A 69,631-nucleotide genomic window follows, 5' to 3' on the forward strand; every position below is an offset into this window, starting at 1 on the left:
ATAAATCAGGACCGTAGCCTCCTACACATTTGCCACCAATCCCATTTTTTTGTCAAAACCCTCTCTTTTATTAATCACCTCTGGTTTTACAGAGCTGCACAGTCACTTATCAGCAAACCTGCTCTGATGTTTTACTGATCGTGACCTTGTCCCTATAAACCCCTCGCTATTGCTCTTCCCTGTGAAATCACTGCGCCGTAACAGTGCTGGAGTGGAAAGAATTTATGGCTTAAATAATTTATCCAGATTTGGTACAGAGAGTCTTTTGAGGAGATTCATCAGCTAATAAAGAAAATTGATTCTGGAAGCCAAAGTCAATACGGGGTTAGAGGAACGCCACCACTCACCATGGGCTCCCTTCCAGAAGGTTCTGCTGCTACACCTGGCTGCTCTGCCCACCTTTCCCTAGTGTTTAGGGAGTGCTTTTCCTTTGTGCAATCCGGCAGACAAATACAGTGATGTTTTAGAGATGGATACATCCAGAAAATGGCCCAAACTGGCTCTCAGACAAGGAGGTAGAAGTGATGCTATGACTGGGGATGAGGGAGGCAGCCCATGGAAGGTGAAAAATAGCCAAAGGAAAGGGAGATAACAGGGAATTTGGCAGATGTATTTGGCTGATTTGTCCTTCAGGTGTGTTTCTCCAAGTCTTGGAGGTACAGGTGTTTGTCTGCCCCCATGCACTTTGTGTGCCAGTGATTGCTGAGACCCACCAAGACTACTGTGTAAAAGCTGAGGAGCTTTAGGGCTTGTTGTCCTTCCTTTGCTGTTCCTCAAAGCCATTTATCCAAACCACCCTGATCACCATAAGAAATTAAAGCCATCTTTGCCCTGATGTGGGTTTTGCTCTCACCAAGCCCTCACTTTGCTGCCTGCTGTGAAGCCACGTCTCAGTGCCTCCCTGTCCCTACTGCCACCACTGAATGCAGAGCCAGGGCTGCTGCCCTTGGAATCTGGGGGGATCAGATGCAGAGGGGAGGTTGGCTCTGACACCGGGCATGTAGAGGGGGAAGAATCCCAAGTTCATGGCAGTGGTTCCAGCTGAACATCTCCACGTGCCAAGCCCGCTCTTGGAGAGCGATTGAAGCTGAAACTTCAGAGCCATTTCCTGGTACAAATCATCCGAGCGGGATGAAACAATCAATGGGAGATATAATCTGTGCCTCGTCTCTGCAGCCAAAACCATCTCATCTGTGAACACAAACTCATTAGGAGTGTGATCAATGGGGTCTGAAGGCAGGAGTTGGGGGTGGTGAAGCTATGTGTAGGCTCTCTCCTTAACCGGCACTAATGGTGCTGTGCCGAGAAGCAACAGCATCCGAACCCACTCATGGGGCCAGCGGAGGGATGAGGAGCCCTGCATCACAGGAGCTACCTCAATAGCAATGTGATGCTTTAGTTTCCCAACAGCTTTTTCTTCCCTTGCTGGAGGGAAGATCTTTTGCCCTCGTTGGAGTCAATGGGACCTGCAGGAAAAGTGCCCCTGGCATGTTTAAGGTACAACCAACCATCAAACCGGTGTCGGAAGAGCAGGACCAACTGTGGAAAGACAGAAGAAGAGGAGAGGGGTGACTGCAGTTACTGCTGCAGAGGTTTCCTGTGCCCTGAGGTCCCTGGAGCGGAGCCTGCCTTCAGCGTTGGCCAAATCTGTATTCAGGAGGGACCTGATTCAGTTTCTCTTCTAAATTGCCTGCTTGATTGGATGTATCAGAGCTGCACTTTGAGAAACAAAGCTCCTCTCGCTGCTGTGACCTGGTATCGGTGTAAGGCATGACCCAAAGCCTCTCTGCTTCCTTGCCCTTGCTCAGCAGCAACCTGGGCTCAGTGGGTACCCTTCCCTTGACAGCATCACTCGCTGTCAAGTCCCTCTTTGCCCAGTGCATGCTCCTTTTCCCATCGCACCAAGCATGAGATATCCCTGGTACAAACCCTTCTGGGATGCAGGAGGGAAAGCACAGCCTTGCTGCCTACCCAGCATTGGCTCCTTCCTCAACGGATCCTCCTCAGGGCTTGCTGCAACAGCATGAGGGTGAACAAGGTCAAGCAGGCTAAGAGATGCAAAAAGGGGGGGGATTTGGCTCAAATAATGAGGGAATTAATTCTGGAGATGCTGCGATGGCCCATAAAGTTAATGAAATATTACTGAAGAAAGGGTAAACAATTAGGACTATTAGCTGTAAAGATAAACCAAGGCCTATTGCCCTCAGAAACACTGAAAGTAATTAAATTGAAAATTACAACATGGGAGTACAAAACCAGAAGCAAATAAATAGAGAGAAAGAATTAACTGGCTTAATATCATGATGATAATATTATTAGCAATAGGAAGTGGGGATTGTATGATTAAAGCTGTTTATTCTCATTCCCTTTTGCTGAAAGGGGGTGGTGAAGAGCTCAGGGTGACAGGCGGAGACCTGCAGCTCCAGGGTGTCTGCCTGGGGTCCTGGCCCATCACCGTGGTGTATATATACATATGTCTTAGTGCTATTCCCACTGCCAGTAAGGGACTGTCCTGCTGGGCCAGTGGAGATCAGGCTCATCTGCCTGCAAACCTCCCAGTGCCTTAGGAGAGACCTCTGTAAGAGTCATTACCACTCCAGTTATTGGTTCCATTGAAAGGGATTAGATCCAAATTAATTTGTGGTTTGCCACCCAGAAATAATCCTCCTTCAAGGGGACAGATCCTTCTGTAGCATCCAAGGACACTGTGAATGGGCGACGTGATGCCTGAGTGAATCGGGGATGCAGCGATTCCTGCTTCCTGGTGGGAATTACCTCGCAGCACAAGTTGTGTGTTTTACAGCTGAATCTGTCATGCAACGTTTGCAAGCATCGAATACGAGCACCCAAGCTGTGAAGCTGCTTTCTGCCAGTCTTTATCCTGATATTCCTGGGAAGTGCTTACAAAAGGCTTTCGGATACGTCAGATGATGCTTTCCGTGTTGTCTCAAATTTGCTTTCTGTTTCTAAGGAAAACTCAGGCTTTCAACTCCTCCTATCAACTGAAGCATCCAAACAGATTCCTAAAGCTCCAAATGATTCACGACCTCATTAAATGGGGGGAATAAAGCAGAGTCTCGGATAGCTCCCCCTCTGTTGTCTCCTTGGCAGCACAGAGCAGCCCACAGAGGCCACATCCCCATCCCGTAGTGGGACATTGCCAGGTGGGAGTCAGGACACTGGGATCACGCTGCCTCATCACCGATTGCATCCAGCTTGTTGTGATGCTCATTGACAAGGGCTCCCCTGCAGACAAGCGATGCTGCTGTGGCCTTGGTCCAAGCCTGGCTCCTCACCTCGCTGCTTTGCTCTAGGCAGGGAAACCATTAATACGACAGAAGTGACCTGCAATGACTGCTGCTGGATTATTTAATCTGGCCAGGCTCCTTAGCTGCCATAAGAGAAGACAAACTGCCTGCCTGGTGTTTAAAGGCTTGGGGATGTATGATAGCATTGATTTGGTGTGTCTGAGAAGGTGCTGCTCCTTTGACTTGCTGCCAGCAGCAGTTGATGACAAAGCACCCACTGGTGCTGGTCCTCCCCATCCATCCTCTGCAACTCCTTTCCACTCAGGAGTGAGTGGCCGGTGGGTGTCAGGAATAACCCAGGTAGCAGGGAAGAGGTGGGATGAGGTGACAGGGAGGAGAGCATCTCTGCTCCTCGCCCAGCCCTGCCCTGGGCTCTGTGGGCCCCTCTATGGCCACTGTCGCTCTGGGCAGCGACAAGCCAAGCAGACGGAGCACTTTGCCTCTTGCTGGGAATCATTAGTGCCAGTCCTTGGCTCCAGGAGCAGGAGAAGTGCTCCCAGCTTCAGGCATTTAGCCAGCCTGGAGGGCAGCCCAGTCCCTGTGGTGCCGGGCTCACACCAGAGCCACCTCCTGCTCTCCCAGCACCATCTCACTTCTTGCCTTGACCCACTGCCCCTAAAACACCTCCATCCCCCCTGCAGTGAGCTCCTGCGGCTGCCAGCCTGGAGATGAGGCAAAACTGGCCACCAGGACCACTTGCCCCCTCCGAAAGCCACAGAGCAGGGGGATGCAGGGCTCTGCTCCTTGCAGCATGCTGGTGACCCAAGGTGTCTGCCTATAAACCGGGGCAATTACACCCCTGATCTAGTTTACATGCAAAATAAAACCAATTCCTTATTTGTGTTCCCGTCCACAGATTCCCAGGAATAGCCCACAAAGGGAAGCTCTGAAGGAAAGCGTGATTAATTCTCGGTGGCACTTTTAAAACGCCGCTTTTATTACAATTCAGCCTTTTCACGCACTTTGCCCTTTTCCAATTCATTTTTGCTCTTTTGAGGTGGAACGGGGCTGATGTTCTGCAGCTCCCATTGCTCAAGAGCGGTTTTTAACTCTTCATCTGCCATGGTAATGAACCTTCCCTGCTGTGCCTGCAGAACTAGGGATGCTCTGGGGATGCTCCCAGGAGCAGCAGCATCCTCTGCTCCCCCAGCACAGGACTGGATGCAGTGGGGTATAAAGGGATGCAATGGGGTGCAATCAGCCCAGGGCCGCCACCAGCCCCCCCCCAGCTGTGCCATGCAGTGCTGTTTTACAACCCAGAGCAACAAAACCTCAAATGTACTGGAAATAATTCTACTATCAAATGCATTCAGCTCTGTTTGTTTGCTTTGAAATTAACATCGGGGATGAAATGATTCAGTGCACTACAAAGAGATCCCTCGGCTTGACAACAGTTGCGGGCAGGTTTTCTTCCCCTTTCAGTTATCACAGGAGAAAACATTTCAACATCTTGTCTGCTCAGCGCAAGAGAAACAGCTCTGTGCTGCGTGCCTGGGAAACAGGGAGCTTATCAAGGAAATCTCTGGCATCAGAGGGACGAGGTGGCAGAGGCAGCCACGAGGCACCTTTCCCACGTGTAATGTGGGGAAGGAGGGTCTCTGGGGCAGCCTAGGGCTGCTCCTGTTAATGCTGGTGTCCATCATTAAGACAATGGGTCCCGAGAGAGCTGGAGCCAAAGGAGATTCCACATTAACAGGGTGCAGAGCCAAGAAATGGGGCAGAGGGAAAGTTTCCCAGCGGTTTTCCTGCAGAGAGAGGATGGAGATGGCCGGAGATGCCAGGAGAGGGAGGAGCGGGTGAAGCACGCACGGGTGCATAAGCCGGACAAGTCGCACAGTCTTAAGCCTAGAGGCACAATTAGACATGGGGATGGGAGCTGTGACCTCGAAAGTATTAGGGAAGAGGGCTTCTAATTAGGAGGCAAAAGGGCCTGGCGCTGCTTAGCCTGTTTCTAGAAGTCATTAAACTGCCCTGGATGACTTTAGTGCCAAGATGGTTTGCAGGACGAGTGGAGAAGCTTTAGCAAAGCTGACCGAGAGAGAGGGGAGGCCGGGCTGGAAGCAGGGACACGCTCCTCTGTGGTGGGAGAGCAGCGTTTGAGAGTCCCCACCGAGCAGCTGAGGGATGTGGAAGCCTGAGCTTGTTGGGGTTCATTTCTCTTCGGGATGGTTTGAAAGCGTCTGCCTTTCCCAGAGCCAGTGAGGTTACTGAAGGATCACACTCACTGGTTCCACCAGCTCTCTTCCACCCACCTAATGAAAACAAATGCCACCCGGGACACGGGCCATCCTTCTCATCTGTCAGCCCCCCCATGGACGGGCTGGCTTTAGACTGCTTTTTAGAGATGCTATTTTAACAAAGGAACCAAATTACACCCTGGTTGCTCCAAGATGCATTCAATTCCCAAACCGTAATGGGGCTGTTGTGGGTCTCTGGGCATTAATCCTATTAGTGTCAGGCTCTGAATCTGCGCCTGGGTGTGTGAGGTTCAACTGGCCCTAAGAGGGCCTTTTGGAAGCAGAGAACCAAAGCCTATGGCAGCCCTCAAACAGGAGGGAAGCAGAGAGAAGCTGGGCAGCAGGAGGGGGTATTTGTGCAGGCAAGTAGACAGGAGCTGATGAGAATCAATCGGTTTGCAGCAGGACCTTGACTGCAGCAGCTCCTATTTCCAGCTTCCTTAGCTCCTAAGGACCTCCAAACTTTAAGACCATTTTTCCCCCCTCAGTGTTCAAGTCTCTGCTTGCCAGCCCTGCAGGTACTCTGTGTGTGTGTGTGTGTGTGTGTGTGTGAATGAGTGCAGTGTGAAACAAATGCAAATAACGGCTTCTTTTTATTGTGAGATAAAAAAAGGCAAGGGGAGAGTGGAGAAGAGCTTAAACAAAGCTCTGCAGCTCGGGCTGGGAGCAAGAGAAAGCAGCAGACATGGAAGCAGGTGACTGGTGATGTGCCTCTTGGCTGCCTGTCTGTCTGCAGCCTCAGGCACTCGGTCCATGCACAAGCCCTGGTGCAAGGCATGCACTTGTGCTCCATGGTGTGAGTGCACCCCTGGGGAACCCCAAGTGCTGCCCTGTCCTTCCCAGCTGCCCCTCGCTTGCCTTATTGCTGCTTTCTGGGAAAACAACTGCAGGTGCAGGGGGAAAAGGGTTTAGTGATTGTTTGGGTCAGACACCAAATATTTGGGTGTTTTGTCTTAAACTTCTTACATTCGGACAGTGTTTGCTTCTTCCCTGTGCTGAAATGGGGCCAGGAATTGCATTATCCATATGAGAACACATGGACAGGCTGCCCAAGGAAGCTGTGGCTGCCCCATCCCTGGCAGTGCTCAAGGCCAGGTTGGACACAGGGGCTTGGAGCAAGCTGCTCCAGTGGAAGGGGTCCCTGCCTGTGGCAGGGGTTGGAGCTGGAGGAGCTTTAAGGTCCCTCCAACCCAAACCACTCTGGGATTCTGTGATGCTGTGAAAACCACGATCTGTATCAAGCAGCCGGCACAGGGGGAGGACATGGGTATATGGAGCAGGAGAACATGAAGATGTGTTTTCTGGCTGCCTCTGCTGGCAAGAGGGATTTACCCTTGAGCGCTTGTGTTGCTGCTGTTCTGTGGAGCAAGACACTTGCTTTCCCCACAAACAAAGCCATAAATCGTCCTGCAGGCAGGTTTCAAGGGGAACAAAAAGCGGAGCTGGGACGACAGGGACGGGGAGCAGAGCGAGGACGTGAATTACTTGAAATATTACTGAAAACTTCCATGCTATAAATACACTTCTGATCATGGCTAATCAATCACTGTAATTATCCCATAAATAAGGGAAAGGCTGCCTCAGTGGTACCTGGCTGCTTTCTGCAGGCCTCTGGAGCAAATCTGTTAGCATCTTAAAATAAACTATTTGCTCCACATCGTTTGTTTGGGCTCTCCAGGCTGCATTGTCTCCTCATTCATTTTTCATCGCCTTTGGTTTGGTCGCTGAGAACGGTTTTGTGCTTTTTCCCCTGTCTGACAAAGAGGCGCTGGGGGGGAGCATGTTTAAAAACCAACTGGAAAGCGCTCGCTTTTCTTCTGTGCCATCAGGGGTCCTGACAGCAGAGATCAAAGCTCCCTTCCGCATCCCCCCGGGCTGGCTAACATCCGTGTTCGCCTCTCGGCTGGGGAGGGGATAAGCTGGAGAAGGGAATGTGCTGGATGAGGGCTATCCCGCGGTGCATCCCAAACCCAACCCGCCCGTCCTTGCTGCTCCCGGTGGAAGAAGCCTCTCTGGGAATGCTCCGTGGTGCTGATGCCAAGCCAGGAGCGGGTCCTGAGTCACGCATCAAACACACAGGAAAACGGGGAAGGAACGAGGGTCCCGTCCTCTGTTTGCCCCATGTATTTCTGGGGGAGACCGGAGCTCCCGACAGGCACTCGCTGTGCGGGAGAGCAGCAGGGGCGCATCGCTGCCTCAGATGGCAAATCCTGTTTGTGTCATTCCGTGTCTCTTCAGTGGGAAAATGATCAATCAGCTCCACTTACCTTTACAGCGGCGGTTACAGGGAGAGCCTGTGCGTGTGCACAAACCGGTCCTGGTGCTCCCCCGGGGCAGGGAAGGAGCCGCAGCATTTACGAGTTCAATCCAAGGCTGGGAATCCCGCAGCCCCACGTCACCCAGGACCCGCTCAGGAGCCTGTTTCTGCAAGAGTTTCATAAGAGACAAAGGCAGGATCAGTCTATGATAAGGTTTTACCCCGGGCGGAGGTGAGGATGCTGAATGCCCCTGCAGCCAAGGTGAGCCCTGCTACCAATAGACATGATGCACTGGGGCTGGTATCCAGCCCCCCATTCTCGGAGCGCTCGGTGATGCGGACTCCTCTGCTTAATGTCTTTTCCACAGGGCTATAAACTCGCAACACACCATATTTTTCCTTTTATAGATCAGCATTACTAATTTATTGGCAGTTTACTATTTGGAAATGTCCTCATATAAATTAATGGGAAGGTAATATTAATCCTCAGTCCCTGGGGGAGGAGAAAGGCAAACAAAACCCCCATTCCTGGTGCTCAAGGAAAGGCAGCCCATTAAATCATCCCCTTTGCTCTGCAGGGGCCATCGCTCCAAGGGCACAAGTGATGCAGAGATGCTCCAGAGCTTGGGCTCCGGCTCTTCCCATGGGTCCCACAAAGCCAGCACTCAGGTTGCTGTTTATTGCTCCTCTGCATCTCCTGGGTCCTCTGCATCTCCCTCTGTAACTTCAGTGGGAAATGCACTTTCCATAGTGCCTTAGAGGTTTGCAGACACCTCAAGACACTTCAACAAGCATTTAATTACCATTGTATGAGTCTATGAATTAAAACGGCACAAAGGGTTTGTGCATCCCTTCCCTGAAGCCAGACAGGAGGGGGGTGAGGAGCTGTTAGGCACATGCAGAGGAGGAGGAGAACTGGTTTTTTTTAGAGGCATGAGCTGTTATTAAAGACTTCTCCTTCATCTCATGTGCCTTGGGAGCAAACTGGAAGTTATCTGCCCTCAATGAGCACTTCCAAGGCCAGGTTGGACACAGGGGCTTGGAGCAAGCTGCTCTAGTGTAAGGTGTCCCTGCCTGTGGCAGGGGTTGGAGCTGGATGAGCTTTATGGTTCCTTCCAACACAAACCAGTCTGGGATTCCCAGTGTCTCTGGCTTGCTGAAAGCTTTCCCAGCCCCATGGTGCAGCCCTGGAGCGGAAGAGGAATGCTCTACCTCCTCCTCCTTTTTGTTTTATAAAACTATTGCCATTTAGAAGGAAAGCAGATTGAGTTCAATCACTTCTCCTGCAGTAATAGAGAACTGCTGCGGCTCCGGAATACTGACATGCAGGAGTCAGGATCGCTTTTCTACTGAGGAGATGAGGAACAGGAGTGATTATTTCGTATCACTTATGGAAGAGACCTTACAGTAATGTACCTGCTGTGCGTTGATAAATAGCACCCACAGATAATAAGGGCCTTAGGCAAAGAGCAAGGAAGAAAAAAAGGCTTTCCAACGTGTGAACACAAACGCATTAAATGTGAACTAAATTGGCCTGCTCATTCCTCAGATTCGCAAAATTAAACCGCGCCAAAGTGTCAGCGTCTCTGAGATTGATGAGACAGCCAGAGCAAAGGGAATCTATAACAGCCCTGCTAGAGACGATCGGGGGCATGAAGAGGCACGGACTGCTGATGAATCCAAGTGCTATCCTTCTGTACCAGCAATGGAGAGCTGGAAAAGCCTGGGGAAACGGCAGCCAGTAGCTGTGCTTCCCAGCTTTGCCATGCCTGGGTTTGCTAACGCCGGCTGCCTCTGCCGGGGCCATGGTTTTAAATCAGGATGTAGTTGCCATGAGGTTACTGGGAACTTGAAGTTAGCAAAATTGAAATAATCTCTGCTATTGCCCTGACTGCACCTTGTGTCCCCCGGGCCCTCAAACTGCTGCCATAGCTTGAACCCCTGCTCCTGCAGAGGTTCAAGAAGAAAATACACCTCTAAGTGGTGTCTTTCTCATCACGCTTGTTTCCCATACCCCCATTTGCAAGCCAGGGCTGGGTTATCTTTCCTTTCCCCATGGGGAGCAGCGTGAAGCACTGCAGCCTATAGCAGCACAGGCAGAGGAGATCTCTGCTTTAGTTCCACATCTCCACGCTGCTGATACCTCCCAGCCCCTGGGAATGGAGCCACCTTGGTTCCCCTTGCAGCGGCGAGATGTGAACCTGGGGAAACCATGGCACTGCTGAAGTGGCAGCACCTTTCCAAGAATGCCAGAGATTCCACAGCACCCTTACCCAAAGCAGGTGCCTCTGGGGCTGCAAAGTGCCATTTCCAGCCTCCTGCAAGCTCTGTTTCTCAGGCGCTTGCTTTTGGCCCCAGCCTCTGCAGTGGAGCAGAGGGACAAGGGTGGGCAGGAGCCGTGTGTCCATCAGAGCTAAATGTACCTCAGAGCTGGGGGATGCAAGAGGTGATAACGAGCACTTGAGTTCAGGTAAACTCTATGTCAGTTGGGGACTGAGGCTCCTGAGGCTTTGCATGCCCTGAGGCTGTATCAAGGGCATAGCCAAGTCAGGCACTTCTTCCCTCTCTCATTAAGCTCTGTGGCTCCAGCTTAGTTAAGCTGCTGGGCTGCTAAGTCAGGGCTTCATGCTTTCTAATTTTTCCTTTTGTCTTGCAAACACATATGAGACAGATTTTGCTTCCACAAGGGATATTTATAGGACATATGTTGGAGCTTGAAGAAGCTGATTAGCAATGTTTAGCTTAAAAAAAGAAGAAACTGCATGAGAGCAGCCTAGCCAGACAAATACTATACAAGATGCTGGCTTCAGGGTGACAGCTCCCCCGCTGCCTTTGCTGGTTGTTGGTACCGGGTAAATACAGCTTTGTCACCTCTCCTCAGCCCCCATCCAGCTCCCCGCTGACCAGCTCTGCCTCGCTATACAATCCCCTTGAGACCATTAGAGGGGGGGCTTTCTTCAGTGAAGACGAGTCTCAGAGTCCTCTAAGAGCTTCTCAGGGTACAAAACCTGCTCAGTGCTTTCCCAAATCCTGTTCCCTGTCAGCAGTGGTCTGAAAACCCGAAGTATGTTCTTACAAGGAGGTGGAAATTGCATTATACTCCTTTCTTCTTCGCAAGCTCTATGTAACACTCCTGCTTCTATCTTATGAAAGGAAAATGGGTAATGACAACCTATGTCTATTGAAGGGACGCTTTTCACTCCTCCTTGGCAAGTGTAGCCGAGGCAGCATCTTTCTTTCCTCTCAGAAGCAAATTAACAGATTTTGCCTCGAAATCATGATGGGTGAAGCGCAGCCGACCATGGGCACCCACCGCAGCCAGCAGCCCCCTTGGGGCGCCCACTCCTATTCATGCTCATGGTGGGTGGGTTATAATGGTATGGGGAAACCGGGAAGTGCAGTTGGGATCACAGGGAAAACCCCTCCCCTCTTCCCGCTCTGGGGCTGTGCGAGCATCTGTGACCTGCACCACAGCAGCCAGCTCCGTGCAGCGCTTCCAGCTGGGCACCGGCGCCAGGAACTTGACTCTCGTGGAGAGATGACTCTGAGGAGAACAAGTTCGACAAATGAGTTTGCTAATGACTTCCTTCCCTCCCACTTCAAGGGGGGGGGGATAATTCTCAGTTCCTGCTCGGCAGCGGGCTGCTCCATCGCCGGCTCTGCTGATGGGAACATGAGGCAGAGAAAGGGACCGTGACGGCCCCTTGGCTTTGCTCTGCCTGACAAAAGGCCACTAAAAATGGGGTGCTGGCTATTTTATGAGGGTGCAGAAGCGAGTGCAGGCGGTGGGCAGGCAGCAAGGCTCTCCAGAGGGCAGCAGGAACACGGCTCACACACTCTGTCCGAGTATCATCTCCTTTCCAACGAGGTCTTTGCTCCAAGTGCCTCAGACCAGCCCCAAACCCAAAGAACAGCCTATGTACAAAAGCTTTGCATGCACACTTGCTTTGGTACTGTTGAAAGCCTCAAACTCCCCTTTGAGCTCTCTTATTTTCCTGGTTCAGGAGTAGTCTGTGAGCTTCTGGATGGTGATGATTCAAGCTCCAGAAGAGCCCCAGGGCCAGGGCAAAGCTGATGGCCATGGCATAGTGCCTTTCAATCAGTGTTTGCTTGTCTTACTGATACCTGTAGAGGTCTAGCAGATGTTTATAGCTGAATGAGCACAAGTAAAGTGTCCTGTTGGCTTCCAGCCCCACTTTCTCAAGTTCAGTCTGTGCTGCTGGACATCAGAACTCCCTGGACCACAGGACGCATCCCGCAGTGCCTATCCCCACATTGGCTCTATGCATTCAGCATGAACAGGGAAACAATACTTTTTTTAAGTGGGGCTGAGTTAAGAGGATTTGTTTCAGATACAAGATAGCTCTCATTAACGTTTGCTCGTTTGGGTTTATTTAAGCCTTAATTGATTGTCTTCTACTTAACTGCATCCCAGTATCTCTCAGGCTCCAGAACAGCCTCTTGTGAGACTGACAATTGCGCGCTCTTCCCTTCTTCTCTCTGAAGATCTTTCATGTTCGTTAGCCGGGTTTAATGGATGATAAAGTCAGTGGGCTTGTAGCAAAGCCGAGCTTTCCCTTTCAAGTCGCTTTCACTTTCAAGTCACATCCAGCCCCCGGAACGACTGCATCCAGGTGAGTGTCGTGCTTTGATATGCATTTTGCTGAAGCTGTTGTAATCTGCAGCTGTGAACATGGGTACAGCTGAACACACGTGCAGCGTAACACGTGTGCAGCAGAACACGCATACAGCCATGGGTTTGCATGTGATGGACACCCCTTGGGCTGGTGGCTCTCTCTGGTCGGAGCTGAGCTGTGTAAGCGCCTTCATTCTGAGGAGGACCATCACCAGCGCTGCAGACTGGGATTCACAGGTGGCTCCAGTGGAACCATCCCCAACCTGCCCCAGCAGGTTAGAAGCGCACTTAGGGAAAACCCAAGCTCGGCCTGGCCATTGTTTAGGATACCGTTGTAGCCCTGGCTCTGCTTGGGCCTGGGCAGAGGTTTGTCTGCCCAGTGGTTGACATCTCATGGTGTGAGCTGTCCTTCAGACCAACCCCTGAGATTTCATCCTTCCCAGAGCAGATTCCTTCTGACCAGGAATCCAGCTCCAGGAAACGCGGGGGTTTGGAAGCTGGACTACAGCACTTCTAGTGGCAGCTGGAGCCCATCTACCGGGAGCACACACAGGGAGCAGGGACCTGTGAGGCTCAGAGGGACAATGGTGACCTCTCATCGCTGCCTTGTGCGAAGGAGGCTCCTTCTGCTTCTAGAGTAAGTTCATACGGAGGCAGGAAAGAGCCAGCGACTCAGAAAGGCAGCGGAGGGGTACTCGTTTCTACTCGAGTCCTGCTTTTTGGCGTGCCTGCTTTGAAGGCAGCGAGCCGCGGTGGTGGGAATGCTGCCGGCTGACCCTGGGCAGGGCTGGCTCTGCAGACCGCGTTCCGTTCCCTGCTCCAGGAGCAGCTACAAAGAATCCGTCCCCAAATTCACACAAAACCTTATTTTATTGCAGCACCCGCACAGAAACCATCCAGAGAGGCTTGTCTGTTCAAGAGAGACACTTGCCTTTCCATACATCAGCTACAGGAACAATTTAGCTTCTTAACCAAGGCAGCACCCCCGGAAAGAGGGAGACCGCATGGGGCTCTGATGAAACCCCTCCTAAACCAGCCGAAGCCTTCCCCAGACGTTCGCTCGTCCCCTCTGTGCTCCCATGGCGCTGAGCGAGCGCGGAGCACAAAGACACGAACTTTGCGCCGGGCTCCGCGGGAGGACGAGGCTCGGGGAGCGGGACGGCGGCGGCTCGGAGCCGCGCCTGCTCGCTCGGCCGGCGGGTGGAGCTCGCCGCAGCCCGGGCGGCGGGTGCCGAGGTGCGGGGCAGCCCCAGCTCCGCCCGCACCGAACACGCGGACCCTTTCCCGAGCGATCGCCGGCAGCGCGGCGCTGGAGGAACCGCGCCCGCGGGGACACGGACCGGGCCCGGCCAACGCGCGCAACTCCGCGGGGCTCGGCTGGAGGGAGACGAAGAGGAGGAGAGGAAGGAGCGCTCCGCCGCGCGGCCGAAGGGGAGTTCGTGGCCGACGCCGGGTCCTGCGGAGGGAACGGCCGCTCCCCGCGGGGCCAGCGCCGGGGGCCGCGCTGCGGGGTCGCTGCCCGCTGCCTCCGCGGGTCCCGGTCCCGGTCCCGTCCCCGCCCCGCCGCGGCGCGAAGGGGCCGCGCTCCGCCCCCGCCTCCTCCCCGCGCAACTTCCCCGAGCCGCGGCCCCCGCCCCGCGGGTGCGCGCACAGGCGCGGGCGCGCCGAGCCCAGGAGCCGAGCCCGCCGCGCATGGGGCGCGGAGCCTCCGCGGGCGCGCAGCTGCCCCGGCGGTGCTGAGCGGAGGGAAGGAGGGAGGGTCCGGGGCCGCAGAGCGCCGGCCTCGTCCTCCCGCGCCTTGAGGCCCCCGGGCGATGCCCGCCGCGGCCCCGCCGCCTGCCCCGCCGCTGAGCGCTGCCGCGGGCGCGGGGCGGCGCGCCCGGATGGAGAGCTGAGGCGGTGAGCCCCGCCGGGCCGGCCGGGAGACGTGACGATGTGGATGCGACGGCTCTCGGGAAGCAGGTAGGGGCCGGGGCGCGGAGCGGGGTTTGGGGGGGGGCTCCGGCTGCGCGGCCGCGCTCGGGGAGCGGTCGCGGAGTTCCAGCCCCAACTTGCCGGAGCGGCTGCGGGCTGAGAGCGGGGCGGCTCGGCACGGGCGGTCCCGCTCCGGGCACGGTGTCGGGGCCGCCCCGTTCGGCGGCGGGCGGAGGGGATGGCTGCGTTGTTGGGGAGATTAATCGAGAATTGCGGAGCAGGGGAGAGGGAGTCAAAGTGTTACGTAACACGTTTTCATTACCGCTGCGAAGTCATCTTGAGCCCAAATCTTGTTATTTCCCTGGAACCGGTGGCTGCAGAGCGCCGGCCGCACGGCCCCGCAGCCCGGGAGCGCCGGGCATGGAGCCGGTCCCGGTGGGACACGCATAGGTACAGCGCGGCGGGTTAGGCAAGTGAGACCGTAAGGAAAAGTCCGCTGCTGTGAGATTCGCGATCCGTTTCTCCACCTCATCCATTACCATGTATTGAAGAAACCCTGATTCATGTGGGCAGGGGGCCACAGCCTGCCCCAGCCTCCCCCCTTCGAGCGGGGCAGCGGGTTGGGGTCTCACTGCTCGACGGTTCCCACGCAGCAGCCCCGCTCCCACCGGGATCTGCGGCTGCTCCACAGGGAGCAGGACTTGGCTCCCCGGATGGCTGCTGGGTGAGTGGGGGGCTGCGACCCCCTCCCCCCAGCCCTACCCCACGCAGCAACTAGAGGAGCCCAATATGGCTGCGGCTTTGGGGTGTGGGGGGTGAGGCAGGCAGGGCCCCCCCATTGCCGCGGATGCTGCTTAGAGGCCTTTGTCCATCGCCCTTGGGAGCTGCCGGAGGCTTTGTCCCTCTGCCTGGGCTTTGGCTGGCGTCCGGGAGGGTGAAACTTGAACTGAGGTTTTGTGTGTGCCGAGGAGCCCTCGGCTTTTGTTTCACACTCGCGTGTGCCGTGCACAGTATTCCAGAGGCTCGTGGTAACCCAGTTCCCTGTATCCCCATCCGATGGCAGCCCGGGGAGGCGAGCACCTTCCCAGAGTCATCCGTCCGTCCGTCTGCCGGGGATGCACTGCTGTGTGTGGGAAGGACAGAGTCTCCTGGGAGTCTGCGGTGATGTAGTGACCTTAGGGATTGCTCCTAGGGAAGGCACCCGAGGTGGTTTGATTTTGGATGTCTGAAAAGGCGGTGGAGCTGGAGGGCTGGTTCCCGAGGCTCCGATCTTGGAGGCAGAGGATGGATGCCCTCTGCTTTCTTATTTTGCAAAGAGTTTAGCAATGAGAGCAGGAGCCTCTCGGTCGCTTCTCTCCTTGGTTTTGCCTTGTGAATTTCTTTGCTGTGTACCCTGGATTCCCAGTGCCAGGCCGTCCTCTGCCACCTCCTCGGCTTCCAGCCCCTCCATGTTTTATTTTTAATAAGAGGTAACTTTACTGCTAACCTTGCCAGCTGCTCTCGCTTCGCTCTTAATTGCTTCTGGCTTTATTTCTGACATTTCCCATGTCATTTCCCCTCATTTTCTTCAAGACTGCTAGAAAGATCGCTCCCAGAGAAGCAGCAGATCCTTCCAGCGCCCATTCCACCCTGCACAGGCTGTGCCCAGAGCTACTGATGGTACCGTACCGCTCCAGTCAAGCCGGGTTCTTTCTCCCTGGGGCAGCAGGAGCTGCCTGACCTTGGGGCCAGCCTTGCTCTTGCTCTGTGGAGGGTGAGACCTGCGGACCCAAAGCCACCCTGCCCTTGGTCCTGCATGGAGCAGCTCAGTGCTGCCCGGTCCTGAGCATGGGCACCGTGGGGCTTGGGTTTGTCATTTGGGGGGGGGGACAGCAGTGACCGTGGCTCCCCGCGTGTGCACCAACATGTATGTGCGTGCATGCGTCTGCGTCAGTGCCTGTGCCTGCCTGGCAGGGCATGGCAGCTTTCTGCAGCGTGCTGTCTGCCTGGCTTCCAGCGCTGGCTGAGGACTTCCCTTCCGTCTCTCCGAATGTAATACTTTAAACAATATGCCACGATTTTTAACAGCGTTTAGCTCCGGAGTGATTTGCAGTAGGAGTGAAAACACCATGTGCAATTTCTTCCCGCTTGTGTAAAACCGCTCGTTAAAAGCATACATCCCTGCGCGTTGGCACCGAGGAAACTTTATGGGCCTTGTAGATCCTGCCAAAGCAAACATTTTCCATGAATTTCACTCATCAAGTTCACGCTGTCAAATGTAGATTCAGCCGCTCGTCAAAGATGCAAGCCTTGCAGTCTGGAAAGTAATGAGAGCAGTAAGCAGTGGGAGTTAATGGCCTCCACTGAGGAGTCCTTACTCATCCTGCATCCACGCAGGGGCTGAGCTGGCTGCTCTCAGGTGAATTGATTGCCACCGAAGTGCGGCTGGTGTCACCGGCTATGATACTTAACAGCCACGATAATGCTCCAATAAACTGCGCTTTTATGCAGCGGTTCATCCTTCCCGACCGGCAGCAGTTCCACAGATGAGGCAGCGGGATCGCGTGGGGCTCGAGCATCCTCTTCCCCAGAGCATGAACTATCGTTGTGATAACACCAGGGCTGTCGCCTTGCATTGGTGGTGCCTCAGTGGGGTGACGGGTGGAATGCCCCGTGGTCATGGAGCTGCTGCTCTACTGGGGTGCTTCAGGGGCTGCTCTGTGTCATGGGATGGGGGAGCTGCCGCCTGTCTGCCCCATGCACCGCAGCACCACAGCCTGGGTTTGCTTTCTCATCAGTTGAAAGGGAGATGCTGCTGTGGCCTCAAGGCCCAGCCCGCTGAGGAGAGCCACAGGGAGGGAGAGAGGAGCTCCCCAGGTGTCCCGATAACCTCCTGCCTGCCTCTCCTCGCCCAGGTTGAGCCGGGAGGTTTCCCAGCACGGCTCATTGGCAGTGGTGTCTGTGTGGATGTGAGCGGCTCTGCACAACAGCTCCACGGGGTGTGAATAATCCACGGGACTCCCGACAGGTCTGAGGTTCATTATGGAAATGTATGCATGCCTGAGCCTGGAAACACAGCGAACTGGAGCAGGGCTGCAAGGAAAGATTACGGGAATCAATATGCGGAGCCGCTCCGCTCCAGGTCGCAGTACTCGTTATTCCCATTAAGGACTGGTGATGCTGAGGTGGGTTACGGCAGTTTGGGTTTGAGACCAAAACTATTCCAGCAGGATAACTCCTGGAAGCTGAGTGTGTCGGGTGGGATCAGCAGGGAGGATGCAGTGGCCTCATTAGCACTTTTGCCCCCTCATTTAAAACACAGGGTTTTTCCTTCCTCCTTCCTTGGATGGTACTGCAGGGAGAGGGTGACCCGATGAGTCTTCTTGGGGATGCTCCCGAAGCTGCTGTTCTGGCCTTTCTTCACCTTGGGGACGTGGTTTTCATAGGAGTGATTTTTTTTTTCCACTGGAATAATATCAAACTCTGGACCTGAACTGCCTCCTTAAAAATGGAATCTGAGTTGTTATGAATATTTCCTGTGGCGCTTACCAGGACCTGCACCTACAGACTTTGATAGCTTACATAATTTCCCGTGATGGAGATGTACTTCATCTAATTTCACTTTGAAATGCATTGATTAAATCAGAACTGCTGGGAGATTTAAACTGAGTCTCTGTGGCCTGAACTTAACTGTGGGAGGTTTACCTGCCTTCATCCTTCAACATTAATTTGGTTTTATGAGGATTCCTCGTGAAATGAGGTTTTGTCTGCCACTGAGTCGCTGCTGCTTTCCGGGTTCATCAGTTTCTCCCCATGGCCCCAGTAGCTCTGCAAGAAGAAGCTGTTCTAAAGCCTCCTTCCAGCATCGTGCTGGATGCCTTCGCCTGGAGCCATGCAGTGAGGACCATGGGTGTTTCTGGTGAGGCTTCAGCTCTTTCCAGTGCTTCTTGCCCAAGCTGGGGTGAATCACCCACGCCACCCATGGCAGGACCAGTGATGCTGCAGTGAAGCTCTCGCCTGGGGTCGCAGGGTGCAATGCTCATGGAGCACTATGGAGACCTGCAGTGGTACCCCCAAGTGGAGGAGGATGTGTCCTCTCCTCGCCACCAAGCGACTCGGCCTCTCCAGTACCAATCAACAGCAGGGGAAGGAGGAGAAATCCAGCCTGGATGGAGGTGGATGAGCCGTTGTGTGGAAATAAGCAGGGACGAGGACACTGAGGTCCTTCCCAGCAGAGCAGTGGGTCGTGCTTCCCCAGCCTTCGAGTTGGTTTCCCATCCAAGACTACCGACTGCCTCTGGGCCAGCGCCCCACCAGAATTCACTGTAAAAAGCTTCCCCAGCCTCCGCCTTTGTTGGCTGTGCTGGAATAATTCAATAGACTTCAGAAAAAAGCCCCAGGTACATGAAAAAATAAAACTTGTCATTCATAAAGTGTTCATTTTCAACTCTGATCTGCGAATGTCTCATTGTGACTTAGGAATGATGTGTAGGCAGGAGATGTACTTTGACATGCGACGGGTTTTGTTGGTCTCTCTCGGCAGCTTTGTGTTCCTGGCAGCACTGTGGCATTCCCAGTGGCACCGGGTCCATCCTGCCCTGGCTGCTGGTGTGTCCCCATGAGTGATGCTGCCGGCACTGCCCTATCCTGCTCGGTGCTGTGGTGGGCAGCATCATCCCCTGGAGCTGTGTCTCACAGGAGTGGGCAGCGAAAGCTGCTCGCCAGTTCCTACTGAAGAAGTTGGCTGGCAGCAAGGAAAGGCAGAATCCCTGTTCCAAGCCCTGGGCGAAGCATCCATGGGATGAGACTTGGCTGTGGCCAAGTGGTGAGGTGGGCGCAGTGAAGCTCTTCCTCTGCTGGCTTCCCAGTAAAGGTTGAGTAGAAGCTGCTTTGAGGACAGCATGTAGCTGGGAGCAGTGACGTGCTTCCAGCAAGAGAAATCCAAGTCTAGACCCTGGAGGCGGAAAAAATGGAGTCTATTGGGATGTGTGTCCCCTAATATACAGGAAGTGCAGGGATGGGGATGTGCTGGCAGACGGACCCATGGCAAGGAGTGACCAGGAGTGACCGTGTGCCTGGGGACACTGCCAGAGCTGCGCTGCGCTGCAGGAATGTGGTTGTGTGGAGTTCATCTACAGCCTCATTGGGATCGGTGCCTCCCATCCATGCGTGGCTTTGGCGATGCCTCCCATTGTGCAGCCTCCCGGGGTGTGCAGGAGGACTTCCACGGCTCCAGCCATGCCTTATGGCCCTATAAATAGGAATCGTGGCAGCGTGATTCTGGCTTAGCAACAGCGCGAGGCTCTTGTGGCTGGGCGTAGGAGGGCTGAGGGCTGGCTGCTCGCAGACGGCATTTGAAGGCTCCCTTAAGAGCCAGCGGCACTAATTGATGTCACCACTTGACTGCGTGTCACTCAGGTTGAAGCCACGGCAAGGTCGGGGGAAGCACGGGGGATCCCCTGGGATTCGCCTGCCTGGCGAGCCGAGCCGGCGGCTTCCTTAGGGACACGTTCCTCTAATTGCTGGAGCCCTGTGCGTGACCCGGCCCTGCTCCCATCTCTGCCTCCGTCTGCAGGCCTCGAGTGATGGAGCGCCAGTTAATTGGCATGGATTAGGGCATGCGCTTCAGTTGCTGGGGTCGTGGTCGCTCCCTTCCTCTGCCCAGCAGCCCCAAAGCTCAGCTGGGTGTTACACAGGGCAGCGTTGCCGTGTCAGATGCTGGCAAGTGTTGTTTTAGAAAGAGCTCCTGAGCAGAATAAACCCATTTTCTACAAGCAGTTGCCTTTCATGGGTTTCCTTATGAAGCTTTCTCCGGGAAGGATGAGTTACTCATCTTCTTGTTTCTTGGCTTCATAAAAGGCTCTCTGCTCCTTTAGCGTCCTCCAACGTGAAGAACTCTGGGTTCCCATCGAAGTGACATATTCTCTGGCAAAATCAATTTTGCTAATTTTGACCGATGAGGATGGAATGGTTTCTTATGGGCAGCTCCTTGGGGGTGTTCTGTTCAGGCATCCAGCAGGAAGGGATGCAATTCCATGTTCTTCCCTTTCACCCTGCTAGCACGGGGACCCAGCACAGGGGTGTATGCAGGAAGGAGAGATGCAATAACCCACAGAGGCTTGCAGGAGGCAGAAAGGGCTGCGGGAGCTCTGCCTGGCAGAGAATTCCATCTCTCCTCTGGAGATAGCACTCGGGAAAGTTTAATCTCTCCTGCAACAGGGATGTTTTTGTAATGAATGCAAAGCACAGCGATACCTGACTCACTGGCAATTAGGCTTCAGAGGATGTGTGCCCCACAAACAGCACTGTGGTCTCTGTTTGACTCACCTGCACCTCGATCCGATGGGATTTCGCTCCCGCGAGCTGCCTGGATGCTGTTTGCATGGTGAGGTGGCCATGGCAGGGAGAACTGCTCTCCTCTGTGGGAAAGAAGATTGTTCTGTGCTAAAAGGGGATTTAAACCTCTGTATGGAAGGATCAAGAGTCTTTGCCCCGGATTTTGTGCTCGCTGCCTTTGCTTTCTATTTTGCTTTGGCTTTTTCTCCATCTTTTTGGGCCATTCTCTTTTCCATGTGGAGTGTGTCACGCTGTGAGACTTGGCCAGCAGTGGGATGTCCTGCTGTGGGGCTGGGCAGAGCCTCCCAGTGCAGCCAGAGCCTTGGGAGCACCCCTGCTGCACCGGAGCCTCGGCTGGGCCCTGTGCTCCCCTCCCTCATGCCCCAGCTCTCCGCTTTGGCTTCCTCCAGGTTTTCCTATTGATGTTTCACACTTTCAGTGAGTGCTCTGCTGCTTCTATCTTCTTATTGTATTTCTTGCTCCATCAAAGCCATCTGTCCCCCTGTCTGCTTTTAGAAGCTTTGTTTCTCTCTTCTCCTCCACTTCTGTAGGAGTTTCTGGAGCTTTTGAAACCCTTTGTGCTCTCCCTGTCTTCGTTCCCTGGGATGGCTGCTGAGGTTTCAGGGCGGCCTCTGCATCCCAGGCTGCCGGGGCCACTGGGGACTTCCCAGGAGAAAGCCAGGTTGGGATCTTGGTGGGAATGGAGAGCAGCTTTAGTAGGGGAGTGCCTCGGTCAGATTTCCCAGGGCTTCCAGTGGGGTCAGTGCTTGTCTTCACTGCTGTGAAATTGGATCCTTCAGGAGATCACCCTTAAAAACCCCATTGGAAGATGTTCCCATAGTCTGTGGTACCTCTCATTGATGTTGGTGGGCATTGGTGGACCCTGGCGTGTGGCTCCTGCAATGCTCCGCGCTGTGTTCCAGCAATACAATGGACCTTGTTTAATTACTTGGATTTAAAGCTCGTTAAGCTGTTGCTTTAGCTGTACCGCGCTAACCGGTCTTAGGTTCCTAGATCAAAGCGTTTCCTGTGTGTGCTGTAATGACACGCTTGAGCACATCAATTTAGGAAATAAGATAAGTGCTGGGTGTATTTACCAGTGAAGCGGTGGTGGGAAAGGGTGGTGGAAGCGGTACCTTGCACCATGGCTTTCCTCTCTGTAGGTCCCTCCAGAGCCAGAGAGCTGGGCTGAAATCACTGCCTCTTGAAATCACTGCGCCTTCCTGATACAGGCTTCAGAGGAGAAGAACCCTTTGTAAGGCTCGTGCTCCAGGCTGGGGTCAGGATTATCACAGTCCTGGCCTTCATCCCTCAGGCAGGGAGAGCCCCTTTCCTGCCGTCCTGCTCCGCAGTGCTTCGGCTTTGCATCCTTGTAGGATGCTTTGGCCAAGGAGGAGGCCTGAGCATCCTGCAGAAGCCTGCTTTGCCCATGAGTTATACAGGGGTAATGTGTGGTAAGGGAAGAAAATCCCCAAGCAAATCGGGGGAATGAGCAGCTCCTTTGTGCCAAGCGGAACCGCGCCGTCCTCCCTTGAGCCTGTATCCGTGTCAGGGAGCCACTAAACCAAACCTTAGTTACTCTGTGTGGCATTAGGGCTGATCTCCAAGCTCCTGGGCTTAGTGCTCTTGTGCATCTGTCCCTGTTCCTTCCCTTCAGCAGACTGGCTTTTAGTGTCCTGGTAAAAGCAGGAAGCGTTCCCTGCTCTTGTGGTGATGGGAGCGTGTCCCATGTGCTTCCAGGATGATGTTAGTGAGTGAAGACTGGCAAGGATGTGCATGAGGTGGTGCAATACAGGAGGAGGTTTGGACAGAAGCTAAAATAAGGGTAAAACCCCTTAATTTCCTTAGGTTTATGGGATTATCACCAAGAATGGAGCTTGATGCTGTGATTATCCAACAAGATTTTAGATGGGTTTGGAAATCCGAGACGAACTTCCCAGCAAGTTCTGTCTGAACCAGAGCTCTTGCCGCTGCCTGATGCCCAATGCGGACTTCGGGGGGGGGGGGGGGGAAGGGGACACGGGGACGAGTGGGAGAAGCCGGCGGCAGGTGCAGGTTTGGGCTGGAAATGCAGCGCTCACAAACGCCCTTTATCCAGGCGGGACAAAAGGCGAGTGTTCCTTCCGACGGGTGGATGAAGTGCCCAGTGTCCGGCCCTGCCGCGCTAAATGCGCGCAGTGTTTGCCACGCTCCGGCGCGCCACGGAGCTGCCGCCTTCATGGAAGCGCTCGGGGTGGTTCCTCGCCCAGCACTGCGCGGGCAGCGGGTGCAGGCAGCTCAGGGCGTCTGGCAGATGAAGCCGCAGCCGCGGGGTCTTCCCAGGGGAGCCAGACCGCAGGGAGCTCCTTCTGCCGGAGCCGCAGCCGGTGAATCACCGCGCGCCGGCTTTGCACCGGGATGTGTCGGAGACGTGGCTGTGGCTGAGGGCGCTTGCTGGCTGCCGGGCTCCCCAGCGCTCCTCAGACTCCATCGGAAGCAATCCTGCGGGAAGGGGGGAAGCACGCGGCAGCAGAGGCACTGCCCTTTTAGAGCAGGTCAAGGGATGCGGGATGCCGGTGCCCGTGCGCATCCTGGGACTGCTGTGGTGCTCAGTCCTGTTGGCATCCTTTAAACCTTTGATGACGGAGCTGAACTTGAAACCCAGGGTGAAAGGCTGGCTCGGCTTCAGCAGCGACCGGGCACATCAAGCAAGCCTTTTACCTTCACAGTGCTGTGTACCCCTATCTGTTCTGTCCTTTCTCCTCTTCCCTGCGTTGCCCTGCAAGGCCGTGGCGTGGGATGTACCGGAGGGGTCCCGTGCCGGAGGGCTCCAGCATCATCCCTGGGCTGCTGCCTTTGGGGCCTTGCCCTTTGCCTCTGGCGAAGGACAGAGGCCCGGCAGGCGAGAGCAGCTCTGCTGCGCCAGGGCCCTTGGCTGACAGCTTTGGCAGGGGCTGCGCCTCCCGCATCAGCATATTGGCGGTACCGCTGGGTATTAATTATGCCTCCACACTCACGGCTATTCACATGTTAAAATTGTTTATTTGCAGCTGGCTGAGCTCAAGACAGAGGCAGAAAAGCAAGCGGCTCCCCTTGGCTGCCCTCCAGCCTCCTGTTCCTCCATGGGATGCGGCTCCCCAGGCACAGGCAGGGGTGGATCTGGCTGCTCTCTCCCAGCATCTCCGTCCTGGGGAGGATGCTCAGCTCCCCAGCCCCGGTGACCTCTTTCTGCCCTGTTTTCCTAGGAAAAGAGGCGCTGTTTGTGGCAGCGTGGCTGGGAGGATTCAGCCTATTTCACCCTCTGCTGATTTCCCTCCGTGATAAATCCCATCCCCTCCGTTGTGGGAAGTGGTGTCAGTTTAATTACTTACGGGGAGAAGGGGGAGAGCAAAGGAACTTAGGACTTGTTTTAAGCATCATTTTTATTAGCAGGTAATCCTGAAGCTCAGTTCTGTAATATAGATAGGTAGTGATGTGGCACATTTAATTTACCTAGGTGCTACTGCGTGTCAGCTTTTGGGCCTTAATTCCCAATCCCAGCTGTAGACAGCTTGGCTGCCATAGTTTCACAAATTTACAGTGATCTTGGAAGAAGTCGTGGCTGTGGATGGTGCAGTCAGCAGTAAATCCCCAGTTCCCTTTGGATCTGGGTTCAGAGTGGTGTGTCCCAGAGCAAAACATCACTTAGGAGAGAGGTGCTTGAGTCTGTGGTTCCTGTGGTCCTGTGCCTCTGCTGCCAGCACCCAGGGGAGCAGAGTGGGATGCAGTGGGTGCTGTGCACCCCATTGGGGTGGTCCGTAGGGTCTCGTGCAATTTGCCACATGCCTTTGGGCACTCATCCATGATGCCCTTGCAGCCTTCCTTCCTCCTGGCCCCGTGAGGGTCCCGTTCCAGCCCATCATGAACCAGTGATGCTCCAATGCTCTATTGCCATGGCGATGGCTGGTGGTGTCACGTAAAAGGACAGGGGCTGCACTGCAGGGATCCTCACGCACCAAAGCAGGGCTGGAGAGCGGCTGCGGTGGCCCCAGCTCTGTCATCCCTGTCTTGGTGAGGACTCACAATCACAGGCCAAGTATCTACCGCCGCCACCGAAGCTTTTCCCTCTTCCCGTCGCTCCAGCGTGAAAGTCACCCGCTGGGATGCAGCGGCCTCATTCTCTTGCCATACAAAGCCAGCGAGTTCCTGCACGTACTCAAACCATGCCGTGTTCCGAACGCCTTTGTAGGACACTGCCTGTCCTACTGACAAGGATGCCTTTCCTAGAGCGTGTCTCCTGCTTCCCTGCTGTGTCTTGCCTGGGTCAAACACACATCGCCCCATCCCTCCAGCCACGGCTCCTGCTTGTGCTCTGGGCATTCGCAGGAATATTTTTGCCTCTGTCTTGCTCGGTGTTTGGAGCTGGGAAATGCTCCGGGTTCATAAATCATCCCAACAAGGACGTAACCTTGATTCCCTGTGCAATACCGATAGATCACCGAACAGGAGGCGTGAAATGGAAGAATGGCTCCATTTGTATAATTCTGCATTAAAAATCAGCCTATTCTGCATTTAACGCTGCCTGTGAAGTGTCTCCACAGTCACGGGGAGAAAGGGGCCGGTGCTGGAGAGCAAACAAGTACCTTATGAGAGGGACACAAATAGGCACCTTGTGCTGGTGCTGCCCCAGGCTGCACACTCCAGGGAGCCTGCGGAGGGTTGTGTTCTGCATTGGTCAGGAATGCTCCGAGACCATGATCCTGGTTGATTGCTTGGATGGATTACTGAACCCAGGGATTCGGTGGGTTTGGGTTCAGGGCTTGGATGCAGGTCCAGGGCTGCCTTTCCCAGGCCACTGCTTCCCATGTTTTTAAGGTCGTCACAGGACGGAGATAATCTGAGATCACTAATTGCCAAAGCATTTCTTGTGGGTGTTGTGCTTCTCAAGCTGCCTGAGGGCTTCTGGCTGTGTTTGGAGCTTCATTGGGGTGGGAAGGATTCAGTCATCCCAGCTTTCCTGGTTGAAAGGAGCTGACTGCACATGGAGCTGGTGGAAAGAGCCGCAGCATCACTGTGCCGGTCCGGGATGTGGACGTCTCCCAGCAGCCTCTTCTGACCAGCAAAGAGCATGGGAAGCTCGTGTCCTCCAGCCTCCTTGAGATTAATCTCTTAAGCACCAGCTTTCCTCCTCCTCAAAGCCCTTGAAAGGATTTGAGAAGGGGGTTTCCTGTGGGCAGATGTCTGGAATGGTGGGAAAGGTGCGGCAGCTCCTTCTGAAACACCTTTGTGCCGGTAACGTCGCCTTTAAAGCGGAGATTGGCTCAGTTGGGCTCTGGAACCCTGGAGTGCTTAATGAGCATGATCCTGTAATTAGCCAAGTAGTTTCCCTGGAATCTGCTCTTGCACTTCTCGGGAGGCACAGGTAAATATTTGTAGGTGTTTCCCTTACGGCATGAGAACACGGCTGCCTCCATCCAGCACGCTGCGGGAGCGGATCTGTGGTTCTTGAGAGCAAAGGCTTTGGGTGCGGAGGGCAAAGAAGGGATTTCACCTTCTCAAGTACCTCCACTGCTCATTTCCTTTTTAACCCAATTTCAGAGTTTTGTTGAATTTTTCTTTGACTTTGAGAAGTGTTCTGGGGTAACATTCCCATTCACCTCCAAGGTGGAAAAAGGAATAACATGAAGGTTGCCCATGCTCCTCGTCTCTTTGTGATGGAGAAACGGTTGTGTTTGTGTTCATGAAGAGCCAAAATCCTGATTTCCATAGGATTTAGTGAGCGGTGTAATCATGGCCCTGCCTGATGCATCCTCCAACCCCTACTCTCTGGGCTGCCTTTGGGGACGTGTCTCTTGCCACCCACTTTGATGGGGACCAGGGCAGCGGGAGGGGTGTTGGGGTGAGGTCCGGGTGGTCCTGCCTCTGGCACTGCCGCATCCCTCCGCCGCCGCGCCGAGCACATCGCGCTGCGTTGCCTAGACAACGGCAACTCCTACACGCTGCTATTTATTCTGAAGGACACTTGCTCTTATCTGTTGTTGCAAAGCCCTCAGAAGATCGCATGCCACGCAGAATTCCTCTGAGGTAATTGGGCTCGCTGCTCCCGTCCCAAAGCCGCTCTCTGGATCCGTGCCGGCTGATGGGGTGGCCAGGAAGATGCTCCTTGGGTGACAGCCGCTTGGCCAGCATCCCTTGAGGGTAACCCTCACCATCCTTGGGGCGGGATGGGGTGCTGCCCACCCTGAGCTGTGGGTGTCCACCATCAGCAGAGGCTCTGGCCTGGGGGTGATGCCAGGAGTGAGGGACACCCATGTGCGAGGCTGGGCATTGTACGTTGTGTTTTCCCACGTGTCCTTCTGACGCTGCAGGGAGCAGCGCAGGGATGCTCGGGGAGGTCCCGCACAGGACCAAACCCCCATGGGCTCAGGGCTGCTGTTGCTGCAGCTTGAGAATGTCACAAGCAGGCAGGAGGGAATGGGAAGAAGGGAGAAAAGAGAGTTTTCCCTGTGAGCTGCCCCTCCTGGGTACCAGCAGTTTGGCTTTTGGAAGCTTCCACGTGGTAGCTGGGATTTAGTGAGCACCAGGTTTGGGTTGGGTGCACCTTCCTGTGCCTTGTTCAACTGCTGTTCATAAAATCGTGCCATCACCATCATCTCTTGGGTGGTTTGGCTTTTTTGAAGCTTCGAAACCCTTCCTCCCCCAGCCTGAACTATTTTGGTTTCTGTTATCTGTTTCTGGCTCTTCCCTTTCTCCTTCTGCGCTCTTCCCCTGCGTCACCTTTCTCCTCCCCAAAATAAGTGCTGTTACGCTTTGAAAAAACACCCAATTAGGGACAAAAAAGCCAAGAGCTCCTCTGAGCAGGAAAAGGCTGGGCCTGGGAGTATCCAGGTCAGCTCCTTTAGCTCCATTTGCTCATGCACGGAAGGGAGTGCACGAATGCCTGTGTCAAGCAGATGCACGTTTTGTTGTGCTACCAAGGGCTGTGCGGGGCGCAGCGCTGCGGAGGATTAGTCTATTTAGCCATGTAAAGCTCTCATTAACTCCTGCTGAGTTCGACAAAAGTCCTTCTTGGGTAAAAGCTGAATAAAAGGGAGTAAAGATTTCTGGGCTTTGGCCTAAGGATGTTTTGTGCTGGGGGAAAAAGAAAGGAAAAGAGAACAAGAGGAATATGCGTACGTGGCAGTTTCCTGCCATGAAACACCGTGCTTCACGTGGGGGAGCATCTTAGGAGGAGGCGTGAGTGGAGCAGAGCCTTGGAAGGTGCAGAGCCCCTGAGGATGGGGCTGCTCGTCCTTCCCTGCTAGGTCAGGGGCTGTGCCGAGGAAACTGGGTCACATTCGGTGCAGGGGGATGCTCCTGCTGCTGCGTGGGTGACCACCGCGGTGGGAGATGGGTTCCATGTGCAAATGCAGGGGGCCAGGTATCTTCTGCTTCAGCTCATGGAGGGGTTGATACCAGTGCTCACTGTGGGCTTGTACCTTGGCTTGGGGAACTGGGGAGCAGAGAACCCCAAGACTCCTGCAGTGTAGAGACCCTGGAGTGCGGCTCGTGCTGCTGGCGCTGTTTGTGCCATCTGCTTTAGGGAATTCATCTGAAAGAGCCGAGTTTGGGCAATGCAGGCGCTGGCTGCGTTTCATGGCACAACCCGTCCTCACATCACAGCGACCGAAGAGCAGCAAAGTCGCGGGCTCGATGGGGGTCCTAGCTCATGGTGGTGGGTTTTGCGGTGGCAGGATGCCTGGTGATGCTGGCTCAGGAGGGAGGAGGATGGCCCGGCTCTGGGGGCTGTGTCGGGTGGCCCGTGCCGGGGTGGATGCCTGGGTCGCTCCTGCGCCTTTCTAACAGGGTCGCTGTCTCTCCGCAGGTCAGGTTGCCCGCTCGGAAGCCATGCTTGGATTTTAATAGCCATGTTCCACCTAGCCATGGACCTCGCCAGCTGCCAGCCCCCAGCCAGCGGTGCCGGCGGGAGGCTCTCCCCGCGGCCGGCGCTCCGGCACAGACTGTCCCGTGGCTCGCTGTGGGACACAGGGAGCACAGAGGAGCTGCGGCACCCGGGACCATCCTGGACCTGCGCGCCCCCGACCCCCCCGCAGAGACCCCGCTCCCGACGGCCCCCCCCCGCCACCCCGCTGCCCCCCGGGCACCCCCCGCGCCAGCCACGCTCCCGGAGGGGCCGGCGGCATCTGCGCGGCCGCGGCTTCTCCCCACGGGACGGGCGACCCACAGCGCTGCCCGAGGTCATCGTGTGGGGCCCCACGGGCGAGGAGGACTCCCTGGAGAGCAGCACCTTGCCCGGCTCCTTCGCCACCGCCGCCGCCACCACCACCACCACCACCGCTGCCACCACCACCGCCACCACCACCACCGCTGCTGCCACTGCCGCCACGCCGCCCCACGTGCCCCCCAGCACCCCGGCTCCTGTGCCCGGTGGGGATGTGCCCCGCAGCAGCCCCGGCCGCACCAGCACCGTCGAGCCGGCCGCCGGCCACAGCAGTGGTGGCAAGGATGCTCGCCCGCCCCGCGGGCTGGGAGACAGCACAGGTAGGGTCTGCCGGGGCAGTGGAGGGACAGGGATGGTCTGGGGATCACCGCGGTGTGAGGCTCATGTAGAAGAGGTGTGTGATGTTAAATAAGGGTGCTCAGAGAGCAAGCGGCTCCTCTGCTCCGTGGCTATTATCCGAGGCGTTTTCCAGCAGCTCCCTGTGTTTCCCATTAGCGATATCCAGCCCCATCGCCCGTAATCGCATTCAGCGTGGCGCTCGGCACAGCGGTGTGTCCCCCCAGCGCTGTCTGCTGCGTGGACATGGATGGGGAAGCTGCTTCCCATTTATTTCAAATTATATTTGTTATTGCTGGTATTAAACCGTGGGGTATCGCTGCGGAGTTTACAGAATGCGCTTGCTGTGCAGCGACTGCTTTTAGCCCACAGTGATTTTCTGGTTGAATCAAAGAAGAATTTTATGGCCTAATCTTAATCCCAATTAGTTTATCTAGCCCGGCCTGCTTGGCAGAAAGAGAGGAGGCATCCGTGATGTTGTTGCTGACTTAAGGGAGATATTTATAGCGCCGAAAATCTCCCAACCTACACACCTTTTGGATAAAAGAGTGGAACTGGCTGGACAGATTAGCGAGGGAGTACCGGTGACGAGCGCTGGCGCGAGGGCTCGCTGCGTGACGAGATCCTCAGCCTCATCTGCCCACCAAAGGGCACTGAGGATGATGCTATGGAGGCACCAAACCTACCACGGTCGGTGCCTCGGTGGCATTGCCCGGTTGGGTGTATGGGGTCCAGGGGCCCGGTTGTGGCAGCAGCACGTGGAATGTTGGCTCCCGGCATGTGCTGGCGCACAGTGATTGGAGTTGACTGCCGGGTTCAGGTGAGGCTGAGCCGGGGCTGCCGGTGTTGGTGTCGGCAGGGAGCCGCAGCCCCGGCAGCCTCCCAAGGGGCTGGCTGCTTTAATCTGCCAGCTCTTAGCTCTCATTAGGGCCTCTTTCCAGGGCCGCAGTTTTTGCTAATTAACTTCTTTGCGCCGAGTGGTGAATGCGATAAACTCCTTCCCGGGGCTAAAGGACCTCTTTGATCTGGGCCTGGCCACCCTCAATTGAAAAGAGCCAGAGCTCCAGATCTGCTTCTCCATCCGTGGCTGGGGCTGAGCACCCAGGATTGCTCCCGTGGGGAGCACTGAGCTGTCGCTCTGCTTTGGGATGAGCATTGCGGTGCCTGGAAGCACCGTCCGTGCCGATGCCGGTGTTGCTGGCGATGCGCCCATGCATTTTTCAGGCCCGGCTCCTCTCCGTTGCGTAAGCTTTAGCAGCTGGAAGTGTTTGTTCTCTGCTGGGAAAAACATATGGCTACAAATTAGGATTAGGTAACTTGCCTGTACTTCTGATTTGCCTCAGTGAGCACTGCCAGCCCTCATCCTGTAAAGTGCTGCACATCACAATGGGAGCCCGCGGTGGGGGCAGAGGGACGTAAGGAGGGAAGGATGCTGAGCTCACTGCTTGTGGTCCTTTGGCTTCCCCTTGGGTCAGGCTGGTCCCACTTGTTTGTGGCACCCAAGGGAGCTGGGGACCCCGTGATCCCCAGCACCCAGCAGCACCCATTCCCATTGGATTGGGTGCTGCCATCATGCTGACGAAGGCAATGCTTCACCACCATTCCCTCGCTTCCCTGCACGCGTTGTCAGGAAGGGATTTGCTACTGGTGGTGCTGGGGAGGGGGAGACCTGGTGATGGATGGGAGACCGTGGGGGTCCGCAGGGTGGGAGTGCATCACGAAGGCAGCAGTGCTCACTTAGACAAGCAGCGAAAGCAATCCTGCTCGCTTAGATCTTCCTCTCACCCCACTCCTCCTCGCTGAAGAAGGCAGCAAAAAAGCCAAAAACAATGTGTCTGTGAGTCATGAGCAGCAAAAAACAAGCTTAGAAAAAATCCCACAGAGTAGAAAACACTGCAGGTAGGGAGGAGAGGAGGAGGCGAGCGGATCCATGCGCTTTGGTATTGCTGCTCCATGCAGTGGGTGCTGCCAGGGATGCTCTGGGTCACCCAGTGCTCAGGTGCCTTTGTCCCGGTGCCACCTCCGCCTGCCCGGCGCCTGGCAGCGTGCGGTGGCAGTCAGATGGGGACGCAATATGTTCACCCAGGCGTGGTTTGTGCTTATGCTTTCAGAAACGTGCTTCCTTTCTCGGGGGCTGTCAGAGTCGGTTTAGGCTGGAGCGTAGAAGGAGAGGAATAATTAACATGCCAGCATGCAGTGAGAGGGAAGGGCCGTGGGGAGCTTTATCGGGGTGGATGCTCCCCGTGCGGGCTCAGCTCCTCCACCAAGGCTGAGCATCCTCCAGTACCGTGGGCTGAAAACAAGGAGAGAAGAGAAGAATGAATCAGAGAAGGCAGGAATTGTGCTGGCTGGGCTGTCCGAGGCTTTCCTCTCAGTATTATTAGAATAAAGCCGTCTTTAATTAAACCTTTAAAGTGCTTTATAAGGCAGAAGACTTTATGTGCCGTCTGCTGCTCTTAATGGCAGTTTGATTGCTGGTACACCCTGAGTTTGGCGCCGTGCTCTGCTCAGGATGGGGCAGAGGTGAGGGTTTAATAGGTGAGGGTGCTCTGGATGGGGGCAAGAGGCTGTGTGGGTGCTGCTGTGGGCCCCAGAACATCTTCTGGCTCCTTCCCCACCGCTGTCTGGGAGCGCATCGGGAATAAATAATCCTAAAGAGACATTAGCTTCCCTGCTGGGAGACGACCCTGCCTTCAGAAAGAGGGTGCGGGAGAGGGGGCGCTGGATGCGAGCAGATACTGGATGCAAAAGGCTTCAAAGGAATTAATTAAAGATAAAATGTGTTTAAAAGAAGACCCTGGGCGGTCGGGATGGAGCCGCCTCTTTGATCTGCTGTGCAGAGGCGTGGGGAGCCGGGGGCCGGACGGGAGGTGAGGGGCTGGTTGGTACCCCCTGCACCAGCACCCACTGGTCGCCCTCGCCAGGGGTTCCCAAAGGATCCTTTGTAAGGCTGAAGGGTGAGGATGATGGCTGAAGCAGGAAGGGAACGCATCCGTGAGCTGAGCTCTCTCTGGCAAGGGAGAAGGCACTGTCTCCTCTGGGATTAGCAGATGCTGTCGTGCGTGTGTGCCCTCTCCCACGTGTGCCTGAATGAGCCAGGAGCTTTCCTCTGCTGCTCTCGCAAGTATTTATTGCTCGGTGATATTTGCTGTAGCACCTGAGCAGATAAGTCCCAGTGTCTTTAGCTTAAGCCTCCAGGATCTTCATTCTTGGCAAGAATATTTCTCCGCAGCAGCAGGAGGAGGATATTCTCCTTTCATCAGTCCCAGCCCCAAATACCAGGAGGTTTCCAGGAACCATGGTGGGGTTTTTTTGCTAAAGAGCTGTATTTCACTTCAGCTCACTGGGCTGGGTCTCAGAGCTGAGCATCCTGGTTTACCAGGGAAAAACCAAGGGCCTTTGCCAGCCCAGATGCTGCTCCAAAGGCAAGAGGAGGGGGCTCAAGGAGGTTCTGTTGGTCAGGCAGCTCCAGGCTTTGTACCAGAGCAGGGTATTCCAGGACTCCTGCCATGTCTCCTCCCCTCTGTTTAACCCTGGTGTTTTCATAGGTGTCTGTAATTATTTTCCTTCCAAGCTATTAAACAGCAGTAGGGTTTGACTGATCCCCCCTGGGAAAGGCCGTTTGTGGCTGCGGTTGCAGCAGGACTGCCACAGAACGCTCTTGATTGAATTTTTCTGTCCGAAGGCAGCTTTATCAGCTGGATGAAGCTTTCAGGGATCAGATGCAGTTTCTCATGGCTGGGAAGCTGTGAAGCCTCTCAAGTCCAGTGGGTTTTTCCCAGCCTCTCTGCGATGTTCGGGAAGAGATGTCCTGGTGCCCTGGCAGGGATGAGGATGGGATGCTGAGCCCCATGAGAAGACCCCACTTTAGGGAGAGCCCTTTTGGCAGCCACTGGCACTGATGTCCCTGTGTCCAAAAGCAGTTGGGGACGATGCCCAGAGCAGGCTGGTGGCCAGTTGCCAGGTTCACGTGCCTCACTGACCAGTGGTCACCCACTGCACTGGCATTGCCCACTTCTGCCTGGAGATGTGGTACCCAATGCTCAGCTACTGCAGACTGGGGAGGCTCCATGGAGCTCAGCAGCCTGGCTGTTCCCTACTCTGGGATCACTTGGCTCTTCCAGCCATATTCTGCCTGCTGGGATGCCAGCAGGGAGCCAGCCTCAGTGTCATGGGCTGTTGCTGAATCCCCCAAGAGGAATCCCTGTCAGTGTCCAAGGCCAGGTTGGACGGGGCTTGGAGCAAGCTGCTCTAGTGGAAGGTGTCCCTGCCCATGGCAGGGGTTGGAACTGGATGAGCTTTAAGGTCCCTTCCAACCCAAACCAGTCTGTGACTGTGTGAGTCCTTTGCTGGCTCTTGCAGGCAGCAGGTACTGATCAGCCATCATGCTGGGAGATGTGGGACTGGGCCGAGGTGGTGGCTCCGGCATCAGTTGTTGGCTTCTGTGTGGGCTTTGATGCTCACCGTGGAAGTGACTTAGGAGGTTATTTTGGCCAGGAACAATTGCCATGGCACCAATTCTGTCTGTATCTTCATTGTTTCCTTCTCTATAAGATCTTCAGCCACTCCTGAGAGCCAGCCCCTTTTTGATGCTCATTACTGGGAGCCCATTTGGAATGGTCTCTCCCCAGTTTAGTGTGATGCTTTGCTGAGGGAGAGGTGTAAATCCTGCTGCCATCACCACTTCCCTCTCCATCAGTCCTGCGATGCCGTACAAGCCCCACCTTGTTCCCCAGTGCATGCTGGCAGACCCAGCCCTAGTTTCTGTTTGGGAGATTTCCCTTCTTTTGGCATTTAGATTCAGACTGGGAGTTGTGGGAAGGCTGAGGCAGAGGAAGGAGCAAGGAAGGCATCCACGTGGCGCTTGTGCAGGAAGGTGCAGCAGGTTTTTGGAGTGTCTGTTGTTTTCTACCACTGAAGGTAACTCCGATTACACTCTCCAGAATCAAGCAGAGCTGTTTTTCCCTCTCTTAATGTTATGCAGCTCCGAGGCCTTGACGAGGGTCTTCAAAGAGTTGCAGCTCGTAGCTGTTTTTATTGGGAAAATGAAAAATACGGGCTCCCTAAGCAGGGCTGTTGAAATAAAGGCCTTGGGGGATAGAGGTTCTCTTTGTTTTTAATTAAGAGCTTATATCTCCTGTTCGCTGCCGTTGCGCACTTCTGCAGCAGCAGACATTAGCCTCGAATGGATTTTCTCGTGGAATTAATTCCGTTGATGCAGAGCTGTCCGGGAGCCGTTTCAAAAGGTGGCCGGAAAGGCCAAAACTCAGCGCTTTCATCTCGCTGGCAAATAGCTGGTCTTTAAAATAACACAAAAACCAAGCCCCGGCGCTTGCTGGCTTGGAGGAGATGGGGTTTTTCCTGGGATGCTGGGGCTGTGCTCTGCAGGTTACCGCAGAGCTGCTGCCCCTGGGGAGCTGAGGTTGGGTTTCTCGCTGCAGGACGGGACCTGAAGTCCCCATTGAGAGCAGAGCTCGCTCGGACAGTGCAGCAGTGGAAAAACCCAGCATTCTTTGAGTGCTTGCGAGGGTTCAAAGAGCGCCTTTGAAGAGCTTTCCCTCCTGGCAGGCGACACGTGAATTTCTGCTGCACCAGCAGAAGCGCAGGGGTTTGGACACACTTTCAATTCCATTAAATACTCCTCCTGTAATTACCCTCCGGTTAAATGGTCACTGCGTCAAATTGCCTGGTAAAAGCCTGGTGAGAGGGAGCTGCTCATGGTCCCTGTGCAGGGATGAGGCGCTGGCAGCCGGTGCTGAACGGGATGGCCACTCACCGATGCCATTCCCAGTGCCAGCCCTGGTCCTGCTGGCAGCTCCTTTCTTCACCGCTTATTAAGGTGTAATTAAGGGAGCACCGTGTCTGTAGCTCACTGGGATCCAAGCTTTGCCATGTGCAGTGTTTGCTGCAAACAAAACCAAGCCACCGGAATTCCTGCTTCCATGTTCTGCCCTGCAGCTCCCTCCATGTGCCGGGGGCACGAGCTCTCACTGTGAGCTACACGTGTGCCAGAAGGCTTCCCGCACTGGTGGAGGAGGGTAATTTTCCTTTATGAGCTATTGATTTTATCCTCCAGGTCCCTTTCCTCTGGACAGAATGGGCTCCTAGGGCTGTGTTTAAAATAATGCAGTGGTCTTTGGAACCATCTCTCTCTTTCCTCTCGCCTTTTCCCTGTGGGTGGTGTCCCAGATGGGATGCTCCCTTCTCTCATGAATGTCCCATCCATGAGCACCTTCTCTTGCAGATGGGGTGTTTCTGTTGGATTTTGCTCTGTGCAGTTCTGTACATTCCTGCGAAGGCCTAGGGGAAAGGATTTGAGATATCGAGGAAAGGATTTGATATATTTACAAAGTAAGAATAAAGAGCTGTTAGCCTTTATTGCAGTGGGCACTGCTATAGGGATTCCTAGGAAACCATCCATCAGGTCCCTTTCCCTGTTTCTATCACTGCCGTGCTTAATGCTGTTGGGAAAGTGATCTCCTGTCCCCTTGAAATCCCTGGGCTCTGGTGCAGAATTAATATGCGATGTGAAGGAACTTTCTTCCATGCTGGTACATATGGCAACTTATGTATGTGATGGAGTCTAAAATTATCCAGCCCTTCTTTAAAGCCATGTGTCCTGCTCCAGAGAGCTGCCATGCTTCCCGGCGCTCAGCCACCTGCAATCTGTTCTGCCTGCGCCTTCCCCATGATGTAAGTGCAGGGATTAATTGCATCCTTCGGTTCTCCCGCGTCCTCGCCGTCTCTGCCTCTGCTCCTGTCTTTGCAGGTCTCATCCCGACACCGCTCCTGTTCTCAAAGGAATCGGGCACTGGGCTGGGTTTGGTGTATTTTTAGAGCCTTTCCCTCCCTCTTTGTTGGCGCTGTCCCACTGGGACCTGCTCCAAGATTGCCGCGAAGGATGCGCCGGCGCCGGGGTGGGCGTCACTCCTGACCCGGCACACGTGGCGCGGGCTGGGAGCTGCTGGCTGCGTTCCTCGGCCCCATCGGGACACGGCTCCTCTCGCATCCATCCGCCAGGTTCCCAAAGTACAGGGTCAGAAGTCTTCTCCGTGCCTCGCCTTCGGGAGAAGGCGTTATCCCTGTGAATTCCCTTGGGACGTGGAAGCAGGAGGCAGAGCAGCAGACTCAGCTCTGGCTCTGCAGCAATTGTGGGGAAGCTGAGGCAGCCCAGTGGCTGCTTCCCAGTGTCGGGACCTGATGGAGCTGGTGCAGGGGTGTTGGGTCCTCCCTGTCCTCTGCCACCAGGTCCCCAGCCCTTGCGGTCACATCCTGACCCGCTCTGTGTCCTGACAGCCTTGGTGGTTGAGCCAGTTGAAGTGTAATTGGGAGGAAGTGGAGGGAATGGGTCATTTGCAAAATAGGTGCTTGAGTTGAGGGAGAAAAGTAACCTTGGCATGTTCCTGTCCCTCTGTGCTCAGCTGTGCCAGAGTGCGGGTGAGCAGCCGTCCGTCTGTTCATCTCATGGCTCCCCAGGGAGGGAATACGTGGCTGGAAGCCTTGGGGAGCAGAACGAGAACCCCCAAATACATGGGGGCTGCAGTATCCTGCATCTGCTGTGTTTTGGGCCCTTGCCTTCTGCTGTCTTGGCACTGGGACCGTGCCAGGACCCAAAAGCCATCATTTCAGAAATGTTTGCCTTCAGGAAGTTGTTACTCCTCCATCCTGCCTCTAGAAAACCCCTTTGCTGGTGATGTCTGCCATGTCCCACTCTGGGCAGCATCCTGTCCTTAAACCCATCCAGATCCCTGCTCTCTTCTCCAGCTCTTATCCCAGCTCTCCATCCTGTATCCACTGGGAAAGTGGAATAAGCACTACAGGCTGCTGGGTGCGTGCTACATTTCAGAGCCCCTTCTGCTTTAGTTTTGGAGGTGAGTACTCTTGGTCTGCCGGACACCAGAGCACTGTGGTCACCAGGTGGGTTCCGGGCCATCGCTCCTGTACCTGGTAACGTGCGTTCCCTGCTGGCGAGTGCTTCCTGAGTGCTGGCCATGCTTTTTGGACAGACTCCCCAGAGGTGACCTTGGTTTTGTTGTATTAAACTGTCAAGGCTGGCATTCCGGAGCGGTTGATTTACAAGCAGCATTTCTCCCTTGATGAGTGTTGTTGGCAGCGTGGGAGCAGGCAGGGACCCGAACCCCCCCGGGGCACAGGGATGAGCAGAGCTGGGTAAGATGCTGTAATGAGTTCCCAGGGAGTGAAAACTTGTGTCCTGCGAGAGCAGCAGGCGTGATCCCAGGTTTAAAATCCCACTGATGAACCTGGCCTCGCTGGGGCTTGGGCTGCTGCTCAGTCTCCTGCGAGCCTGCCTTGAGTGGGGTACATGGTGCTGGAAGCCAGGGAGCCGCAGCATGGCCCCAAATCCACTGCTTGGGAGTGTGGGAGAGCGCTGGGCGGCATTCCCATAGGAGCATAGGGATGCTCTGTGCGAAGTCCCTGCAGAGAGTGGTGCTGAGGGCTATGGAGGGGGCACAGGCTGTCCCCAGTGTGTCTCTCCCAGGAGGGTTTTCCACCCACTGTTGCTGCTGCTGCTGGGAAGGGATGGGTGTACATTGAACAGCTGGGTGGGCAGCGTCTGCCCACCTCATGGAATCCTAGACTGGGTTGAAGGGAACTGGATCCAGCTCCAACCCTTGCCGTGGGCAGGCACACCTTCCACTAGAGCAGGTTGCTCCAAGTCCCACCCTCATCCTCACCCATGGACAGCGGTTGGAAGCCTGTGCGGGCTTCCATAGGGAGAAGCAGCCATGCACACCCGGGATAGCTGGGAGTGCTGCGCATGTATTGCACAGGTCCATGTATACGTATACATGGATGAAACTACAGATGTAAAAAGCTGCTGCTTTTCCTGCCATGCCAACACGTACTTACTTATTAAAAATACCATCCATCAGGAGCTGCAACATCTGTTTGTGAAAAATAGCACATCCTTGGGCCACAGCCAGCAAAATCATTTCATTACGAAATTGCAACTGTAAAGCAGCACAAAATCACAAACATACTGTACATCGAGATGCTTTTGTTTCCAAACTGCTCATTAGGACTGATACATGAGCCAAAATTATACCCTGTTTAAGGTGAATTAGGAGAAAATGAGCCCGTCCGACCTTCTAAGTGAGCAGCAGTTAGTGCAGTAATTATTACCTCTGGTTAATCCTGCACCCACTGCAAGGCTGCGCTCACGTTTCCCTTTCTGTCCCGGAGGGGATGCGGCTTCACATCTCTTCCGTTCTTCGTGCCTAATTCGGGCTGACAGGGAACATACTTGAGAGGATAGGAAATGAGAAACTGGGCTTAAAGATGCTTCTCTGTAAGCAGGGAGAGGATCAGGTCTGCCGGGGTTGGGAGTGGCAGGGGCTTTGCTCATCCTTGCCGGGATCCCCTTGGCTCCCATTCCCATTCCCTCTCGTTTCCTCTCTCCGCAGGTCTGGCGGTTCATCAGATAATCACTATAACCGTGTCCCTCATCATGGTCATAGCCGCTCTGATAACAACTCTTGTCTTAAAAAACTGGTAAGGTCCCTCCTGGGCTGGGGAGGATGGCGTGGGGATGGGACAGGGTGGGGATGGGGGAGTCCTTTTCATTAACAGCTCTGGGTGCTAACGCCTGCAGCATCCACCGGGGTGGCTTTGGAAAGGCATTGCAGGAGAAAATGGGGTTTTGCAGTGGGATCTCCAAGGGGGGCTGAAGCCCCTGGGTTTGCTGTGCTTGGGGGCTGAAGCCCCTGGGTTTGCTGTGCTTTGGGGCTGGGGTCAGTGGGTCCCACTTGGGGCACAGGCACAGCACTGCTCCAGGCTTGAGTCGCTGCCACGTGATGCCACATGGGGAGGTCAAAGTCATGCGTCTGGCCACAGCAAGAGCTCCCTCAGGGTGCCAGGACCTGCCCCGTGCCTGGTGGCACCTCCTCAGCAGCCTTGCTTAAGCAGCTTTGCTGCTGCTCCTTAAATCCCCAGCCTGGCTCAGCCAAGCAGTTGAGTTGTTTCCTGCGACCCCAGGGATGCAAGGGCACCTTCTGAGCCCCTCGGATGCTGCCGGGTTGAAGTGTGCCCCATCCCTCCTGTGCTTCTCCGGCTTCATTTGCTCCCCTTTATTCTCTCAGCGTGGCTGGGCGTATGGCAAAATAGGTTAGCGCTTCGCTTCAGGCACTCGTGGCTTTACCTATTTTCCCAGGGAAACTGGCCTACTTTGAGGTCAGTGCTGCCGGTCGAGGGATTCGGATGCAGCCCTGGGCCGGTGGGAGAGCTGCCGTGGTGGGTTCTCTCCTCCATCATCTCCTCCCGCCCACCCGAGCTCTCCATGGGCACTGCAGCAAATCGATTCCTGCACCCAGGAGGGAATTAGAGAAGCGGGTGGAGGAAGAAGCCTGCTCATTCCCCGGGATTAGAGGAAAACCTATTTGCAGGGCTATGGAGGCATCTTAATCTGGGCAGAGCTGTAGTGCAGCATTGCAGCCGGCCACAGTGCGGGGTTACTCGCCCTGCAGCCGAGCTTGCTTTGCTGGGAGCGAGCCCATGGGGACACATCAGGAGTGCAGCAGGGGATGCTCCTTTCTGTGTCTCGGATGGGGTTTACTTGACAAAACTTGCTTACTGGAAGTAATATTCCAGTGAAGGAACAGGGGAAATACTCTGTCAGAGGGTTTTCTCTAATAGCAGTCGTAAGCCGCATGTATCATTGATCTGGCTGACCACAGCTTAGCAGAACAGCTCCAGTAACCTCATGCTGAAGCCGAAAAGGGCAAACAAGTAAATACAGCAATCAGTGAGGAACAGAAACTGTTTACCATGGGTAAGATGGGGAAATGAGCAGGGAACCCCCACAGACAAGCCCAGTCCACGTGTCCCAGGCAGAAGGCAGCACCCCATGAGTTTGCTCAGCTCTGGCATTTGCCGAACAGCTTTGGTGTTTTAGGGCACATGTTGGGCTGCCCCCGGTGCTGCTGGTACAGGCAAGGGCTGGCCGGTACTGGTCCCCTTGGGTGGGAGGTGAGTGATGGCTGTGCCACACCAGTGTCCTCCTTGTTGCTGCTGCAACGTGCTGGGGGAGCTGGTGGTTATTTCAGGGGCTGTCTCTTTGGGTTGCATCAGCCAGTACAGGGCAAGACTTGTTCCAGTGCTGCTGCTCCCCGGCTGCCGCTGCCCCTGGAGCTGCGACCTTCCCAAACTCCAGCATTGCAATAAGCACTGTCAGTCCTGCTCAGGGTAAAAGTGACATCTTAATTAAATCAGCATCCAGCCCCTTAAACAGGACCAGCCTGACGGAGGGCGGGTTCCTGCTGCCTGGTGCTCTCCTTGTTCCCTATGGACTGAACCGGGAGCAGTGATCCTAGGGGAGTTAGCGGGAGGCAGTCATCCCTGTGCTGATGGGGAGGGCGTCAGCTGTGCCAGGCTGGGCTCCGAGCTTATTTATCCCCATAAGTTAAAGCCTTCGTGTGCCTCCCAAATGGGAAGCGTTTCACTTCGTTGTTCTCCCCTGCATCTTCTCACTTAAAAGAAGGCTTTCGTTTCCTGCAGGTATAAAGGAATGAGTGGTTAAGTCATTCCTCTGATGCTAAAAAGCCCACATCTAAAATTAAAATGTGATCCTTAAAACCAAGCCGAGCCAAGTGACTGCCTGATTGTGGCTGATCTTCCCAGAGCACCCAAATCCTTACCTAGCACTGAGCGAGGCAGAGCTAAGGAATCCTTACCTAGCACTGAGGTGTAGCTAAGGAATCCTTACCTAGCACTGAGCGAGGTGTAGCTAAGGAATCCTTACCTAGCACTGAGTGAGGTGTAGCTAAGGAATCCTTACCTAGCACTGAGGTGTAGCTAAGGAATCCTTACCTAGCACTGAGGTGTAGCTAAGGAATCCTTACCTAGCACTGAGGTGTAGCTAAGGAATCCTTACCTAGCACTGAGCGAGGTGTAGCTAAGGAATCCTTACCTAGCACTGAGTGAGGTGTAGCTAAGGAATCCTTACCTAGCACTGAGCGAGGTGTAGCTAAGGAATCCTTACCTAGCACTGAGTGAGGTGTAGCTAAGGAATCCTTACCTAGCACTGAGGTGTAGCTAAGGAATCCTTACCTAGCACTGAGGTGTAGCTAAGGAATCCTTACCTAGCACTGAGGTGTAGCTAAGGGCCCATAAGATGAGTTTATGCCCCCCTTCCTGTCCCCAGCTGCGCGCAGAGCGGGCGCCCGCGGCGCAACAGCCACCAGCGCAAGCTGGACCAGCAGGAGGAGAGCTGCCAGAACCTGACCGACTTCGCGCCCGCGCGCGTGCCCAGCGCCCTCGACATCTTCACCGCCTACAACGAGACGCTGCAGTGCTCCCACGAGTGCGTCCGCACCCCCGTGCCCGTCTACGCGGAGGAGGCGCTGCGCTCGCCCGGGGACTATAAAACCACCTTCAATGGAAACAGGTAAGGCGGGATGGGGAGAGCCGTGCCGGTGCTGGTTCCCAAGGGGAGATGCCCACTGGCTTCTCCCAGCTTCCTCCGTCTCTGTGAACCGTGGTGCTCGTTGACGGACGTTGCTCAGTGACATCCTTCCTCATCGGCAGGATGAGGGCTCCACTGGCCCCATAGGCAGCTCCATCCTCAGCGTCACCTTAGAATATCACAGCATCATAGAATGGAGTCTTAGAATCACTGGGCTGGAAAAGACTTTTAAGATGATCAAGTCCAACCAGCAAGCCCTGGCAGTGTGGAGCGCCGCACGTTTTCCAGTTCCCGACAGCACGCAAAATGCTGCTGGACCCAGCGTCCAGCATCCGTGCTGTCTGCTGAGCGGCATCACGGGAGCCGCTGGGTTGGGAGTGAGCAGGGTGATTAATGGAGGAGCCAAATGAGCTCTTAGTCTGGTGTGAAATAATGATGCTTTAACGAGGGGGCTTGGGAGCAGCTGGTGGCACAGGGCGAAAGCACGAGCACTTCTCTGCATGCCCCATGTCTGTCAGGAGGGATGCTCAGCAGGCCTGGCTCCCCGAGCCCATTCACTGGGTGCTGCTGGGGTTTTACCGTGCTGTAGATGCGTGTCTCCCAGCAGAGGCAGAGGGAAAATCAGGAGGGTTTTGAGGGAGGAAACGAGCATGCAGTGCTCTGCACAGCCTGGCTGGCCGTGGTGGACGTGCCACCCCCAGCTGGTGCCTACCTGCATGAAGGAGAGAAGCCCGGAAGCCAACAGCCTTTTAACCAGCATCTGCGTGCGCATGGGGTTGTGCTTTGCACCTTGCTGGTTTCCAAGGCCGATAAGCCCATTCCAAGCGTTACTTTAGAGAGGTGGTTGGTTTTGCCCTCTAAACCAGCTGACTTGTGCTGCAGGCCACCCCAGCTTGCTCCTGGTGTGTTACATGCCAGCATCCGCAAGCCCCTTTTTGTGCTCACTGCAGACCCTCTTCTTCTGACCGGCATCTTATTCCCGTGGCCTTTGTGTCTGAGAAATGGTTTGAGATCTCCTGCTGACTGGCCGAAACCTGTTTGACTTCTGGGGCAGGGCAGACGCCATCGGGCTGTTTTCTGGTAGGTATCGCGCTCCCCCCACGCCTGTCCCCTGCTCCATGCCTCTCGTCCCCTGCTCACGTGCGGTTCCTCTCCTCCTGCCTGGTGCCGTCCTCCTGCTCCTGCTTCTTTCGGGATGTCAGAAACCACCTCCTGGGATGCCCACAGGATGCTGTGGATGGGATGCTGGGTACCACAGAGGTGAATTGCAGTCAGGCCAGAGCAAAAAGGCAGGGACTGAGATGGATGTGGATTTAAGAGTAATGGGTCCCTGGGGCAGCCTTGAACTTCAAGCCTGATCCTGTGGTTCCAGCCCACCTCGACAAGCAGTAGTAATTTCCATGCTGTGAAGTGGCCTGGTCTGTAATTAACCTCTTGTTGCATGATGGACAGCCCAGCTCGTTCATGAGTCATGCAGCTGACATGCACGCTCCCTTGGTACCCGAAAGCTCATGTGATGATGTTTGCTGTCATAAACACTGCCATGTGAGGGTGCTGGGGTCCTCCTCTTCCTTCTCCTCATCCTCTTCCTCCTGTGCCATTCCTTGCCCTGTGGGAAGTGCATCCTGCAAGCCCACGTGTGCAGTCCCTAGCAGCCAGGTTCGCACCTCAGGTCCTGCTGTGTTGTGAGATGTGCTGCTCTCAGGAGTACCCTGTTGGGGATGCTTTCCTGGTTTGGAGCTGCTTTGAGCCGTTTTTCCCTCCTTGTATTGCTGTTGAAGGCAACAGCAGGAGCAGTTAGGGTTTGTTGCGTGGGGCTCACTGTGGGGCACCGGTGCCCGTCTGAGCCACGCAGTCAGGTGAATTAATGGGTCTGTCCCACATCCCTGCTGTAATGAATCATATATTCAGTGTAAATGAAATTTGCAGCCTTCCCTGACTGCAGCTTGCTCAGAATAGCCTGCTTAACATTACACTCAGCTATTGAACCCAGAAATATAATTAGATTAGAATGGAAGGGAATAAAAAGTTAATGGTCTCGGCTGTGCTGGGGGCTGGCGGTGTCTGGGCAGCTCAGGTGAGGTGTGCACAGGGAGCACAAGGCACAGAGCAGGAGTTCACCCATCGGCCCGCTGGTGGCTTTGCCCATAGCTGCCATCAGCAGCTCTTGTGCCTGAAGTAGAGGGAAGGAGGATGAGCAGCTCTGAGCTCTTGCCTGCTGTGGGAAGCCTGTGCAATTCCTGCCCGAAGTCCTGTGAATCTCGGTGCCAAAGACTGCTCCCTGGCCGTCTCCACAGATCTTCTTCAATAGCCCAAAGCCATCCCATCATGCCTTATTAAATCCTTGAAATTCTCATTGACCCGTTTTCATGGAATCCATAAAACACGTATTGACGCGCTCTGGAAAAATCTATCCGAGTCGTACCTGGAGCATTAGCTCCATAATAGGGTTTCAATTATTTATCCAGCTCTGGACGCTAATGTTTGGTTTCATTAATGTTGGCAAAGTGAGATTAATCCAAAAGCTGTTCTCTGCGTGTGTACATGGACGTGTGTGTGTTTGCACCGGGTGTTTAGGGAGCACACAAGCATAAGTGGTTCATCACGGTGAGAGCCAGGCGGCTGCCAGAGATCCCTCCTGTGTGTGGGGAGTAATGGAGCACGGCACAGGTACTGCAGAGACTGCCCTCGTCCCAGAACGGGGTCAGCCCAAATCCTTTGGAAGTCAGAAAAGGGTCACTTAGTATTTTTTCCGTGCTGTACTGTTTCCTACATCTTCTATCATGATGTGCTTGGTAGGTTGAGGACCCGCCAGGGTCTCAGTGTTGGTGTCTCCTGAGGGGGCTTTACTCTGCTGGCAGCATCTGGTTGAAGGATGCGTTTTGCATCAATCCATGTGTGCCAGCTGGGACATCCCGCAGGCAAAAGGGATATTCCAAGTTGCACATGTCACTGTGTGAGGTAGAACCTTCCCAGAGAAGGCATTGGGTTAAGCTCCCTGGTAGACTGTCTCCCTGTCGTTAGGGTGGCCTTGTGCTGTCACCGTACGGATGCTGCAGGAGGATGGTGGGATGAGGATACCTTTCCAGCTCTCATTTCTAGAGGAGAGGCTGGTGGTGAAGTTGATGCTTTGGGCTGCACCTCTTCTGGAGAGATCAGTGTCTTCCTGGCTGGCTTTTCCAACAGCAGCAGCAGCACATCCTGGAGGCAGCAGTTAGTGTTGAACCCCTGTCCCTCAGCGGAGGAGGAAGGATGCTCTCCATCCTGGCTGGAAGGGTTGTGTGCAGCATTCTCTTCCCAGCCCCTTTCTCTTGGTGTGTGCAGCATGAGGGGGGCACCCCAAAGCCAGGGGGCAATCCTCACTCTGCAGGCACACGGCCATGCACCAGGAGGGGTTGGACACTGCGCTGGACCCCGTGCCAGCAACCTCACTCCATGGAAAGGCTCAAAGCCTTTTACAAGGTTTAATTGATGGCCCTCCACAGCTCCTAGCCGTCTAACAAGCAAATTAGTCCTCTGAACATGCAGAGTCAGAGCTGGAGGCGCGAGACGGACGCAGGGCAGAGAGGGTGTGAGGACATTTGGACTAGATGAGCACCGGGAGGCCGGTTGGAGTTTAATGTGCACTTTGCAGCTGGCAGCCCGTCAGCACTGTGCTGTACCTAAATGGCAGCCTGGCATTTGAGGGTGCTGCTGGCAGCATAAGGCTGTGCGGGTGCAGGCAGCAGATGTAAGGGACCACACCATGGAACCGTCTCCAGCCTGGAGAGCTGCAGGCAGCGCTGAGCTCGTGTCGGAAACCTGGTGAAGCTCATCTGGTTACACGGCAAGCAGATGTTGAAGTTATTTCCTGGGGTCAGATTCATCCGGTGCCAAGAGGAGTGATGGAGAGCGTTCCTGTGCCTCTGGCACGGTCCCTGCTGAGGCACTGGCAGCTCCGTGTGCAGATGCAGCCACAGCATGGCCCGGGGCTGGTCTAGGTGAAGAGTAAAGCAGTCACTTATAGCATTTGTGCCAGGCAGCTCAGGGATTATCTGCATGGGGGTTTAAGAAGCAAAACTGCCTGTGCCCTGATCACAGTAGATGACAGAGGAGATGCGGCAGAGGCAGGAACAGCCATTCTGCAACCCAAAAGGTGAAGTTTGCTGGAGGCTCAGGTGGCTTTGGCTGGGCACTGCAGCAAACGGAGGCAGTTTTGGTTTGATTTCATACTGTCTTTGGGGCTTTCTGAAATGAAGTTTGAGATTTCGTGTTGTTCTTGTCCTTAATCCCGCTCTCTTTGACTGAAAACCCCATGGAATGAGATTATACAAAAATCTGTAAGGTTGATCAAGCGCTGACCTACTTTGCACAAAGAGAGGCTGTTTGGAATACAATACAAATTGTACGTCCTGCAATGCATGCGTTAGATAGGATTCATCCAGGACTACGTAAACATTCGGCATTGCTGTTAGGGAAGTGGCCATCCGGGACCTGAAAAATCATCCTGGCTACGGTAACATTGATGTGACCCCAGCTTTTGCACAAGGTGGATAAAATGCGCAGCGCTGTGTGGTAATTCCACGCTTTGAACACAGCGAGCAGCTGCTGTGATGGCCCCGTTCTGCCTAACAACAGCAAATGGTTTGTATTAACATTAACAGATAATGAGTCATCATAAAAAATCCAGGCTTGTCTTGGAGGAATAACAGCAGTCCCGGCACAGCCCCGGCGTGGGAGATTAAGGACTCAGTCAAATCTGTCTCGCTAATTAAGACTCGAGCCTTGTTCTTGGAGGTGGTGAATATTGGGCATCTTGCCTTCAAATAATGCTGAGGAAAGAGCCCTGGAACAAAAAGCCTTCCCAGGGCTGGTAGCCAGCTTGTGTGGCTCAGGGCAGAGCTGTGGACCGAGGGCACTGGATGGGGATGAAGCCCACACATGGGCAGTGGTCTCGAGACACTTGGATGCATTACAGTGTGTAACACTCCACACCAAGTCATACTGCATGTGAAGTGGATGCATTACAGTGTGTAACACTCCACACCAAGTCATACTGCATGTGAAGTGGATGCATTACAGTGTGTAACACTCCACACCAAGTCATACTGCATGTGAAGTGGATGCATTACAGTGCGTAACACTCCACACCAAGACATACTGCATGTGAAGTGGATGCATTACAGTGTGTAACACTCCACACCAAGTCATACTGCATGTGAAGTGGATGCATTACAGTGTGTAACACTACACACCAAGTCATACTGCATGTGAAGTGGATGCATTACAGTGTGTAACACTACACACCAAGTCATACTGCATGTGAAGCAAGCAGCCACACACAGATGATGGGGAGTAATTGCCTTCACATGGAGGTTTCAGGATTATGTAGGGAGAGAGCTTTCGGAAGGCAGCAAATAAACAGCTTAAGAAGAACTTCTGTAGGATCTCTGGGTTTGATGCTTAACCAGTTCCATACTGATCTCTTTAGGGCATCTAACTTTAGGGAATTTTGTTAGTGCTCATCACTGTCTTCTCACCTGCCAGAGCATTCGCTGCTCTCAGCACAAGTATGAACAACCCCAGGATGCAAGGGGGATCAGGAGGAAATAATGCTTTGGAAGAGGTCCTGAGGAAGTAGTGTGCATTTAGACCCACCTCTTCCACTGCTCATCAAAAGCATCCCCATCCCATCACGTGTGCCCTGCTCCGAGGGCTGCCTCAAGGAACGTGGCTGGGAAGGGCTGAGGCTTCAGTGGGGAGGCTGAAGGAGTGATCCCAGTCCTGATCCCACCACAGACTGGTGTCTGGTCACCAACACCCTGCTTCTTCCATGCCCATCCCCAAGGGTGCCATTGGTGCTTGTGCCCCTGAGCCCTGCGGGGAGGCGGGGGAAGGCTCCAGGGGATCACCAGAGCAGCAGTGCAAGTCGTGGTGCTGTTCCCTTGTCGTGATTTAATCTTTCTTTTTCTTCTTGTCCTTCACAGGATTCCATTGGTGAACCTGTAAAAAATATACAAAAATAATGGGTTACCTGTACCTACCATTTCTGTTTACCAGTAGGAGACTCAAAGAGCAGCGTTCTATGGGCCAAATCTATTTTTATACAAATGAACACGCCTGTAGGGAACTGCGATGGACAGAGAGCGCGTTTGGTGGGGAAGAGGAAGGGAAATGCGTGAGCAAAGGATCCCGTGAGGAAGAGGAGCCGGCGGGGGACTGAGGGAAGGGCTGAGCGCCTGGAGCCTGGACGTGGACGTGACTCTGAACCTGTGCCAATAATACCATTATGTGCCATGTACCGATGCAAAGGCTTGGCGAGAAGCCGAAGCCGAGTCGCTAACGCCTGGAAAACATTGTGGAGGACGAGTGGGGCGTCTCTTCTGGTGGGGTCATCCATTCCGGTCCATCCGCGTACATACATGCGATACGTGTAGAGAGAAAATATATATATATATACACACACAACCACTTTTTGTACTGTAGCAATTTTTGAAGATCTTAAATACTCATTTTTAAAGAAGATGTCATGGGCTAAAAGTCTCATTTCTTTAACACGCATTATACAAACCAGGTGAGCCGATGTTTTCTACTTTGGCAGCTTGCCTTTTGAACCTATATGTGTATATATAGGTAGACATATATACATATATATACGTGTGTGTGTGTATGTATAGACATATATATGTATGTATACATATATATATATATATATAGTTTTGGTTCCTTTTGGAAATGCTTTTCCAGCAGTTGGGACGTGACCATGGCAGGGTCAGCCAGGGCTGCAGTGCCTGGTGGTTGCTCCAGCCACAGGAGGGATGGCGGGATGCGCTGGAGCCTGGTCTGGAACGACAGGAGGATGGAGATGGGCTGGGATTCTAGCTAGAAGGCTGCGTCTGGGCCAAATTCACAAAGTGCATTCCTGCTGTGGGAGGTCGGAGGAAGCGGAACGCTGCGGCGAGGGGAGCGGGCAGCAGAGGAGCTCCCCTTTCCTCCATGCGGGATGCTGCAGGCGCGGGGCGGATCCTGCTCCCACTCCCTATGGACCCTGTCCTCGAGGTGGTGTTCCCACACCATCGTGTTCCCAGGAGCAGGGCGAGCGGGAAGCGAGCAGTTAGCAGCTTGAGGCGGTGGTGAAGGGTGTTTCCAGACTTGTGTAGCCCGATACATCATTGGGGTAGGGAGGAAAGCTCCAAAGCCTGTGTCTGCCGTTGTTTTACTGAGCTAAGTGTGATGCCTTGGGGATGGCTGGGAATAGGTTTTAGGTGTGGACTTCTGAAGGATGGGTCTCTCTTTGCACAAGAGACAAATTTCAGGAGCGGGATGAGGGAGTTATATTGGAAAATGGCTTCTGAATTGGCCATGACACCAAAGCTTGCTCAGCCCTTTGTGAGACACACGAGAGGAACGAGCCCATTGCCTCCTCACCCATTCCAGGGCCAGAGAGCTCTGGGGAGCCTCTTCCTTGAGAAGGGAATTTTGCCCACGGTTCCAGTGGCTCCGGTTTGGTGTGTTGCTCATCCCGGTGCTCGCAGTGGTACCACTGGGCTGTGGCACTAAGACAGCTCCCAGCTGGGGTTGGGCTGCTTCAGCATTACCTGGGTAGGAGCGACAGCAGAATTCAGACCAAAGCCCTCCAGTTCTTTTTGTAATCTGCCCTTCGTCAGTACTAGCGCTTTTTAGAGTTGTCCGGATACGCATTCCTACTCATCCCTAGCTGTTCAGCCCCATTCCCATATTACAATGGACAAAAAGGCAGAAATTCCTGGTGTTGCACATAGCCACGTGTGCAGTCTCTTGTTCCCGTATTCTTTTCTGTCCTTTCCTGATGGAATTGCACAGTCTGGATTATCTTTCCTGAGTTCTTGGGAGCTGCCCCAGGAAGAAGTCTTCCTTGCCAGACCTGATGATTACCTGTGGACTTTAACCAAGCGTCTCCAAAGGCGTTGGCAACATTCCCTGCAATTCCAATGAGACTCCAGCATCGCCTTTGGTGCTCTCCACACTGGGGTCACTGCTAACCGGCAGCCAGGGAAGAGGAGAGGGGTCGTTGCTCCTGGCCAGGGTTTCATCCATGGTCCTTCTGCAGAGCTGGTTTCTACTGGGTGAGCATAGGCAACGCGTGCATCCCTGGGGCTGGGTGTTGTTGTTGGGGGTATTTAACAGGGCTGGGTCCTGCATCAGAGCAGAGATGTGCTCTTTTTGTGTTTCACAAAGCCAACCGTTCCATGATGGGGCTGGGCACTGGGCAAAGGGGTGCTGCTGTGTGGCTCATGTCTGGCTCTCTGGGACATTGGGTGGATGTCCCCACCTCTGCCCCTGGGGCAGGAGATGGTGTTTTGCTGGAGGAGTGCTCCCCGAAGCTTTAACCTTCCTTGATATCTGCCAGGAGCATTTCCCCTTGAGGTGTCCCTGGGGTCTGCCTTCAGCTGGGGGGTCCTGGTGCTGCTGCTGGCAATCTCACGTAGACAATGGGGACCTTTGGGCTGCAGTTAATAGCATAGAGTGCTACCTTGCTTGGATTACCAATGCCCTCGCTCCACAGCAGCCCAGGGGAGCTCATTGCAGTGGGGTCAGCCAGAACTCATGTGAGAAGTGACCACTCCACAGTGATCCATCATCTCAGTATGCCAGAGCCTTTGTGTTTTACTGATGTGCCAGAGCAGCCCCTGCAAATCTCCCTCGCTGGCACAGGGTTTGAGTTCTCCTGTATTTGACTCTGCTGGCATCAATCCACTCCAGCTCGGGAGCCGTTGCGCTGCACCCATTGATCTTCCGATTTAGCTGTGTGTGCTGGCTGCACCCAGGAGTTCTTGCGGGTGTTCCAGTGTAATCTCAATGGCAATTTGACATCATAAAATACACCTCAGCTCCCTCGTTCCTGAGCGTTTGAAGGAGCATTCTGCATTTCTGTGTGTATGGAACCGCTGCCTGAAGGGGAGGTGTTGGGCAGAGCACAGGCAGCGGTGGTGGTGATGGCGATGGAGATGTGCCCTGCCCCAAGCCTGGCACCCAGCTCCTGGGCGAGGAAGGGGAATTGTGTGTGTGTGTATCTGTGTGTGTGTCAGGGAAAGAGAATGCAGGAGAATAACTGACCCCAGACAGCAGGAGCAGGGGTTTGAGGGCAGGACTTGCACGAGCTTTCCACATTGTCTGCAGAAGAACACGTCCTGGTCACCAAGAGATGAGCGGTGAACTGGGGAACAAAAGTAGATGCACAATCTTCCCTTATTTATAAGGACCAACAGCACTTGCACTTTATCAGAGAAACCCTCCCATCCTATGCATGCAAGCACACCAAGGGACGACTGCCAGGAGGAAGAGAAGGAGGGAAGGAAGAAGGGAAGGGCCGGAGCTGTAACTGCTGTGATTTATGAGGCAGGATCCTTGCAGCCCAAGGTCTATCATAAGAAAGAGAAACGAACAGCAGTTATTTCATTCCGTGCTATTGATGAAAGCCAAAAAAAAAAGAGAAAGAAATGGAACCAGTAAGTCACTTTTTCATGGCATAGACCATGGGCAGCTGGGTCTTGCTCCTGTGCGGGGACAACAGACTTGTGCGTGTTTGGAGAATTAAGAATTTGGGATTTTAGGGATTTTTCTGCTCTTTTTCAGAAGCTGAGCCTCTTTTCCCGCCCAATAGCATTGCACGGGCAGCAGGGAATGTTCCACCATGGGACACGGACCCTTTGCACTGCCGTGGATTGAGCGAGGGCTTGCAAGGGGTGAGGTGATGGCACAGCCCTTGTGAAGGTCCCTGCTGTGCGCGGGGGTCACCTCGCTGTGCTGGGGAGCTGTGGGTTCCTGTGGTGGCACTCAATGGATGGGCAGTAAATCCCGAGGAGCAGCCTGGACGTGGCATCAGGCAAACCCCATGCTCCAGCGTGCCCTTTCCTTGGAGAAACAGAGCCTTTTGTGTTTTGTTTCCTTGTGGTTCTGGCAGGTTGAATGAAAACCAAGTTTTGCTCCTTGCTTTGCCGTAAACTCCCAGCTTGCTGCTTCTTGGTTCTTTCTTTTTGGTTCATTTTATGGATTTCTTAGCCCAAGTAGCTCCTCAGAAACACATCAAGGCTGCCAAAAGGCTGCCGCATCCCCCAGCCATGTAGTGCTGTGTCCGTGTGTTGCTTGTGGCTCTGTCTTAAGAGAGAGGATGGTTTGGGACGAGCCCTTCTCACCACCAGCCTGTGCCAGGAGCTGTCTCTCCAAAGCTGACGCTCACCATCACCGTCTTCCCAGCTAGAGACAAGGGCAGCGGGGGGCCGGGTGGGAGGTGCGAGGTGGATTTTGGGTTAACCTCTTCTCCATGGGCAGCTGGTTGCGAAGGAAGGTCGTTCAGCTAAAATGGTAGTTAAATAGTAGATATTCTACACATATTCTATATTTTGTACAAAAAAAAATAAACTAGAACAAAAATATATATCTCTATCCTATCTCAGCCCACCCATTTCAGGATGAATGTGGTTGGAATTTTCCTTCAACCAGGTCTAAAATCTATAAGTGATTTTTATCAAAACCAGCAAGAAATCCCTCCCCATTTCCAAGCCCCTGGGTCCGGTCTCCAGATCCCACGTAACGCTTCTCACACATTTGTAAGACTTCTTCTCAGCGTTTGTAGGTGCATTTTTAACAGTGTCACGAGTGGAGATAATATTTACTTTGAGAAAACGTACGCGTTGCACAAAAGATGTACACTAAGGGCACAGATTTCTGACCCAGATTCTTCTATTTTAGGTTCCGAGGGTTTTGTTTTTTTCCGTTTGACAGGACACGTGCAGTTGGAGTTTACACTTCATTTTTATTTTGCCAAAAAACCTGTTTTCTAACATGAGACAGCGTTTCCTTTGTCACCGGTTCTACATCACTGAGTGCTTCTTTCTTTTCCCTGGGAAAATCCCGCGCCGCGGGACATCCGGCACGCTGCTGCAGGGGATGCTGCGGGGCCAGGACTCCTCTTCCCGAGTGGTTTTTAATTTGTCTCTGTACTTGGAAGCTGTGTACTTGGAAGCACTGTAAATGCCACCCTATACCGATCTCCCTGTGTATATTTAGTACTCTGATGTTGCTATTAAAACTGATATGAGAACCGCGCAGCAGGGTGCTGACTGGGTTCCTCTGCGGTCCATGGCGGGGGGGGGGGGAATGGGGGAGTTTGGGGGGCTTGGAAGGGAGAAACCTCCTTGGTTGTGCACCCTTCTGGGGCAAGCAGCTGAGAAACAGCCCTGCCTTCATCCTGGGAAGTGGGTCTTGTATATCTTGGGAAGGAGGTATTGCACAGCCTGGGAAGAGGGTCTTGTATATCTTGGGAAGGAGGTATTGCACAGCCTGGGAAGAGGGTCTTGTATATCTTGGGAAGGAGGTATTGCACAGCCTGGGAAGAGGGTCTCAGCATCCCCACCATGGAGGCACCCCCATCCAAGCCCTGTGGCGGAGGTGGGAGCACAGGGTCAAGCAGTGGGGACCCATGTGTGTGTGTTGGGATGGTGCTTGAAAGAACAAAGCCCTTCAGCAGGGCGCTTAGGGAGTTAATGAAACATCACTAATGAGGTTTTAAACGAACAGCTCTGCAGCAAGGTGAGCAGGCGCTGGGGAATCTCTTACCCTGGGTGTATGTTGTGCATAAAGAGGAATTTGGGCTGTGAGCACTTGTGTATTAAAATGATGCTTTTTGTCTGCAAATTGGGTTTGCAGTGGGTGGTGAGGGGTCACACTCGGGCTGTCGTGTTCCAGCCAGGGCTTGCCCTGCTGTTGCTCAATGGACAGATGGAGCTGCAGAGCTTTGGAATGCCACCTGACCTAGAAAGGGGGGAAAAAAGCTGTTTTCAGTGTCCGTGTCAGCTTTGAGGAGGGATGACCTGGGCAGGCAGAGCTCGGCACAGCCACCCACTGCTTGTATCTCCCACAGTGCCTGCTAGCACACCAAAGGAAGGACCAGAGATGCAGCCTAGCCAGATCCTCCCAAAAAGCTCTCTTCTGTGGGAAAACATGTAGGAAAATGAGGAGGGACAAAGTGAGATGCTCTTCATTGCAGGGCCAAATTGCCAGCTTAAATCACTGTGACACTGTGTACAAGCTAACAGGGTGCGAATGGCCTCAGAGCTGCATATATCAGCCAGAGAACTCTGTTCATTTCCAGGTACAAGTGGGATTTCAGGGCATGAAATAGAGTGTTGGGATCTCATTCCTTTCCCTGCTATTTATCACAGCCAGAAACGTACTCACCAGCGATGTTGTGAGCAGAGGAGTGCAGAGGAGGAATACTGTGCTGAGCCACGTGGTGTGGGAGAGGGGACATGGGGAGCCGGACAGCTCGGATGGATGCTGCGCGGATTGTGGTGCTGCAGGAGCAGGCAGCAGCTCTGGTGCTGCTGCTTGGGTCACTTCTCATGCGAGTGAAATGATGCTGCAGAAGCTCCTGCCGAGCCCGTTGAGCTCAGCCTTCTGCATTGCAGCCAAAGGGGAGAGCCAGCCCCGCATTGCCGGATGTCCCTGTGCCCTCCAGCACCCATCGCACCCAGCACGGAGCTAGGAGCATCCCCTCCTGCTGCTGCTCACCCTGCCACATGGTGAGGGCCAGGGCACAGCCACCGCACTGGGTTAAGGTGCCTGAAGCGGTCCCTTGGGTCACCATCCCCTTCTCAGCGCTGGAGCTGCCCCTCTGCATGCTCTGAGGGCTGCCTCAGCCCAGCAGCGGGGCGAGACTGGAAAATGAGGCTGGAAACAAAACGCGAGCGCACTGATGCCACAGCACACAGCTCTGTTAAAAAGTGGGACTAAGCATTATCCAAGTTTAATTATTGTAATTATACCGGGGCGAAGTAATTGCTGGAGATATTTTAAGCATCAATCGACATGCTATTTTGAAAAGCAAAGCCCTGATTTATCCAGGGCTAGGTAGTAACCATCAACATGCAACAGGGAGGAGCCCACCGAGAAAGGACTTTAAAACTGGTTGTATCTTCTTATTTGGGTTGGAGACAAGACAGGGGAAGGTAGAGAAGGATCCTTGGCTATGAGGAATTGGTCGTGCTGGCATCCCTGTGTCCGACGGTAGGAGCCAGGCTCCCAGCATCAGGCTGGGCTGCAGGAGCAGCATCAGCTTTGGGATGAGGAGCCGTGCGTGATGTGGTGACAGCACCTCGGCGGTGGCTTTGAGGAAGATTGGCTGAGGCTGGATGATGTAGCGATGCTGAAATCATTTAAGCTTGTTATTGTGGTTTCTATGGCTCTCTGGCTGGATGTAACAAATTGTCTGCATCATTTTCCAGATGGATCGTTCTTAAATCATCCAGGACAGGCTTCAGGGCTCAGCACTGAAGCAGTGGAAGGCACTTCAGCTCAATAAATGCTGGAAATGTGCTATATTGAGTGCTATTTCTTATTAAAAGTGGAAGTACATCATCCAAGCTGATGGGTCGGTCTCACAGCCAAGATCTCCGCGCTTCGCACCCCTTCTGAGTGCCAAGCTCCCCGCAGATGGGCCATGGAGGGAGCCATGTGAGGGTGCCTGTGCCTCTGCAGTGGGTAACGGGCTCAGCCAGCAGCTCATCCCTACCCCCGGCCTCTTTCCCCACGGATGGAACCAGCCCGCAGCGTGCATCCCACTCCAGGCTCATGGCGCGGTGTTTGGCCATGGACTTGTGTGCCCAGTAAATGATGAGCGCTGAGAGAGCATTTTATTACTGCCAGGCAGTTTGTGCTAATAAGCAGTTCGAAACAGCGAAGCCTCTCAGCAGAGGGATGAATTATTATGGCAGGAGAGCGTTGGAAAGGAAGAGCCCCGAGGGGGCTGCAGCAGAGGAGACCTGCAGCCAGCACAGCCTGCAGTGGGGCTGGTGCATGGTGGGCTTGGTCCATGGTGGCATCAACCCACGGCTGGGTGTCTGCTGCCCGGCAGGGATGGGGAGCACAGGGGCTGCCCACAGCTTGTGCTGGAGACTCAATGGGATTCGTGTTGTCTCCTGAGGACTCAGGAAACGCGTGTGCATGCGATTCACAGGTTTCAAGTGCCAGGCTGCTGTTAGCTGTAATCTCAGGTTTTACTGACACTGATACAACCCAGGACCCGGGACCCGTTCAGCTCTGCCGGGAGTGACATGCCTGTATGTTTTTAATAAACTTCCCAGAATGAAATCCTCGCCGTTCCCGTTCATCCTCCGAGCATGATATTAAGTGAAAACTGACATCTATCTTAGTTCCTTGTCAGGCCAAAGCGAGGACAGAGTTTCTTCAGGGTTGTTGTTATCTTCCCCTTGCAAATTCACAAGTGTGCGTAAGTGATGTGATGGGAGCAGGGAACGGAGGCAGGAGCTGATGGCTGTCATAGGAGCCTGGTCCTTGCCTGTGCCACACTGAAGGACAACAGGATGTGCAAACGAAAGCCCTGTGGGACCTGGAGCTGTGGCCCCATGTGAAGCCCCACACGAAGCCGAGGTCAGCAGCACTGGAGCACACTGCATGGGGTGCTTTCTTGGTGCCCAGCGAGCAGGGTACCACTCCAGCAGCGATGCCGGGGCAGCACATCCACCTCAGTGGATGAGCTGCGTTCTCTCAGGTGCGGTATTTATTGACCTGTCAAAGGGCTCAGACGTGGCTGACTGCACTTTCCCCCTGCAACAATTGATTTGAGTTGGCTTGGATCAGGGAACAGTTGATTTCTTTGCCCGATACTCGTTCTGGCGTTCGATAGTGCGAGTGTTTAGAATGCATCACCTGGTTTCACAGGCTGGAGAGCATCGCCCGGTGTTTCCAGTGGGCAACGTTAACGTGCATGGGCAAGTGTGGCCTTGGGGCTTTAGTTTCCACAGGAAAAGCCATACTTAGGCAATGCTAGTTCAGCCTCTGGTTCACACTGAGTATTTGTGAGTTCTCTGCTTATCCAGAGGACTCCTCTGTTCTTGATGGTGATATGGGGCCAGCCCTCATCCCATTTTTGCTTGAGGAAAGGGATGCGCTCCATGACAGCTCCATGCATCCCTTGGAGTCTCCTCTCTCCAACCTCCCTGTCTCCATGCCCACAGCATATTGTGACTGGCCATCCCTAGGCTGTGCCATGAGGGACAAAACTCCTTTGGTCTCAGCTGAGCTGAGCCAAGCTTGATGCAGGGAGTCAGTGCCCAATTACCAGCACATCTTTCTCTTCTTAAGAGGCTGGCCAGCACTTTGCCCTGCATCTATAAAAAGCACAGCTTGATATTTGTTTTTCCCTATCTCTTTCTCATTCGTGTTTTCCTTCTCCTTGCTTCCGACCCCGTGCTGACGTCCAGACCAACAGCTATACGCAGCGCAGTGGATCGCAGCCAGTGCCATTTATAAAACAGTTTTGTGAAGCCATGAGAAGAGCAATATCCATGTAACAGCCCATAAACCTGTACATCAGAGCAATTAGCCATAATCACAGGCCCTGGAAGAGAAAAGCCACACATTCACTCATTTGCTGCCCATCAGCCCAGAGAACCTTTCATCTGGGAACCATCCCGCAGCCAGTGGTATCGATCAGTGCTGTCAATGCTTTGGGCTGGGATATTGGCACTGTTGCTCTCCCAGGGATTTAGAAAGCAGGAGCCCACATAATCTGCCCCTTCTGGGCAGGGAAATAGGGAACCTGGAGCTTTTCTGTGGCTCTGTGTCCCACATCACTCAGGGGGGAGCCAGCTTGTGCATGCCCTTACCCCACCAAGGTCTTTGTAAGTCAGGCAGAGTGGCTGAAAAACGGGAGCCAGGGGTAATATTTAAAGGGAAATAAAGCGTTTTCCCTCCGGGCTGGCAGGCTTTAGCACTCTCTGGCTTCAGTTAATTGACTCCCGAAGCCACTGGGGCTGCCTCTCCTTGGGAAGAGGCAAGGACAGAACAGCCAGTGCTTGCTTACACCTCCCAGGCCTCACCTGCCCCAGGATGTGGGGATGAAGCAGCCAAGAGACCAAAAACCCTCTTTCAAGCCCCAATCCCTGCTTAGTGCCAAGAGATGGGGATCGCTCGTGCCAGCGACACTGGGCTCCCCTTGGAGCGGACCCCATCCGGGATGCGGCACGCTGGCAGGGACAAAGCCCACTGACAACTGAGTGACACGGAGCAGCAGGCACCGGAGCCTGGGAGCATCCTTTCTAAGGGGGCTGGGAAAAGGCCGGACAGCGCAGCCAAAACACTCAGTGCATTGCCTGAGCCAACAGTGGTGGGACAAGAGGCCCCAAAGCTGCGGTGCTCACCAGGGCTGTCTGAGCATGGCTTTAATGGGCTGAATTGATTTGGAAGGGTTTCCTGGCCAAGTACAGCCCTCAGGTCCCGCTGGGCTGTACAAGGGGAGTGTCAGCTGGAGCAGGGCTTGAGGACTGCAAAGAAGAGAAAAGGAAAAGTGAAGGTTGACAACCCCCATGGAATTCCTTCCTGGAGTCCAGCTGAGTGAGCAGGGCAGAGAAGCATCCCGGCAGCAGCAGGACTGGCGCTGTGATTCCCGAGGGAGCAAGGACATAGAGGCTGTTGTTTTGAAGGAGAAAAAGATGAGAAAAGGGAAAAGAGCAGGAGAAAGAAAGGAGAAAGAAAGGAGGAGTCAGTGTCAGTGGGGTGCAGCAGGAATGGTACCAAATGGGCACTTCTCTACTTCAGCCAAGTTTGGAAGAGCTATTAAAGCAGGAGATCAGTGAAGGGGGAAATTGAAATGTTTGGGGCTGGAACGGAAAATTAGGCACAGATAATGACACAAGGGTTTAAAGCACCCTCCAATAATCTGTTGTGAAGAGCTGTAAAACACTCCCATGTGAGATCATCTCTGTATCCCTGTGCTTGTGTGATCTCCGTGTCAGTATTCCCTGTCCTGTTATAAAGTGCATGTGGAGTAAATCACTCCTGCAGCCTAACGGGGGCTCACACAAGCACAAGCACTCGTGGAGAGGAGAAGTTAACACAGAAAGCTGGTGCAGACCCTGTTCACATGGGTTATGGAAAGCAAAGGGAAATCATGGACATGATTCTATGATATAATTTGATGATTGAGCATTGCAGTCGCTGGCCAGAAGGACCTGAAACGCCGTTCAGTCCATGAAGCAAGGACATCTCTGCAAAGACAACCGGCTGCAGCATCAAACACAAATAGAGCTGGATGCATCTCTCTAAAGCAGTGACATCTGGTGATGCTGCCTCGCAGGGGCTGGGGACCACCAGCACCCAGAATGCATTCACTTCAGAAAGTCCCCTGGGATGGGGGAGTGGGGAGCTGGGAGCTGGGTGCTGGGTGCTGTTTCAGCCCCTTTCCCAGGTGGGCAGGCACCAGGCAGACGAGCAGACAGCTGCCCATAGGGTGGGGGCTTGATTGGGCTGGAGGAGATGTTATTTAAGGCACAGATAAGGAGCCAGGACTGCCTATGGTTCAGACCCTGCTTGTGTCTCCTGGTGGCAGTTCATCCCTGGCAGGGCCATGGTGGCCTGTAGGGAATTGCCTGTTTCCAAGTGCCTTTCCACCAGCTTTTCCTTCTACCCTCCAGCTCGCAGCCATAAGCCTGGCTTAGGGAGATATGCTAATCTGGCAGTTGCTATGAGACCCACTTGACGTTTTTGATGCAGCGTGGAGGTAGGTGAGTCATTAAGGGGAATATTGTGGTTTCTGGCACTGTTTGAGGAGCTGCAGAAGTTTTCTGGTGGTTGGTGGGATGCAAACACCCAGAGCCCCGGCAGCAAGGGTGTGCATAGCTGGGAATGCCAGGAGCAGCAGCTTCTCCCCGTCGTGGTCTCGTCTCTTTGTGGCTTTCCAGACTGTCACTCTTCAGCTGTGTTAGTACTTCGAGGAGAACATTTGCCAGGTTAATTCTAAGGCAGAAAGAGTTCAATATGTGCCCTGCTCTAACTGTGGCTCGTGAGGTGGTTTGGCTGGTGGATGCTGACCCATTCCCCCCCTGCGCCGGCTCGGAGCTCCTCGGGCATCCCCTCACAGGAGCGTTAAATGAAGCATAATCCAGTAGTAATTTGCAGTCCCATTAAATGTGATTGATGAGCCCCGGAGGTGGGGATGGGGCAGTCGCTTTGGCAGCTGTGATTTAAGAGTGGGCCAAGGCCAGAAGATGGTCCATTTGGAGGGCTCGTTGAGCAGGCCCCCCAGCTCTTATCTATGACCCCAAAGCATTAATTCAGGTTTTGGTTGTGAGGTTTTTTCCTCCTTCCCTACTATCCCTTTATTGAAGTCTGGCAGACCAGAGGTTCAGGGGGGATATTAATACTCACCTTGGCATTACCTGAGAGTGGGAGGAATGGGGCTTTGCTCCCTCACTGTCCAGGAAGCACATCCTGGAGATGCCGAGCTGAGGGGTTCCTATGGCAGTAGCACATCAGCCTGCGGCGTTTTGGTCCTTGAAGAAAGGGGGATTTGAGGGGGGAAGCATTACAATAATACCTGTTGTAAAGGAGGAACAAAAGTGATGGGTGCCTGCACTGCCCTCATTCCTGCAGCTCCTCAGGGAGGGTGCTCCTGTGATTCACTGAGCATCCCGGAGTCCCTGGCTGAGGTTTTGGCTTCACCTGAGCCCCAGGGCATCAGTTTCTGGAGCCCAGCCAGGCACTGTCAGTGCAGTTCCCCCTCCAGCTCCTCACCCATCATCCCCTTCCCTGCATGGGAAGCTGTTCTCTCTGAGCAGTCCTGCAAGAGATTGCTCCTTGCACAAACTCTTGTCCATGCCATTCAGAGCTGTTATTTTAAAGCCTGCACGGTTATCAGATTCGGTGCCATTAATATACAGGAAAGGTTAGAATGGCTGCTGGTTCATTCAGATGCTGAAGTCTCCCCAATCTTGCAGCTCTGCAAATGGAGTAAGAGTGTTTCTTCCTCAAGTATTCAGAATCATTTTATTTATGTAATCTGACAAGTTGTTATGCACAGCCCTTATGTGACTTTGTGATTTATGGGAAAGATCTTCAAGACTATATTTAAAATTACTATGGAACAGAATTTCTTGCCTCTTCAGCTGCCACAGAAGCACCATTAGCAGCCGTTGCCCTAGAGCTCAAGTGCTTCATTAGGTTGGGAAAATTAATTTCTTTCCATTAAACTTTCCTAGGATCTGATGCTATATTTGCTTGTAGACTTTCAAGAATAAAAATTAAAGTGTTCTGTTAGTTAGGATCGTTGGTTTCCTCCTCTCTTTAAGGGGATGTGCAACCTGTGGCTGCATTATTGGCTTCTGGTTGAGCACCAGGAGCCTTGCAAAGTGGTAGGAGCAGGGATGAGGGCTCACTGGGGCTGGCCTGGGAGCCGGCCCCGGATAGCGGCGTTCCTGTGGCTCTGCAGTGCCCGCACAGTGGGAGATGCTCTGGGAGCACTGGAAGTTCCCAGTGCTCCTGTGCTCCATCCATCTGCTGCTCAAAGCCTGCACTGAGGTGGCTTTTCAAATGAAGATTAATCTGAATCAATTTAACTTCATAGCCCGGAGAAAATGCCAGACTCTTCTCACTCGTACAGCTACTTCTGGCAGGTTCAAGGTGTTGTTAGAAGGCACGTTACTGTTTTCATGCTCCTCCAGCTTCCTAACAAAAGAGCTGATAGCAATCGTGCACATACAGGCGTGCATTATTCCCAGCCTGGAGCATTAATTTATGTTGAATTCTATCACATTTCCTTACATCTTTCTAGTTTAACTTTTTCTTCTCTTACTTGGATGTTACTCCTACATTTTGATTCAAAAATGGATAGGGATGGGTGCAGGTCTCCTTCAGCGGCCTCTCCTGAGGCTGCCTCCACTGTTCTATTCATACTCCCATTAGGGCTGCAGAGGTGAGGCCCTCCAAAACCCAGCTGAACAGGGAGGCGGTGGTTGTGTTTGTGACCCAACCTGTGCAGCCAGGTGTATGGAGATGTTCAATGTTCTATTCTATGCCTTATGGACAGACCAGTAAATTTCCCTTTAATAGAGCCTTAAATATTCACTTGCAGTATTTGCATAAGCACTGTAACAGCTGCACAGGAGTCATTAAGGACTTCTCATGGAGATAAGCCCGGGTTTAGAATTCCTTTCATGTGCATTTCCAGAGCGATTACAGCCACATCTCTCTGGTCAATAAAAAGCCTGTGCCCCTCCACAGGGTTCGAGGCCAGACCGGGAAGGCAATTGAAAGTAACTGGGCAAAACGTGTCTGGATTAAGCTGTGTTTGTTTCTGGCTTCTGTTGGCTTAGTCTGCAGCCGAAAGCCCTTTCAAAGGAGCACTGTGTGTTCCAGTTAGCTGCCGAGCCCGGGCAGTCCCACACACACTGATAGCATCAATCCCTGCGCCGATAGAAGGTTCTCTTCATCCAGCTCACTCTGCTGGAGTTATCTGGGCTTTGAGGAAATGAAATGGGGTTTCCAGTCTCCCTTCAGTCCCCCAGTGAGAGGCTTTCAGGCTGTTTCACTTGTGCTGTGTGAGCTGGGCACTGCTGCTGGGGCGAGTTACCGGCCGCCGAGGTGTCTGCAGGCTGTTTTGATATTGTAGCTTGGTTTCTTCATTTGATTTCTGATTTTTGTGGCTATCCTCAGCATCTCCTGGCAAGGCTTTGCCAGTATTGACTTCTTACCGCAGCACCGAGTGCTGCCAAATCACTGTGCTCAGTAACCCTGGTTGGGCTGCAGTGCTGCCGTTTCTTGTCTACGTTATGTATAGAGTTCAGTCTTCCTTCAGAGCCTTGCTCAAGTCCCATGTGCAAGCAGGCGTTCTCCGTGAGGAGCCCAGTTCCCATCTAGGGAAGATAAAGGAGGCAGAATTGCCAGACACTTTCTCACCAGCTCGCTGTTCACCACAAGCTAAACTCTGACGACTTGGAGCTCCCGACTCCTTCCCCTCTCCCAACATTTCAGCTGGCCGTCTGTGGCAAGACACTAATTCGAGCTGGCAGCAATTCATGTTCACTTTTCAGGACAACAAGGCATCGGAGAATAGGCAGGAGCTGAAGAGCCGCCGAGAGGCACGGGGGAGGATGCGCGGGGAGCTGCTCACAATGGGCTCAGATGGAAGAGGGGAAATGAGGCTGCTGCTCGCTGCCTGACAGCACGGCTGGGCTCAGCAGTGCTTCCACCGGCGGCTCCGGGAGGTTTTGCTGCTTGTTTTCCTGGAGGGCAGCGGAGCCGTAGGGAAGAGCTGGAGCAGGAGGTGAGAAGGGGCAGGGTTGGAGGCAGATGAAGGCAAGGGCAGAGTTTCATCCGCAGCCTCTTCCTCGTGCGGGCTGCTCACAGACCCCGTGTGCAATCCGCTGGCTGCAGTACCATGGACCTTTCCTCCTTCCCTTACCCAATGGGAGAATTCCACTTGAAATCATGGAGAGATAATGAATACGGAGTGTGTTGCTGTACGAGTTTCCTGCATGGAGCAGCACTTTAAATTAAGCACTGTAAAGCTCTCCTAAATGGAGCAGGAGAACAATTGAGGGCTGAGCTGAATGTGTAATCACCTATCCTTTTCCTTTCGGTCCTTTCCTTCCTCCCCCAGTCCCGTTAAAGCCTGGACCCCTCCTGCTGAGGTTCACAGCCTCTCAGCTCTGGCTGTGTCCCAGCAGGTACCGCTCCTTGGATCAGTCTGCAAGCCGGGCACTGGTGATGTGTACTGGTACTGAACCGTGCAATTCCCAGCTGCAGGGAAGGAGCCTTTGCTTTCCATCCAGCCCCTCTTCCTGCAGGACGTGTGCTTTTCCCCATTACAAGTACTTGATTTGGGCTGGGATTTTAGGGGGGATGAGCTGCAGGGGCAGAGCCCATCATCGCACTCATTGCATGCGATGCTCCCCGCAGGGCTGGCTGGAGGCAGTCATGGGTAGAGCTTGGCCACAGCCACTTGCCTGCAGTGATTACTTGGAGTTTTACACAGCGGCTTCGATCCAAATCTGCCCATTGAGAGTGATTTCAGTATCTCTGCCCTGCCTCCGACTCCGCTGAAGTTCACAGAAATAAACCTGTTCGGCACTGGAGCCGCTTGGAAACGGCTTCACTGAGCAGCCCTGCTGCTCTGTGCCAGGGATGTTTTGTTTGAAACCTCTCCAGCCCAGTGAGCTTCTCCTGGCTCTGAGGCTGGGGTCTGGGTCTGGCAAAGTGCCCTGCAGCAAGGGACTTGCTTTGGAGCCAGCCCACATTCAGGAAAAATCCATTGTTTCCTACCCAAGCAAGCCTTGGTTGCTTTCTGCTTCGCTCCATGCCCTAGAAGCTCCGGTCCCAGGCAGTGATGCTGTGGTGCTGCTCAGCAGCAGCTCCCTGGCCTTTAGAGAGAGGATTTTCATGGGGAGGTTGCTCCCTTGAGCGGGTCCTGATGATGGGGACAAAATCAGCCTGGGGTTTCTCTGGGCAGTGCGGTGCTGTGGTGCTCGGGAGGGGATGCTGTGCATAGAGCAGACCGCAGGTGGGCACTGGGATTCAGCTCTGTTCATGGCATCCAGGAGCAGTTTGGTTGCTGTAGCCTCTGCTCCAAGAGCTTTGCTGCAGGCAGCATGAAGGCAGCAGGGACGTCTTTCTGTGTGGCCTATTGCAGGGACTGGCTTTCCAGCTTTTAGGTCTGGCTTTCAGGTGCCTGAGCCTGCTTCCTTCCCAGCCGAATCCTCATCCCTGGCATGAGCAAACAGCCCTCCATAGAAACGGTGTTTTTCCTGGGCTGTCAAATATTGTTTTGCCTGTAATCCCGGAGGAGATGGATGAAAAACTCAAAGCAAACACTTGCGAATAGGTGTAGGGGAGAGGAGCCGGGACCCTCAGGGTATTCTCCCGCTCCACCAAGCCTGTACACACTCCTTTTAATTTCAAGAGGTATTTATAGCTCCTTCCTTCCTCTCCAATTATCGCCATGAGAAGGCGATGGAAGGGAAAAGAAGGGAGGGAATCAGCTCTGAAGTCTGCAAATGGGAGCTGGGTCTGTTGGGTGCTTCCTCCCTGCCTTGCCCATTGCAGTGCATGATGCATCCCTGTTCCCCATGCTCCGGAGATCCCAATAGCTGCTGGCTCGGTGCTTCCTTCTCCCCTGCAAGTGGGAGCTGGGGAGAGGGGGGAAAACAAGCACCAGAAAACAGGCTGCAATTTCAACTTGTAATTTTATTTGGTATGTAATAGCTGAAGCAATAATTGTATTTGTGGAGCCGAAAAGTGAAAAGAGACAAATGGTTTAATTTGAATCAATATTAATTTTATGCAATTTAACTTTTTATCACAGCAAATACAATTATCGTGCTTGGGATTCATCAAGGAAGAAAAGAGTCCTTTTAGCTCAGCAGATGCGTGGCTAACTAGGCAGGGTGTTCTGGGGCTGAGAGGATTGTTTATTGCTCCAGTTTTGTGAGGCTTTAACAGAGCTGGTCCCTGTGGGAGCAGGCAGCAGCTCGGCACCGGCGCTACTGCGGATAGCACAGCCACACGCCTGGATGTGCACTCCCCAGCTGCCACGAGCAGGGAAAAGTCTGGAAAGAAGGAACCAGACCCCTTGCATTCACTGAGAAATAAGGAGCAAGAATTAATGCCCTTGTCTTCCTCCTGCACAGACACCCAGGCAAGAAGTAATTAAACTGCTGCGGGCTAGCAGGGAGCCCTGTTTGCATCTCTTATCTTCTTCTTGGCCAGCTCCCCCCGTGCAGGAGCAGCCCGGAGCACACACTTTGTGGCTGCCCTGGGGCTGTGCACATCCACGGGTACCCATCGTGTGCCTCGCCACAGCAGCAGGCACGCCACTGGTAATAGATGGCTTTTTAGTGATGGCATCTGCATCGGTGCTGGGTTTCAGAGCTGTGTTCAGAGCTAGGCTGTGTTCTCTTTCTAGAGTGTCTCTCTTCAAGCCGTGCGCCAGTCAAGGGGCTGCATTACGAATGCACAGGCATTAATTGGGAAATGCTGGTGCTGTCTCACACGCAGCCAGGACAGCTTCTTCAACAATCATTGCTGCAAAGTATTAAACACGGCATTTATCTCTCTGAAAATTGGTACAGGCTTTGAACATTGATTTTTACCTTAGGGCTAACGTGTTACTTTGGGGAAATGGCTGTAGAATAAAGGATGTTTTGATCTGTTTTGCTTTAACCTTTTTAAATACATCTTGAGCACAAATGCTGACTGCTCATTCATTACCTGGGTTTGATCGCCTGCAATATTCGGGGGAAGAAAGGAGGGAGATCAGAAGGACGGAGCAGTTACTGCTGCCTATGGCAGCTCGTGCCTGTGGGTTGTGGCACGCTGTGCCTATTGCTTGGGATGTGCGCACCATGGGGACGGGCAGCAGGTATGTGCTCAGCCTGTGACCACAGGTCAGCAGGACCGGCTGCATGTGGTGTGGCATCTGGTTATGGCTCTTTGTGTTGATTTGGGACCTGTCTCCTCTATCTGCAGGCAGACAGAAGCCTGATGCATTGCTCAGGGTTGGCTCCCTCAGGATCCCCTACTGAAAGAGAAGTGCGGGCAGGGATGCGGGGATGCTCACTCCCACTCTGTGCTGTGGCCCCATCACACAGAGCCCGGGGATGGGGAAAGTCCAGGGTGCACAAAGGCAGAAGAATCTCCCCTTGGGCTTCACGGAGCTCCTGGGCAGGCCCTCATGGGTGGATGTGAGTTGCAGAGGGCAGGGAGGTTGGTGAAGGGGACCTCGGGTGGTCCCTTCCAACCTCAACTGTTGTGCGCCTCTGAGATGCTCAGGCACTGATGTAGCTGAAGGGTTTTGGCAGGAATAGTGGGACAGCTGGAATACCGCAGGCCTGGGGGAGGCTTGTCTCTTACTTCTGCCTGAGAACCAAAGAAAACCCACCCAAGACACATGTCTGAACCTTAAGGTCTTTTTTTCCCCTTTTATACAGTAAAGTATGAGCTGAGCAGAAGCAATCCTCGGTAAGTGCCTTAGGACAGAAGAGCTGGTTTAGGGAATTGGCTGTGAGATACTATCTTTCACCTAAAGTGCAATAAGTAAATATACTTTCCTCTTCAAAAAACATGGGGAAGCTATGCCATGAATCTTCCGAGAAGTTAGGAGACCTTTGAAGCGTTCTGGTTTAGACATAATCAGTCATGTTATGCATTTAAAAAGCACGAAAACTGGGAAAGCAAACTGCAGACCTCTCCTTAATGTGCCAAACTTTGGGGAAGTTTCATTTTTCAGGGTGAGTGATGGGCGGGCAGGTCCAGCCTCTTGCTGGGATCTCCATAAAGATCGCATTAGGGTGGAATTTATGCTTTGAGAACATGCGGGTCACACGCTCTACTAAATTCCTCGTGTTTTACACCTCCTCCTCACGAGTAGCAGGAGGATCAGGCTGTACAAGGCCAAGGCTCTGTATTGTTAACAGGCATCTGGATGGGCTCCTGCCTGTGAGGGCTCAGTGCCATGACGGCGACGTGTGGCTGCTGGTGGCACCGTCCTCTGCTGTTGGCCATGGGATGGGGGCTTTGGCTGAGCCCAAGGAGAGGGATTCAAACAGCGTCTTGCACCACATCCTCTTGCACCCAGGTTAACTCCTGTCTGAAAGGGAAGCCATCGGGCAGTTCAAGCCACAAGTCTTTGTGTTGTGGTGCTTCTTCCTGCAAAGGGCTGGGTGGAGGTTTCATGGTTTAAACTGGGTTCAGTCTCAGGAGCGGTGCCTTCTGAACCAGCGTGATCAGGATGTTCCCAGTCCCAAAGCAGGCAGGGGCTTTGGATTGAGACCCTGACCCCCGGCTTGGAGCTTGTGCTAGGATGGGGACGGGGTGACTCACCCCTAATGCCATAGGCTCCCACTGGAGCTGGGTTTCATGGGTGCTGTTTCCTTACCGGGTGTCACAATACTTACACTGAATGCAGAGGCAGCTCAGCGTCCGCACAAACGTTCTTTCCCTGCATGCCAGGACCAGGAGGAACCTTGCCAAGGGTCTCTCCCTCCAGCACTGCAATCGCTAAATGACCATATTCATCAGCAAACACAAAACAAGGGAGTGGAACCAACCAGGAGTTTTCTAGGACAAAGCAAGCGGGTATGAAAGGCCATTTAGAAACAAAACTTACTTGGGATTTATTGCTCCCTTAAAGCAAATCTCACTTTTAAGTTAGAAAAAAGCCTTTTGACTAAGTGCAAAAGCATGTACCACGTTCTCCTGGAAAGAAAAATGTGTGATTTGCATTGTTTTTTGGTGCAAACCCCTCCCAAAGCCATAGAACAAGGCGGCAGCAGTTGCTCTGCCTGCATGGGCTCCTTGGGCAGCTGTGCCCTCAGCTCACCCAGGGATGCAGCACAGGGCAGCGGGTGCAGCTTCTACCCAAAAATTCCCACAACGCTGCATCCTGCTCGGGGTCTGCAGGCTTCCAGAGACCAGGGATCAAACGAGGCTCTTCCCTGCATCTCTCCTGTTCATCCCCCATCTCATCACCACGCAGAGCGTGCGGCTGCATGCCTGCTGCTGCGTTTTCATTTCAAACACAGCCGAGGTCGCAGCTTCCAGAAACAAACAGCCCGGCATCTGTTTCCCATGAAACCTCCCTAAAAGGAGGCAAAGCAGCAGCACGTTCCATAGGCTACCCACGACGTGCGAGATCTGCCCCAGCCTGTGTCCGAGCTCTGCCAGCATCCCGCTTGGGACCGCAGGCGCTGCCCCTTGGGAGCTCGTGTTGAAGCTTCCTGATGCTTTGAGCTAGGTTATGATGATGTTTGTAGCCTGAAATAGTGATGAAACCCCACATGTTGTGTCAACAGCAATTGCTTCGTGTGCTGTTTGCTGTGCTAAGGCAGCAGAGTGCACAGGAGCTCTGCAAGTGAAATGGAACAAGGTGAAACAGCCTGTTTCCCACAGCTGGTATTTCCCAGTGAGTTTCCCTGATTTCAATAATATAAAAGCACTTCAGTGTATTTCTGACATTTTCACATCAAAACATAATTATGTTTCAGTATTCAAATATTTAGAAGAACGTTCTTAACCAGTCCTTGCTACATTAATTATTCCTATTAATTATGTATACATTTATAAATAGCAATATAATTAATATTTAACAGTATTTTTATTAGGGATTTTCAAAAGTGTGTTAGAAATCTGCATATCTGAAACGCTACCTGTTAAGTCAAAGGACAGCTTTCCTCTTCATCTTCTTCCTCACCCTCTGTCTGCTCAGCCTAAACACTGTCCACACTTCTCCCCAGAGAAGATGCTTTGAGTTTGGGGTTTTGGGGGTTTTAATCATCGTTTGTAATAGGATGTATAAATTGAGTGCTGCTAATTAGGGCTCATCCGGTGTACGCGGTATTCCCAGGGGAAGGCGGGTGAGGGCTGTGCCTCTGCCCCATCCATCCCAGAGGAATGCTGCACCTGTGGCTATTCCCGAGTAATTAAGCACTGTGGAGCTGATTGATTTCCTTTGGGGAGGGCTCAGAGCAGCAGCTTCCCCGGTGCAGCCGGGCTGGGTGGTGATGAGGTTGAGATGCACAAGGGGCTGTCCTGAATCCTGCCCACCCACCTCCTCCCTAATGCACCGGGAGGGCTCTGTGCACCAGTGCCCACCCAGGAAACACCAGCAGCTCCTCAGCACGGAGAAGGGGCGATACCAAGACCTACCTGTGGCACAAGCCTTTCGTTTAGATCTGCTGTGCCTTCACTTCCCCCCACCACCTTAGTGTGGGTTTCTTGCCTCCCAAAATCAGTGTGAGCATTTCTCAGCCAGTGCACGTGCTCCGGCTCAGTGATGGGTCTGGTCCTGCTTCACCCATCACTTTCTTGCTCTTTTCTGACAAAAAAAAAAAAACAAAAACCCTCCAGGTTTTGTTGCTGATTTTATGCAGTGTGTGAGGTCCCGGGAGCAGCACAACGCCTGCCTGGATCTCTGAATTATGGTGTTTAAGTCCCTGTGGTTGGCACCCCAAAGCGTGGTCATGGTCAAAGTGATGAAGCTGTTTTCTCAAGAGAAAGCACCTTTATCAAAAGAGAAAACAATAATCATCAATTCTCCTGGCCCGGTCTGCAGCCTACAACAGGAGAAGAAAAAAACCCTAGAATGAACTAATGGAAAATTCCAGCACAGGTTTAAGTTGAGAAGGAAACAGCCTGGCTGTGTCCCTGACTACTGATATCCTAGCATCAGGCTCCGGGCCTGATCCTGGGTGAGTGGGACGCTGCACATCTGCCTTGCG

General features: G+C 53.7%; 1 protein-coding gene and 1 long non-coding RNA gene across 2 annotated transcripts; both read left to right on the plus strand.

The window, feature by feature from the left end:
- The first annotated feature begins 8,222 nt into the window (after nucleotides 1-8,222).
- Nucleotides 8,223-9,382, plus strand: LOC130603606 (uncharacterized). Its single transcript, XR_008973227.1, has 2 exons — nucleotides 8,223-8,471; nucleotides 9,092-9,382. It is a non-coding gene; the product is annotated as an uncharacterized LOC130603606 (long non-coding RNA).
- Nucleotides 9,383-14,130: 4,748 nt separating this feature from the next.
- On the plus strand, nucleotides 14,131-48,107 carry AJAP1 (adherens junctions associated protein 1). The gene is made up of 6 exons (XM_057418340.1): nucleotides 14,131-14,400; nucleotides 28,490-29,166; nucleotides 38,608-38,695; nucleotides 41,343-41,585; nucleotides 42,554-42,683; nucleotides 47,570-48,107. Exons 1-5 carry the CDS (start codon nucleotides 14,372-14,374, stop codon nucleotides 42,624-42,626), a joined length of 1,110 nt encoding a protein of 369 aa, XP_057274323.1. The 5' UTR covers nucleotides 14,131-14,371; the 3' UTR covers nucleotides 42,627-42,683; nucleotides 47,570-48,107.
- Nucleotides 48,108-69,631: the final 21,524 nt, after the last annotated feature.

This window comes from Pezoporus wallicus, unplaced genomic scaffold (genome assembly GCF_028554395.1).
Source record: "Pezoporus wallicus isolate ANWC-B61680 ecotype Strahan unplaced genomic scaffold, APGP_CSIRO_Pwel_v1 contig_13766, whole genome shotgun sequence".
NCBI classification, from domain to species: domain Eukaryota; kingdom Metazoa; phylum Chordata; class Aves; order Psittaciformes; family Psittacidae; genus Pezoporus; species Pezoporus wallicus.

Bases quoted from the DNA above. Each gene is read 5' to 3' on its own strand.
- AJAP1 (XM_057418340.1), top strand. From the start codon at position 14,372: ATGTGGATGCGACGGCTCTCGGGAAGCAG. The intron at 14,401-28,489 runs GTAGGGGCCGGG...GTCTCTCCGCAG, and splicing joins CGACGGCTCTCGGGAAGCAG to GTCAGGTTGCCCGCTCGGAA. The intron at 29,167-38,607 runs GTAGGGTCTGCC...CTCTCTCCGCAG, and splicing joins CGGGCTGGGAGACAGCACAG to GTCTGGCGGTTCATCAGATA.